General features: G+C 41.4%; 1 protein-coding gene and 2 long non-coding RNA genes across 7 annotated transcripts in view; 1 reads left to right on the forward strand and 2 right to left on the reverse strand.

Moving 5' to 3' along the window:
• The first annotated feature begins 9,215 nt into the window (after positions 1-9,215).
• On the forward strand, positions 9,216-22,587 carry LOC138741877 (uncharacterized). Its single transcript, XR_011343839.1, has 3 exons — positions 9,216-9,269; positions 16,825-16,953; positions 21,930-22,587. It is a non-coding gene; the product is annotated as an uncharacterized lncRNA (long non-coding RNA).
• A 26,342-nt stretch (positions 22,588-48,929) lies between these two features.
• LOC138741878 (uncharacterized) lies at positions 48,930-57,852 on the reverse strand. Its single transcript, XR_011343840.1, has 3 exons — positions 57,672-57,852; positions 50,619-50,687; positions 48,930-49,445 (listed from the first exon to the last, which is right to left on the reverse strand). It is a non-coding gene; the product is annotated as an uncharacterized lncRNA (long non-coding RNA).
• A 6,806-nt stretch (positions 57,853-64,658) lies between these two features.
• Positions 64,659-72,089, reverse strand: part of qkia (QKI, KH domain containing, RNA binding a) — an 85,026-nt gene continuing 77,595 nt past the window's right edge. For 4 of the 5 annotated variants that reach the window (XM_069895177.1, XM_069895176.1, XM_069895182.1 and 1 more), the window contains 3 exons: positions 70,862-70,936; positions 69,153-69,265; positions 64,659-68,360 (listed from right to left, as the gene is read on the reverse strand). In XM_069895177.1, the coding sequence (XP_069751278.1) occupies positions 68,337-68,360; positions 69,153-69,265; positions 70,862-70,936 (212 nt within the window). In that variant the 3' untranslated portion in view covers positions 64,659-68,336. The remainder of the gene's footprint in view (positions 68,361-69,152; positions 69,266-70,861; positions 70,937-72,089) is intronic. The other variant, XM_069895179.1, reaches the window with a different exon arrangement.

Genomic DNA, 72,089 nt, shown 5'->3' on the forward strand with positions numbered 1-72,089 from the left:
TGTCATCAGAAGTTTCCTAATGTACATTTATTTAGTCATGGCTTAAAACATTGTGGACATTAAATCTATGAGGAAGATTCATTTTAAATTATTTTTCCATTAATCTATGAGAGGGGTGTTGACACTGATATTGGGAAGTATTGAATATACTACTTTATGTATTTTGTGCACTTCACAGTTCATTTTGCATTCAGCTGGGATAAGTGGGCCAAGATGACAGATGTCGACAACTGGTGAATTGATAACTGTGTGGGCTGCCTTTACTTAACCAAACCAAGCAGCTTCCTCTCTTTTTCCCTTATATTCCCTCTGGGAGTGGAGGGCATGTCGAGCCTGACCTGCTGGAATGGCGAAGGTCATCTCATAAAAAATAGGTTGTGCAGGCTCAACTTGCGTCTGATGGAGTTCAGAAGAGCAAGGGGTGACTTGACTGAAATAAGTCAGATCCAGAGAGTGCTGACAGTCCGAACGTAGAGCAAAATGCTGGATGAAATCTGTGGGTCAGAATCTGATTCAGAATTTATTGTCGAGAACATGTCACAAAATTTGTTGTTTTGTGGCACAAATATTGCTGTAAATTACATTTTAAAATTACATAAATTTGTGCAAAAAGAGGATAAAGTGAGTTAGTGTCTGTAGTTCATTATCCATTCAGAAATCCGATGGCCAAGGGGAAGAAAGTGTTTTTGTGCCGCTGGGAGCTTGTCTTCAGGCTCCTGCATCTCCTTCCTGTTAGCAACAGTGTGAAGAGGGCATGGTCTGGAAGGTGAGGATCCTTGAGAATAGAGGCTGCTTTCTTGAATCACTGCTTCTTGTGGATGTCCTTGATGGAATGAAGACTAAAGCCCATAACGGTGCTGGCCGAGTTCACAACTCTCTGTGGTCTTTTTTTTTCTATCCTGTGATAACCCTTTGAGAGAGAAACAAGTAGCATATCTCTGTCTTAAATAGGTCACCCATTAATTTCAATGTTGAATTGTTGGCTGTCTATTGCCTTCCATGGATGCTGCCAAGTTAAGAACTTCACCTCCTGACAGTGATACAACCAGTCAGAATGCTCTCCCCGGTACACCTGTAGAAATTTGCAAGAGTCTTTGCTCTCATGCCAAATCTCCCCAAACTTTTCACAAAGTATAGCCACTGGCGAGCCTTCTTCGTGATTGCGTCGACATGGAGATCCAAGAGAGACCTTCAGAGATATTGACACCCAGGAACTTGAAGCCCTTAACCAGACAGCATCCATAGAAGGCAATAGACAGACCACAATTCAGGCTGAACCCCCTTCATCAGGGGTAGATGTTGACAGCTTTTACCACTTATTATTGAATCCAGACCTCAGATCAATGTTTAAAATTAAAGGGGAGCCCAATTAAGACAGAGATATGGCACTTGTTTTGCTATCAGTGTTATCACTCTTCAAAAAATTTTTTTACAATATTTTTATTGATTTTATCAAATAAATATTACATAGATACACAACAATAAAATAAACTATTAACATATCTTATATAGCAATACAAATAGTATTGGAACTCACGTTACATTAAAATAGAAATAAAAAGAAAACCACTATACTATTTATATAATTATCAATACCCTTCCTTCAGAGGCTACTGGCTTAACATAAACAGTCCACCACTAATAAGAAAAAAAGGAAGATAAATATTGGGATCAAAAACCAGATACTAATTAATCTTACAAATTTTGAAAGTATTTAAGAAAGGAACCCAAAAAAGAAAGAAAGTTAAGATTCATTTCAGTAGTGGAACATCTATTTTATTTTCCCAAAGTCAGGCACACCATCCTATCGGACAACCATTGATTATGAGTGGGAGGGACAGCATCTTTCCTTCTCATTGAAATGGATCTTCTTACAATAAGGGAGGTAGAGGCGACTATGTGCGATTGTGAAACAGTCATTAACAGACCTGTTGGCCCATTTATTCCAAAAAGAGCAATAAAAGGATTTGGAATCAAATTAATATTAAGAACTAAAGGCAAGGTATGAAATAAACCTTCCCAAAAATTGGAAAGAGAAGGACATAACCAAAGTGTATGATAAAGTGTACTGTGAGAGATTATATTGTGTTTGCATTGTATATAGATATGTTTCTGGGAGATAAATTGGAGCAGGTTTTTTTTAGTGTAGGTCACATACAAACACTTCAAGACAGATCTCATTTAAAATACTGGAGCTCTGCTCAAGCCAGACAGGGCGGCTCCTGGGGGTCTTTGAAAAAACTTTGGGGAGTGCCCAAGAGACTTCACTAATGGATTATTGTTTTGAAAAGCAACAGATGAAAGAGAATGGAGGAGGAGTTTGGAGCCGCAGGCTGTCTGAAGTGCAGCTTGCTGTTCTAAGAGGGATGTGGTTTTGCAAGCAGAGAGAGTCAAACAGGCTTTTTCTCTGTGTGAGGGAGAGAGAGAGAGAGAGAGAGAGAGAGAGAGAGAGAGAGAGATCAGCTTTGCAGGGCTACAGTCAGCAGCAGCAGCTGGGACTGGAACAGGACAAGCTGGAAAGCTTGTGGAAAACCCAATTTGGAAGATGGGTTGTGAGTGCTTAGTTCAGCCTTATCAAAGCCCTTGTGGTTCATGCAAAAGGAGAGGACTGGCTGCTTAATGTTTCACTTGAAATAAGGAAACAAAAGGAACTCTGTGGTGACCTGAAAGAAAGAGGTTATCACCTGAAAAACCTTAATGGGGCAGGTTTCTTTGGCAAGACACTGACATGGCTTATTAAAAGGCATTAGTTTGTGCCCAGGAACAACAAATCTCTCTCTGAAAATCAACAAGAACCTTCCTGAGCGGTAACCATTCTCCTTTCAAGCATCAAAGCCTGGTGAACTTCATAAATGTTAAATTTTGTGCATAGTATAAGAATTGCCTGCAACCAGTGAACTTGGAGGAGTGAGAAGTGAGATTGGAGTGTGAATCAAATAACTTTTCTAAACTTACACACATGACATAGATGTCCGCTTAGAATTAGAAGGGGGTTAAGTTAGATAAGTTAAGTTAATAGTGATGAGATAAAATTTGATCCTGTTTTCATGTTTAAAGATAATTAAAAGCAACTTCTGTTTAAGTAACTATTTGTTTTGGTGCATTTCTATTGCTGCTGTGTTTTGGGGTCCTCTGGGCTCATAACAGTACCTTCAGTTATACAGTTATCACATTTAGAAGAGAGATTAGAATAGAATTTAGCTAATTTAACTCTGGAATAGTGGGCCCGGTGTATTACTTTAAATTATAATAATGAGTGTCTAGCACAAAGAGAGGATTAATGCACTCGCTTCAAAGTAGAATCCCATGTAGTTTCAGAATATATCTATTGAAATTCATTTAAAATATTTTAAGGTAGGGGATGAAAGATTATTGAAGATGGACTAGGAGGTGGAGGTGAAGTGACAAAGGACCATCCAGGATATTAGTAAATGGCAAGGCAGACTTGACAGGACAGCATGGGGGTGGCACCTCCTCCTATTTCATTTGTTTGACTAGACACAACTTTGAGATCTTTTTGATTTTGGATCTTTAATCTGGCAAGGATCAGTGAGGTCATTTAAATGAACGGAACTTGTTAATTACATAGAATTTCCGTAGAGCATTACAGCAGAGTACAGGCCCTTCAGCCCACCATGTTCGGTTGACTTGCATAAACCTACTCAACAATCTAAACTTCCGTACCTCACGCCCATAACTCTCTATTTTGCTCTTTTAAATGTCCTTATTGTACCAGCCTCCATCACCAGTCCTGCCAATGCATTACAAGCACCCACTACTCTCTATATAAAAAAACAACCTTGATGTCTCCCTTAAACTTTCCTCCCTTACCTGTACAGATATCCTCTGGTATTTACTACAGTTGCCCAGGAAATATGTGGCTGGCTGTCCATCTTATTGATGCCTCTCATAATCTTGTAGATCTTTCATCCTTCTTTGCTCCAAAGTTCATTGTAAGAGCAATTGTTCGATCCCATGAATCCTCTTCGAACTCTGGACTGACAAGAGCAGGCATTGGAAAAGGAAAGGTCTCAGAGCCGATACTGTCAGAATTACGGCAGGGTTAGAATAGCGGTTAGCGCAACACTATTACAGCACCGGCAAACCGAGTTCAAATCTGGGACTGTTCTTAAGGAGTTTGTACATTCTCCCTGTAACCTGCATAAGTTTTCTCTGGATGTTCGGGTTTCCTTTCACCTTCCAAAATGTACAGGGTGTAATTCAACTGCACAGATGTCATGGGCGAAAGAGCCTTATACCGTGCTGTATCATTTTTTTTAATGTAAAGTTCATGTGTATTCTTTTCCAGTCAACAAGAAGTGCCAATTAGTGACATTATCTGTTTCACCTTCCACATTAACAGATCCAGATTTTGCAGGGACATTTTGGGAGTTTTGCAGGCAAATACTGCATCACATTATTCGATGTAAATGCTTGCAAGTTCTGGATTCCCATGTGTGGATGCATGAACACAGCAGTCCCAAACCGATACCAGCAGTGACTTTCCACATTCCAATCACGATTCCCCTTGAAATCTTGCAAAGGAACGAAAAGTCTCCGCACATCCCTTGCACTTAATGTTGGAAATTCTGCCTGAATAATCTTCACGGCTTACAGCTGGTGCAAGACCAATGGAGAAGATAGAAATAGTGTGAGATTATTTTCCTTCTTTTACCTACTATTTTTATGGGTTTTTTAAATATTATAAAAACGTAATTATTTTCACTATGTTTTAATAGCAGGACTATTTTTAGCAATATGCAAATATTAGACTCCATGTGGATCACAGATGCAGAAATATTGGGGGGGGGGGGTTGGCTTTGGCAGATAATTTTGAACCTGGTAGGTTTTGTTTACAGACTTTTTGGGCAGGGCTCAGTCTGGGCTGGTGCACCACCAACCATTCCCAAACTGAAGTAATTCGGTTCCCTTGAGGAAAAGTTATCACTGTGATGGATAAAGAGCAAATTGACCATGAGAAATTACCGCGGGGAGAACAGGGACTTGATATATTAAAGCAGTGCCAGTTTTTCACAAACACTGGATATTGGCTTAAAAAATATTAAGTCAGGCCAACATCTCCTCCAATCTTTAAGGCTTCCCATCTGAAACAATAACATCTTACATTCACGTAAAACCCTTCACTGTCTAAGGGCGTCAATGAATTTTATAGCCAGTGATCTTGTTTGGAAGCACAGGCACTGTTCGTAGGAGGGTAAGGCAGAAAGAAAGAATGCAGTCAGATAAATTTTACAAGAAGAGTATACTATTTTTTAATAAAAAATCTCATAAGTAAATGTTCAAAAACAGTTTGGTTTCCTTTAAATAATTTATTCGTGCTGAAAGCATGTTTTCATATGCTGCTCCCTATTGCGAAGGGAGTTGATTTGAAACATCTGGTAATGTATTGAACACAGATCAGAGTATGCACCTTTCACTGACTTTCATTTCTATTCAGCACAATTGAATTCTCTAGGATGGAATCCACATTGGTTTTACATTGCCAACACTCTGTCAAGTGGCCATGAAACAAGGCTGCTCTTTGAACTGTGTGCCCCTGATAGGAAACAAGACTGTGGCAATGACAGGACGGTGGCAATGCAGAGCAAGTGTCTGGGCACATCTAATGAAGCAGCTAAGTGCACTGCAAGCAAGACCAACAAGCAGAAACAACGAGAGATGACAAAATTCCTGTTGCCGCAATGCCATGCCAAAGCCAGGGTGGAGTCACCAGTACTGCTGTTTATACCAAAGTTAAATATTTCGCCAGGGAGCCGAAGGTTGTAAAAAAATCTACACGATAAATGGAGGGAATATGCAAAACTCAATCGGTCACGCAACATCCATAGGACCAACATTTCAAGCCTTGAGCAAAAAGCAGGTAGATGCCTGAATAAAAAGGTAAGGGGAGAAGAGGAGGGAGGGAGGAGATGGGGGAGGAGTACAGGCCAACAGGCAAGAGGTCACAGTGAATTATACATGGGAGAGTAGAAGATAAAAAAGCTGAGGTGAAAGGGGGTGGGGGTAGGTCTCTGAATGGAGAGGAAAGGGATGTGAAGCTGGAGGAGAGGAGACAGAGGGATGAGGAAGAGAAAGAGAGAGGAGGGGAAATGGGCCTAATGGAAGCCAGAGAAGTCATTGTTAATGCCATCTGGCAGGAGCGTGTCCAGACGGAATATTAGGTGTCGTTCCTCCATTTTTGGGTAGCCTCAGTTTGACTGTGCATGGGCCATGGATAGACATGGCAGTGTGGAATTAAAACGTTTGGCCACTGGGAGGTTCCCACAATGCAGCGGACAGAGTAAAAGTGCTCAAAGAAGTGGTCTTCATCCAGTCTCTCTGGTGCCACAGCAGGATCACTGGACACAGTAGATGACCAGCAGATTCACAAGTGTTGCTTTACTTGGAAGTACTGTTTGGGGACCTGAATGGAGGCAAAGGAGGAGGTGTGGGCTCAAGTGTAACATTTCCTTTGGTCAAATCCGACTAGCTCTGAGCCCACTTAATGATAGTTAGCTACCAATCATATCAATAAAAACTCGGTCGAACTATATTTCATCCAAGTGATTTAATTACTAAACTCCGCTGCAAATACTGACTGGAATTTGACTGAAGATCAGCTAGTCTTAGCACATCAAGTGTTAGAAAAAAAATGTCAGAGACTGTTTATGTGAAAATCAAGAATGTTATCTTTGGATCTAATAGAATGAGAACATGTGGGAAGTAACTCAGTATGGTGGAAATCTTAACTGAAATTTTTGCATCTGGAATTGATTGAAAAGTCTTTGAACAGCTTAAACCAATTATCCATTCTGTCCAAAGTTAAGATAGTTATGGAAGTTTGTTTGGGTTATGTGTGAACTCTGACACCTAATCGCTTCCACAGCCACGTGTCCTTCCTAAACAATACCTAATGTTCTGTCTGGGCACTCTCCAAACCCATGGCATTAACATCAGTTTCTGTTCGGTCCCTCCCCCTGTCTCTCTCGCTTTCCCTCTCCCTTTCCTTTGCTCCAGCTCCCCAACCACTTCCCTCTTCATTCAGAGGGCTAAACCCTCCCTCTATCTCCTCAGCTTTTTTTCTCCTACCTGTTGGCCTGTACTCCACCCCTTTCCCCTTTTTCTCCCACTCCCCCCCCATATTTTCATTCAGGCACCCACCTGTTTTTTGCTCATACCTTGACGAAGAGCTCAGGCCCAAAATGTTGGCTGTATATCCCTTTGCTTTCTATCAATGCTACATGGCCTGCTGAGTTCCTCCAGCAATGTTGTGCATTGCACTAATGATTTAATGTTATGTTTCCTTGATAATTGTGTTTATTTTAGAACTGAATTCCTCGCAAGCTATAACAGAGTCATAGAGTCACTAGGTCAGAAGCAAACCCCTTTTTCCAGTTAGGGAAGTCTAAACCTAGGTGCCATAAGTGAGGGGAAGAGATGTAAAGGGGGCATGAGAGTAGGTTTTCCACACAGTGGGAGGTGAGTATGTGGAATGAGCTGCCAGAGGAATGATAGTGGCAGGGACCAGTACAGTACTTAAGAATCATTAAGACGGACACATGGATTGAAATGGTTCAGAGGGGATATGAGCTGAATGCAGGCAAATGGGATGAGCTGAGGGAGGAAACTTGGCTGGCATGGACAAGTTGGGCCAAAGGGGCTATTTCCATGCTCTAATTCTCTTGCCACACATCCAATTCTTTATCCCGATTTCCAACTTTAAGTACCTCCAACCACTCTAACGGCATCCATTTGCTTGATAATGTCCCAATGTAACACCTTGGATCATGTTGTTAAGAGCAGGAGGCAAATACCAACTATTTTCCATGTCCAGTGCTGTTAACTGTGATTCGAGATGGTGCTGAGGGCATGAAGGGCTCCATTAAGGCCTCGGGCACTGAGCTTCCGGATTGTATTGGAGGTTTGGATTGGGAGCACGGGTTGCCGATGAATCAAACTGGAGTCTGTGGATTTACCTTTTATGGATGTGGTGAAAGTCATTTGCATAGTTGAATGGACTGGCCAGTCCAAACTTACTTGGCCTTCCTTTGGATCCTCCCAGAATTTCTGAATAAAGGCTGATGTGCCCGGACTTGCCCCCTTTTGCTCTTGTACCTGGAACCTGGCCAAGTAATGTATCAGTAATGCTCAGGTTTTTGGTAATTAAGCCATTTAATCCATCATGTCAATGTGATGATTATGTGCACCACAATGGAGAAGGTCTATGAGGCTGCTCCAATGTTGCTTTTATCGAGATCAGCATCAGGAACCAAGCTCCGGAGCTGAGGGAGGCAGGGCAAGTGGAGCAGTATCGCTGCCTGTTGCTGTGTTCAAACATACACGCTGAGCCATGACCATCTTCATTACCCATAATTCCCCCATGCAGGTGGAACCACTCTGGGAAACGCAGAGCCATTGATCCTGCATTCAAACAAAAAGAAGCTCACCCTGCTTGGCTCCGCTGTGCCTTGATCTGCCTCCCTCCAGCTCAGCTCGGTGAAGGAGCGAGGGGTGGAGGGGGAAACAAGAAGAGGACATTTCCAGGTGGCAGGAGGGATCCCTAACCCCAGCACCAATCACTGTGGGAGCCCTGGTGGTGGCTCCTGGGTCACAGGCTGACGATATCAATGCGACGACATCAGCCCAGCCCTAAGCTGTCCCCTTCAGTGGCAGTGCCTTTATGAAGCGAGGCAAAACAACTTGTTCCACCTCCGGGACTACGATCAGAGTCTGCATCCGCCATCGGCGTTTTTATAAAATTAGGTGCAGTGGTGTGAAGGTGGAAAATATCCGCCTTTACATTCGCTTTTTTTGACCACTATAAAAAGACCTAATGACTCAGAAGGGACTCTCTTTTGCTTCTCTTTCTCTTATTGTTAGGGGGCACTGGTCAATGTTCATGGTAACTCTCCTTTTGCCTTCTGGTGGGCTGAAGTGTGACATTTTTAATGTAACATAACATACATGATATAAATGACAATAAAAAGAATCTTGAACCTTGATAGGTTTGTCCAGCAGATTGAATTTTTGTTTACTCAAGTAACATAACAAATTAGTTTTCAATATAACCCCCAAAAGTAAACATGGGATGATTTTGTTTCCACAGTTTGCAAACAGAGGAACCAACCAATGAGATTACACCAGGATTGTGACTAATTTGTACCTGCTTTTTCACCATTTTACCTATTGCTTTTTATCAAAAAGGTATTAATTATACATTTAAAACTAACAGCAAGTGGTGCTACTGCATCATGGCACCAGCCTGTCAGGTTTGACTTCCGGTGCTATCTTTATGAACTTTGCAGATTCTCGTTGTGACCGCTTGGATTTCCTTTCACATCCCAAAGACTCATGGGTTGATCGGTCCATTGGCCGCTGTAAATTGTCCCTGATCTAGCTAAGTGGTGGGCTCTGGAAGGCGTCCATGGGAATGTGCGGAGAGAGAAGAAAATGAGATTAGCGGAAGTAGGTGCCTGATGCTCGGACAGATTGGATGGGCCAGAGGGTTGATTTCCACGCTGCACGGCTCTGACAATCACCTCTCAGCCTCCAGCAGTGTTTGCTCCAATGTATGAAAGGAAAGAGTTGGCAGTAACAGAGCAGACTTTGTCAGGCTTACTGAGCTGATATTAATGTGACCCACGCCTGTCCTATAATGAGGGCAGTCATTTGACTCTGGGGCGGATTTTAGATGTTGCTCTAAATAACACCACCAGAGTGCCTGTGAACTGTACTGAATGTATCTTTGAGCAACAGTCACATGATGTCATGGCTGTGGCATCTGTGATATGCAGATGTGGAACACCCAAGTCTGCATTCCAGCTCAGGCCCGGGCGACCTGTAATGTGGTGGTGCCTTGTCACAGGCCGACAGTGTGAAGCACCTCAGAAATTGGACCGAGATGTAGAGGGAGAGAAATGGGGAGATATAGAAAGAGAGAGAGAAAAAAAGAAAGGGAAGGAAGCATGAGAAAAGGGGGGGAGAGAGAGGGAGAGAGAGAGAAAAGAGGACCAAAAGGAAAGAAGCAAAGAGGGGAAAGAAGAGATAAAAGTGAGAAAGGGAAGGGAAAAAAGAGAGGAAGACACTCACAAAGAGGGTAGAGGGGGTGAGGAAGTAGGGAAAGAGGGAGGGGAGAGGGAAATTAGGAGGAGAAAGAGAAAAATAGGATGTGGTGGATGAGAGAGAGAAAGAGAGAGAGAGAGAATGGTGGAAGAGGGGAAGATAAAGCGAGAGAGAGGAAAAAGTACCTCCCCTACTAATCACATAATGACTGGTGCCTGAGAAGCAAGAAATCTGCAAGTGTCAGAATTGTGAAATAAAACTAAAACTGGCTGCAAACACTCAGCAGGTCAAGTAGCATCCAGACAGAGAGAAAGTTAATGGATCAATTCCATTTGAATTTCAAAAGTGAGAAAACCAATGCAAGTGAGTTGCAGAGAGTGTGGGGGATGGAGAGAATGCCTGTGATAAGGTGATACCAAGGCTGTCGAGGTGGCACGATGCTTTCTGTTTATCTGAGAGGGATCCGATTGTCTGGGGGATGATAAATAGAGGCAGTTGAAAGAAAGAGGTAGAGAGAGAAAACAAAATCATACTGGAATTGTGAGACTCATACCAAGGCAGCTTCAGGAAATCTGAAGTCAAAGAGTATTCTGGAAATACACAGTGGATCACGCAGCATCTGAGGGGAGAGAAAAGCGGAGTTTCTGTTACAGGTGGATGTTCTTGCATGTGAACTTGATATTTCTGATACAAACAGGAAAGGCAAAAGCAATGAGAATTTATGCAGAAAAGTTTCCAAATTGTGTCGTGAAGTGCAGCACTGCACACACAATGTTTTTCTCCTGGAACCATACATGGAAACAGACCCTCCACCCCATTGAGCTTACACGATCTTGCATCCATTTACATGAATCTACACCAATTTTGTTTTAATTCTCTCCAGTTCCCACCATCTCCCCTGCTCAGTATTTGTACATTGTTGTGTACTAATGCACACAATTGGTCAACTTTTGCCTGCCGTAAGGACACACAAAGAGGTGCCACTAGCATTACCCCATGTCCTCAACAATGACACTAAAAGCGGGTCCTTCCAGATACATTGAGTATCGACTACACACCATGGATAATTTACAGCACACATGTCAAACCCTGGCCCGCGGGCCAAATTTGGCCCGCGATATAATTATATTTGGCCCGCAAGATCATTTCAAAAATGTATTAGAGGTGGCCCGCCCTGCAGCGAGAGCCGATGCTGTTTTTTGGTAATGTCACCCCCACCATCCTCCCCCTTCATTGCACATCCTTCCCCATTGTAACACGAGAAATTGTAACATGAGAAGTCTGTCGATGTCATCAGCCGGCAAGCCAGTTGGAAGGCTCCCCGCACAACCAGTCACTTCTCCCACCTGTCGAGCGGTGCAGCGGATTGGCGAGCGCCTGTGATTTCCTGTCGGCGTGACGGGCATGGCAGGTTGCGCACGGCCCCTGGGCAGCGCGAGCCCCGCACGACTGGCACTGGACGGCCCTTCCACAGCGCAAGCGCACTTCTCCCGGTCGCCACGGCCTTCAGCGCTTGCACCCGCGCGGACCCCAGGGACGGCTGGTTTGGCCCTGCATGTGAAGAGAGAGATGGTGGCTGTCGCAAAGGCTGATCGGCAGCGCGCTGGGCCTGAGTGGGTGGGTAAGCAGGGGTGGGCAGAGGGTGTGGGTGAGGAGTAATGGGCAGGGGAAGTTATGGTGGTGCGAGGGGCAGTTAGAGGGAGGGATGAGTAGAAGGAGGGGTGGATAGTGTAAGGTAAAACATCATGAGATGGGAATGTGTAAGGAGTTACCCTGTACAGGGCTGTAACAAGATGTGAATGCATCCTTGTACTTACAAGATAAGAGAGACATTGATGGATTGAGAGGCAGGAAGCTAGCAGGGAAAGGATAGCAACAGTTTTAGTCATTGGACAAGTAATGATATGATGATGTTCTAAGCACGTATCCAAGGGTATAAAAAATCACCATTTTGCTGATAACGGCAGAATGCATTCTCCGACTAACATTGTTAGTCGCAAGTGTTACAATCCGGTAATAAAGAACAAAGAACCCTGATTTCGACTCAGTCTGGTGTTTGTCTCACTCATTCATGAACAAAGCAGACCTAACAATTGGGAAGAGGTAAAAGGGGAGGGGCAGAGCGAGTAGGGGAGGGGTGATTAGAGGGTGAGAGATGAGTAGAGGGAGGAACAGGTTGAGGGGAGAGGCAGTAGAGGGGCGTATATAGGATGGGGTGGATAGAGGCAGAGCGAGTGGAGTGAGGGGTGAGTAGAGGTTGGGTAAAGGACTGGTCAGGTAGAGGGATGGTGGGTCAAGGGTGAATAGAGGCCTAGAGCCTGAGGAGTGAGCAGGAAATGCTGAGTCCTGATGCAGGCCAAAATGGACACAGCCTGTGAATGCTGACTACATCTCCACAGGGACCAAATAGGTTTCCCTCAGGTCAAGCAAAGGGTGAACTTGAGCTACCTACTCCTGACCTGTAACATTATCCTCCTAAAGTTATATCCTAAAGTTTAACATTACATATGTTGAAAAAAGAGAAAACATGCAGATGTTGTTGAAATTTTTCAATAAATATTTAGTTCGGCCCTCGACTTAGTCCAAGTTTTTAATTTTGGCCCTCCGTGAATTTGAGTTTGACACCCCTGATTTACAGCAAGCAGTTGATCTATCAACCCACGCATTTTTGGAATGTGGGAGGATACCAGAGGATGAGAAGAAATTTAACTGGTAACTAGAAGAACATGCAAACTCCAAACAGAAGTCAGGATCGAACCCAGGCACCCAGAGCCGTGAAATGACTGCTCTTTTTGCTGTCCAGCGTTAGAAATAGGAAGAACACCATCCACTGAGATGGAGGAGCATGGGAGACCACCCTAAAGGATGGTGACCATGGCAGCAGACCTGCAAGGTGCCTGGTGGTTGAAGGACCCGCAAGGGGCTGTGGGCTGCTCGAGACTGGTTCACAGAAACCAGGTATCAGAACTAGGATTTTGAGAGAGTGCTGACGGCAAGAAGGGGTCCCAAAGGGGCTTGGGTGCTGAATGCTTCCTGATCGTGTCAGAGGTTTGGATCTGGAGCTCAGGATACCAATGGTTTGTACAGGGGTCCCTGCAGCTACCGAGGCTGCAAGAGTGCTGGAAGCAAATCCTTGGACACTCGGTAGGACTTTTCACACAGCAGGCAAGCGGTGACCCTACCTGGATCCAGGTGAAATTCCAGGGAAGGCAGGACCTCCTGGGTCTTTCACACTGCAGTCCAAAATCCCTGTAATTTGCCATCCCCAGGAATTTGGAGGGGGTGGGGTCCCTTCCCCAGTGATGACGTAGTGAGGGACATATTACACACTCACAGGAAGTCCTACCGGAAGTCAGAAAACTCTGTGTGTGTGTGTGTGTGTGTGTGTGTGTGTGTGTGTGTGTGTGTGTGTGTGTGTGTGTGTGTGTGTGTGTGTGTGTGTGTGTGTGTGTGTATATGCACACATACATATAGAGCAATAAACAAATAGCAGAATGAACAGATTTATTGAAGGCAAGGTAAGGTTGACAAGCTTAAATGCTGAAATGACAACATGATGGCGTTATGACGCTTTCCCTGCTCAACCATTTGCCAATTCAGACCACAGGGAAAGGGTGGCCTGGGAAAATTACCTGGGAATCCCCATTTTACACAGTGGTGTGCAAGGGACTAGTGAGTCTAAAGGGACTCTCTTCTGCTTCTCTTTCTCCTATTGGTAGGGGGGCTTGGCAATGCTCATGGGCACTCTTTGTTTACCTTACTGCAGAGAAATTTGAAGTGTATCATGTACATTACATTTTTATGTATTATTATGTGACAATAAAAGATAATTGAAAGGCATCTTTTTTTGTTGCTCTTGTATTGCTTCATTAACTGGATTCGTAGCTTCACAAACAACATTGCGTTTTCACTGGGCAGATGTTTGCCTTGCAGTCATTAGTTATCACAGGTCTTTCAGCATTTAAAAATCTTGTAATTAAAGGAAAGTCTTAATAAATTCAGGAGGTCCCACAGCTTTGCGGAAAACAAAATCACTGCCACAACAGGAAGTGGGGCTGTGTGTAGCGAACAAGCTCCCCTAAACAACAAAGGTATCAGTTCATCAGACTGGGCAATACTGAGGAGGAATTTTGGCAGACTGCCAGGAATATCCAGGGACAGACGTGACTGCAGAAGCTGGAATCTGAAGTGAAAAACAATCTGCTGGAAAAACTCCATGGGTCGAGCAGCATCAGTGGGAGATAAAGAAAGGCCATCATTTCAGGTCAGACTGAGACAGCAGAGGGGAGATACCAGTAAAAACAGGAACATTTCCTCTGCGCTTAGTGCCTCTGGATCAGTTTCTTCTACCCAACGTGGTAAAAATTGCCTAATTTTAAAAGTTCACTTGAAAAGCAACAAGCCAAACAGAGCAGCACCTTCAGTACTACTGGGTTTGATTGGTTGGGCTGCATGGGTTGGAGAGACATGAGCTCACAGTCTTCTGGAACAGAGGCAAGAGATCTCAGCCTCCTGATGAGGGAGAACTTTGGTCTGAAAATGCTTCTGAGACTTGGACTACCTCCAAGTTCCTAGGCAGGACAAGCGAATCATTGTATGTGTCCTTCCTAGACTGACATCCCCACTCTGATTACATCCGTCAGTTCCATTGAGCAGGCCACGCCGTTCGTATGTCCAATACCAGACTGCCAAAGCAAGCCTGCTATTCTGACCACCGTCACAAGAGGTGGTTACTGTGTGGATGATAGGAAAGTTTAAAGGATTTGCACAATCTCTCCTTCAAAGTATGCAACATTCCCCATTGACTCCTGGGCACATCTGGACTAAAACCATGCAAAATGGGGTATGGTGGATGTTAGTGAAAAGCTGGAGTCAATTCATCTGGAACATTAGAGGCCCTGTTTAAACAATGTAAAGTGTAGACCAGTTCACCAAAAACCTGCTTGTCCACCCCATCTACATTTTCACATTAGGCTGTCCAGCCACCTCAGATCCACCAGACTGGATTGAAAGCAAGTCAAGAGGTCTTGCAACTCTATAAATCCCTGCTGAGACCACACTTGGAACATTGTCTTCAGTTCTGGTCACCTCATTATAGGAAAGATGTGGAAACTATGGAGAGGGTGCAGAGGAGATTTACCAGGATGTTGCCTGGATTAGAAAATAAGTCTTATGAGACAAGGATCGCAGAGCTATGACTTTTGTCTTTGGAGCAAAAAAGGATGAGAGGTGACTTAATAGAGGTCTACAAGATTCTAAGAGGCGTAGATAAGGTAGACAGCCAGCATCTTTTTTTCCCCCTCAGGGCAGGAATAGCGAACACTAGAGGACATCTGTACAAAATGAAGGGAGAAAAGTTTAGGAGAGATATCAGGGGTAAGTTTTTCACTCTGACAGTTTTGGGTGCCTGGAATGCCTTGCCAGGAGTGGTGGTGGAGACTGAAAAATTAGGAGCACTTAAGAGACTGTTAGACAGGCACACGGATTAAAGCAAAATAAAGGGTTACAACATAGGAAGGCTTTCATTTTCTTACTGTTTGACACAATATGTACGTCGGCACAACATCAAAGGCCATAGGGCCTGTACTGTGCTGTAGTGTTCTCCCTTCTATCCTCAACCCCAAGGGAATGCCTAAGAAGGAAAAAAAAAGCTTCAGCATAGCCTAGGCTGGGGAAATGGATATTATCTCATCATTTCCATTTGTTTGTAACCCTGTTAAAATTGAAACTGTTCATTGTTTGATCTTGAGTATGATTTCAACAGTGTTCTACCAGAAGATGTATTGCAGGAGAATAGGTTGTTTCAGTGGCTCTCGACCTTTCTTTTTTCAAGGAAAGAAAAAAGTTGAGCACCACTGGCTTACACAAATAGATTAATCACCCACTGAGGCACAGACTCCAGAGGTTACTGCAGACGAAGGTCACTGCCTTTTATATCAAGAGGTGCAGGAGTGTGGTGGGGTGGGGGGGTGGGGGGTTGGGAGAGGCAAAGAAAAGCCATTAGAAAGGCACAATGGCTCATCTGAAGCTTGTGGGCAAGGAGCCATCATGAACTCACTGACTTCCACAGAGGCTGTATTGGTAAAGAACGAATCAAAGTATTTCTGTGCAGGAAGTGCCTCCTCTGAATGAATCCAGCCTGCATAGAACTGGTTCTGCTTCTGCTCAAGAGTCCAGAAGGCATCTTGACTCCAAATGCTGACTTACACTTGGGGGCCCGTCTCCCCACACGCCCACAGTTTCCGCACCAGGTTCCCCACCTCTTGCTTATCAACGTTAGAGTTGTAATTCACTGCAGACTTCACTGTACCTCACTGAACAAGGACATTTAACAGCAATTTATCCTGATCTGTCAACTTCACTAACACTAATCCTACAATGTAAAGATCATTATTTTCTTTGGGTCTGGCTGAGCATGTACACAAGTTGCCTTGTTTTCCTGACATCCTGCAGAAAGGAGCATGTTTCAGTATTTTGCTCTCAGCGCACTTCACGTTGCCTGACAGTTATTTTTGCATCACCTGCTCCCAATAGCAATGGCCTGAAATGTCGATTATACTGTATATCTTCACCCCCTATGGTCGCTACAAGACCGGCTGAGTTCCTCCAGTATTTTTGTGTTTTTACCTCAATCATAGCATCTGCAGACTTTTGTGTTTCACCCCATTATAATCACTGGGGTGTGGGGGAGGGGGGGGGGGAGAGAGAGGAGTGAGATAGCCCGTGGATTTCTCTCATTGACGATGACTTTCTTTATCATAGATATTCACTACCCTCTCCCTCAGCCCTTCAACCATCATCCATACAGCTGCTTTACAGTGACTACTAGCTAGTGTAGAAAGGATTGGGTACGTCTCCCATCAATCAAATGTGGTGGCCACACTGTTGATCGTGAGTGAAATTGATTTTATGCACATAACTTGTAATAGTGATAATAAGTTTATGGTCATACTCATGTATCAATCACAGGCGCTAAAAATTTTCCATGGTGCAGCGAAACAGTAAGATATGCCAATTACAATGATATGCATTAAATTACCCCAGGACAGAAGAAGAATTAAATGATATACAGATAAGTATTCAGTTTACAGTTAGTGAAATAAATAAAGCATTGTTTCAACAGTGTTGTCAGGTTTTTTTTTGTGGTCCCTGATGGTTAGGGTAGTAAGGAGAAATTCAAGAGCTTGATAACCATTGGATTAAAAATGGTTGTCGAATCCAGAGCTTCCATCTTTTCCAACTATCTTCCAGTCACTGCTTGTGTCTGAAGGATTTCACCTGCTTTTACTGGTAGAAGATGCTGCAGTTGTTCCCTCAGCTCTTTATATAGACTGAGTCCATTGAGTTTGGTGCGCAACAGTTTGCTTGCTCTTTAATTCATTAGTACATCCAATTCATGCACAACTCTTTCTCAAACAAGATATGGTAGCCCATTGGTCAGGGCAGGGAAGGTTACTATTCCAATACTCCCAGAGGGAGAAAAGACAGTCCCACTCCATCCCATTGCAATACTTGAAATAGGAGCATAGCTTTTCCCCAAAGAGTTGGCAAAGCCAGTTCCTTCAAGTAGATCACATCACCTTCAGTGGTGGTGGGCCAAGTAAGCTAAGGTTATGTTTGAACTGTATAACTCACTAATTAAGGTGCAGCATTGAAGTTCATCAGGCACCAGGAACCACACAAAAGTCATTAAGATAGATTTATGATGATTTTGAAAACATTTTTAAAAGAGCAAGGATGTGATGTTGAGGCTTTACAAGGCACTGGTGAGACCTCATGTCGAGTACTGTGAGCAGTTTTGGGCTCCTCATTTAAGAAATGATGTGCTTACTTTGGAGAGTATTCCAAGGAGGTTCTTAAAGATGCTTCTGGGATTGAATGGGATTGAATTAGGAGAATTCGACAGCTCTTGGCAGGTACTCACTGGAAGCTAGGAGAGTGAGGGGGGATCTCATTGAAATATTTTGGATTTTGAAAGGCATGGACACAGTAAATGTTGAAAGGTTGTTTCCTATGCTTGAAGAGTCTAGGACAAGAGGTCACAACTTAATGATTGAAGGACGTCCGCTTAGAACAGTGATGCAGAGGAATTTCTTTAGCCAGAGGGTGATGATGAATCAGTGGAATTTGTTGACACAGGCTGTTGTGTATTTAAGGCAGAGGTTCTTGATTAGCCAGGGCATCAAAGGTTATGGGGAGAAGTCAGGGGAAAAGAGTTGAGTGGGGAAATAGATCAGCTTATGATTGAATGGCATGGGAGACTGAATAGCCTATTTCAGACCTTATGTCAGGGTCTTGTGGTCTTTTGTTGCAAGAAAAGACTGGATAAGATAAGGAACAAAGAAGCTGGAGGGACTCAACAGGTCAGGCAGCCTCCATTTTGAGAATCAGACAGATTTTTACACAGTAAGGAAATTAATGGTGATTGGCAACAGGTGGGTACGTGGCCCTGAGGCCACGCCAGATCACCCATAATCTTAGTGAATGGTGGAGCTGGCTCGACCAGCTGGATGGATGATTCCTGCTCCTATTGGTTATGATTCGGGTCAGGACCCTTTCCCATTCATGATTGTCCATTTCTCTCCATGGACTCACTGAGTCCACCCCCAGTGCCTCTTTTTTCATTTAGGATTCCAGCATCCACAATTCTTGCATTTCCCTGGTAGGAGGGTGTTGATTTCTTTGGAAAATTAAATCTGAAGAGTGAGGATAAAGAATTAAGTTGATGTCCATGAGCCAGAAATGATTCAGAAGGAAATTTCTACAGATGTGTGGTGGAAAATGTGACCAGCTACATCACAGTTTGGTATGGGGACACCAATACCCCTGAGTGTAAAGCCCTGCAAAAGGTAGTGGACATAGCCCATGTCATCACAGGCAAAACCCTCCCCACCATTGAGAGCATCTACAGGGAACACTGCTGTCGAAGAGCAGCAGCAAACATTAAGGATCCTCACCTGCTATCATCAGAAAAGAGGTCTAGGTGCCACTAGACTCGCACCACCAGGTTCAGGAACAGCTGCTCCCCCTCCAACATCAGACTCCTCACAACAAACTCAATCATACAAGGGCTCTTATTTGTGCACATTATTGATTTTTTAAAATTCTCTCTGAATTGCAGAGTTTGTTTACATTCACTATCTGTTTACAGTTCTTTATTTGTTTACATATATACACTATTTAGTTTTTTTTGGACTACCAATAGGTGGTAATTCTGCCTAATCCACAGAAAATAATAATCTCAGGTGATGTTATGTATGTCCTCTGACAATAAATCTGAATCAGATACTCATTTAAGGACAGTTACTTTTGTACTTTATTGATCTTTTTTCTCTCATTATTGCACAGTTTGTTTACATTTCTTTATTTGTTTACATGTAAATGTAACTTCTTGAGTTTCTTGCACTACCATTAAGTAGTAATTCTGCTTGGCCCACAGGAAAAAGAACCTCAGGGTTGTATGTGATGTCATGTATGTACTCTGACAAGAAATCTGAACTTTGAAACTCTCAAGGCAGTAAGATCTGCCTGAATAATCACTTGACATTGAAGGTTTCAGGTAGAGGGTTAAAAATACTCCAAATAGCTGTTCTGCCCAGCATGAATATGATGGGCCAAAGGGCCTCCTCCTGCATTGTAATTTTCCATGGTCCTAAGAAAAATGCTGCAATCATCCAGGTGAAATGATGGTCCTAACTGTCACTTTCATCCAGGTCATAGCTGGGTAAAGACATGAGCCAAACTGGACAGTCAAGGGTTCTGGTTAAGTTATTGGACTATAGCCAAAATTCTGGATAGCTGACATAAGTTCAAATCCCACTATGGCAGCTGGGGTATTTAAATTCAAGTCATTAAATAATTGAATACGGCACAGTTAGTCCCAGCGAGGGGACCGGGGTTTGAATTCCCCGCCGTCTGAGTTTGTGTATTCTCCCCATGTCTGTGTGGGTTTCCCCCAGGTACTCTGGTTTCCTCCCACTGTTCAAAACGTACAGGAGTTGTAGATCAATCAGGTGTAATTGGCCTATTACCGTGCTGTATGTCTACATTTAAATAAATCAGGAATTAGTAAACAGCTAGAAATAGTCACCATCAGAACACTGGATTGGCAGATCTCGTTCACAAATGTCCTTCCAGGAAGGAAATCTGCTGTCCTCATTGACCCAGAACCACTCTGAATATCTTCCTCAACTATGGGCTGTTACCATATCAGGGGGGGGTTTATGAATTCTGTAAATAAACTGAAAGTTGGGATAACTGAGGATTTCTTTGTCCCATTTCTTTGCAGTTTCATCACCTGACCACAAAAATTCTGATTTCACGAAAACCTTGGGTTCCTGTCGCACCTGCTAAACCCGCAAATTTTAACTCCAAGAGAACCACAAATTTCAGAAATGGAGTTCAACAATACACAACAGAGGGGGAATTTCTACCACAATATCTGTTCATGTAGTCAACAGAATGTAAAACTTTAGCAAATAATCCATTACAATGATATGTCAACAGGAAATAAAACCAGCCATTCTCAACTGTGGCCCTATGTCCCCCCTGGGGCCACAGCACATTAAAATAAAAGTCTTAATTTCTTTTCACCTCACATAGCAGAAATATTTTATGTTTTTTATGTAGTTGGTAGGAGAGAAGTTTTTTTAAAAATTGAGACATACAGACAATTAACCCATATCCCCGATACCTTTTGAATGGTGGGAGGAAACCAGAACCCCCAGTGAAAACCCACATGATCACGGAGAGAATGTACAAACTACTTACAGACAGCAAGGTCCCGATTGCCGTCACTGTAAAGGCATTGCGCTAACCGCTATGCAAACTCTGCTGTATAGAAATGTATACAAACTGACTGTATGATACAGAGAGAAACAAAATTAATAAAGTGCAAAAATTAGTCTCTGATTCTGATTTCAGATTTATTATCAGAGTACATCACATACAATCCTGAGATTCTTTTTTTTTCTGAGGGCAAGGCAGAATTACCAGTGCAAAAAAAAACTGTACATAGCGTATATATGTAAACAAAGATCTGTATAGAAGAAACCAAAACCTGACTGCTTCACAAGGAAGTCAAGTTTGTCTTCTGATTGTACAAGCAGAATGCAACGAAACAGCATTCTCCAATCCTCGGCCCAAAACATGCAGATACACAACCAGACATTGCTCACATTCAGACAAATAATACATGTGCTGGACAAGTATTTTATCTATAAAAATAAATAAATGGCTATTATTTTGCACAAATTAGAGTCTCGGAGGGTTAGTGGGAGCAATTCCTTTGGTCGTTCAGCATCCTCACTATCCGTGGAATAACCTGTTCCTCAGCCTGATGGTGCTGGCTCTGATCCTCCTGTACTGCTTTCCTAGCAGGAGTATCTGAAAGATGGAAGGGGGCCCATAAACTTTGAGCAGAGTCTTAATGAGGGGTGGGGGGGGGGAGGTGGAGAGCCAAAAAAAAGATTGAGAACAGCTGAATTAAAATACAGCAGATGCTGGAATCTAGACCAAAAAAAAACCACTCCGCTGGAGGAACTCAGTGGGTTGAGCAGCATCAGCAGGAGAAAAAAGGAATGGTCGGCGTTTCAGGTCAGAACCGTCGATATTGCAGAGTTACGACCCAAAGCACTGCCGATTATTTTCCTCCCGTTGATGCTACTCAACCCACTGTGCTCCTTCAGCAGAATGTTTTGTGTTTCGACAGGAAGAGCTCTGAATATAGGACTAATTGGACAATTCTTTACAAGCCTTGACTCAAACATGCTGACCTCACCGAGGCTGTAATATATTATCATTCTATAATGAATTGAGGCTTGAGCAAGTCCTTCATTCTGATGCTCATATTCAGTTTTATTTTCAAGGTCTGACAACCCTGCGAGCACCGTATCAAGTGAAGCTTTCAGACGCACAAAATGCTGAATGTCTGTCTTTTGAACGTTACTGTCGCAACAATGTTCTCACCTCTATTATAAAGCACTTCATTGCTTTATACTATCTATGGAGCAACGCAACTCAGATTGATGGCACTGTCAGCTCGAAAAGCCTCTTTAAAGGAGGGAGTATATTAAAACTGAACAGTGAGCCATTTGATGCTTGGCCTGGTGGAGATGGAGCTGCACAGAGAATGCCAATGTTGGCCAAAGGAACGAGCATTTTGGTTTCCAACAGTAGGGCAAGAGGATTTCGAATTCGTCACCAACTCGAGAAGCAGATGCGTCGATTGCTGTGGGTAGGTCTACCTCAGGATCCAAAGCCCTGTTTAGCAAGTGGGATAAATTTACAAGGAGGACTAAAAATAATTTCAAAAGTACACCCTTTGGAAACATTGAAATGTGATAGGTACAAGTGCAGGATCCTTGGTCATCATCCACTATTTTGTCCCAATTCAAAACCATTCACAACAAGGGTGGCATAGTTGGTGCAACATTGTTACAGCCCAAGCGACCTATGTTCAAATCTGGCGATGTCTGTCAGGAATTTGTACGTTCTCCCTGTATCTGAGTGGGTTTCCTCTGGGTGCTCCACACTGTCAAGATTTTAAGATTCTTTTGTCATGTAATAAAATCAAGAAAGTAATGCTACACAAAAAGTATTTTATTCTGCCATAAGGCAGGCAAAGAGTTGCCATTAGTGTAGCCCAGCGCCCCTTACGGTGTGAGTAAAAGAAATGTAATATACATGATATACTTCAACTGTTGCCTGCTGTGAAACAAACAAAGAGTGGCCATGAGCAATACCTGCCACCCCTAACAATAGGAGATAGAGAAGCAAAAGAGGGTACCTTCAGAGTCACTGAGTGGCTGTGGATTTGCCTCCAGCACTCGCGCAGCCACACAGACTCCTGTTAGATCCAAACCTCTGATATGATCAGGAAGCCTTTAGCGCCCGAGACCTTTTAGAAGCCTTTCTTGCTCTCAGTACCCTCTTGAATCCTGGTTTGACTACCTGGTTCCCATGAACCAGTCGACAGCAACACATGTCCTGTGTGGGTCCTTTGACCACATGGAGAAGAGCTGTAGCCTATCCAGTGGCTGATTTGAACCTGGGTGGGTGGCGCTCTCATAGCATTGTGCTAACCATGCTGCCCACTACATCTACACAGGGGTGAGGGAGTTGACATGTCTGAACAACATCCCTCAGGATGGTCCTTGATATGGCACAAACATCATCTGTCCTTTCGGACATCATCCTGCACAGCAGAAAATCAGAAGCAGTTTGAATCTGCGGATGGACAGGAACAGGCACGTGTCACTGACAAATGCTGGTATGATGGAGAGGGCCAACCTGCAGGAGCAGCCTCTGACATGGACACGTGCAAGAGCAGGGCTCTCCACTCAGAAGGGAAGGAGGTCACTCCCTGTGAAGGGATGATGAAGGGGCTCATGCTGGGAACATCCAAGTCATGCAAGAACTCTTGGCAACTTGCATAAGGCTGGCAGTCAATACAGAATGTCCAAAAGTAAAATCACAGTGCTGGACAAACTTAGCAAGTCAAACAGCGTTTTAATAGAGTGCAATTCTGCCATTTTTTACAAAGGTTCCTGATTGAAGGTTTTTTTTTAAAACTCCTATCCCTCCCATACATTATCCTTGGTCTCTTGTCCCTGCTGAATGAGCTGACAACAGGGACTGCAGCAGAAATTGAACCTGAACGTGTGATGGGGGTGAATTCAAATCTATTGAGCCACAATTGCTGAGGCACCCAGGACTATCACCGCTTATATTAAGCAGACTGCCTCACTCGCCGTGTATTTATGCAGAGGACACATGAGAGGGTATGGTGATTTACTGAAATATAAACTACTGCGTGACATTGGGAGTAAACTCACCAACCTGAAGGGCAAGTTCCTCTAAACCAAGCAGGTTATTTTCTTTTTAAATGTACCCTGCATTAAATTGATTTCTATCAAAATAATTTCATAGATTGAGAAATTATTTATATATTTGATTTGTGGGATTTACTGATGGGAACGTCTACTACATTGTGAAGAGCAGCATAGGCTGTGAATTCAGTGTGGCTCCATAGAACAAAGGATAGGCATTTCACACGTTAATTTCATGTTCAACAAATTTTTATGAACATATGACCCACAAATCAATGTAATTATTAATTGGAAAGCTCAGGGAAGATATCAGAGGTAGGTTTCTTTTCACCACGGAGAGTAGTAGGTGATAGGATGCATTGCTGGGGGTAGTGGTGGAGGCTGACACAATAGAGACATTTAGAAGACTCAGATGGACACACGGATGGAAATAGAGGGTCATGGGTGTGAGGTAGGGAAAAAAAAATTATTGCTGTGGAGTAGGTCTGTATACATTGGCACAATATCGGGGGCTGAAGGGCTTGTACTGCGCTGTAATGTTCTATGAATCGGCCTTGCTGTGTATCACCAATACAGAAAGAGATGGAGAGTCTAAGCATGTCTTGAGATGGCAAAAAGCTTATCAGTGACCTCAACTCCATGGGTTGCATCTGGACATCATTTAGTGCAGTCATTCTCAACCTTTTTGAGGCCATGGCCCCCTTGGGACTCTGCTCAAAGTTTATGGGTCGCCTTCCCTGTGAAGCAGTCAAGTTTAGTTGGTTTCCTCCATACTTCACTCCTACCGACTACATAACATACACAAAAAATATTTCCCTAATTCAGTACATGCCCTCCCCCTTTAAATTGCTGTGAATGGCTGATTTAGTGGATGGTTATGGGAGTTTTCTTTGTCCTGTGGAAGTTGAGTGAATGGATCTCATCAGAAATAAAATGAGCTCCCCTTTGTTCACAGGCAGGATGTTCTTCAAGCCCGCTAGACAGTGAGTATGCAGATCCATGACTAACACACACACCCTGTTTACAAATAGAGAAGCAAAGTGGTGAAGAAGGCTTATAGCATGCTTGCCTTTGTTGGTTGGGCCATCGAGTACCAGCACAGGAATTGAGACCTCATGCTACAACTTTATATTAGGAGTTTATGTTCTCCCTGTGTCTGCGTGGGTTTCTTCTGGGTGGTATGGTTTCCTCCTACCCTTCAAAAGGTAATAAGATGTAATTGGGCAACAGTTGGCAACAATGCCAGCGATCGGGACCAGGGTTCGAATCTTGCACAGCCTGTAAGGCATTTGTACATTCTCCCCATGTTTGCATGGGTTTTCTCCGGGGCTCCTACGATTCAAAAACGTACCTGGGGTGTAGGTTAATTAGGTGTAAATTGGGCAGCACAGATTCGAGGTCCAAAATGGCCTGTTACTGTGCTGTATATTTAAATCTAAATTATTATATTTATTTCTATCTTTTGTATTTATTGACTCTTTAATTCAGATAGTTTAAATGTAAACATACAGTACGGTAACAGGCCCTTCTGGCCCATGAGCCCGTGCCACCCAATTACTTCCAACTAACCCAAAACCCATGTATGTTTTGAAGGAGGAAACTGGAGCACCCAGAGGAAACCCATGCAGACACAGGGAGAACAATACAAACTCCTTCCAGGTTGCACTGGGTTCAAACCCAATAAGATTTTGGTGCATCTGCACATTGTACAATGTGCACGACCATAAACTCGTCATTTTTATTATCAACTGTATAGGACTTTGGTGAGAGAACAACTGGACAGTTGGGTGCAGTTCTGGTCATCTGATTGAAGGAAAGATCTGATTAAGCAGGAGAGTGCAGAGAAAAATCACAAGAATGTTGAAGGAACTGGAGAGCTTGAGGTATGAGAAGAGACAGGGTAGGCTACAGCTCTTCTCCCCGGAGGATAGGCTGGGGAATGACCTCCTAAGTACATAAGGAACAGGAGCCTGTTGACCCTGCTCCCATTAGGTAATATAATCAAGGCTAATCTGGTTGTGGATTCCACCTCCCTGCCTTTTCCCCATAACCCTCAATTCACCTACTTAAAAATACTGCTCCACTGCCTTCTTGGACAGGGAATTCCACAGCTTCACTACTCTCTGGGAAAAGCAGTTCCTTCTGTAAGGTAAAACATCATGAGATGGGAATGTGTAAGGAGTTACCCTGTGCAGGGCTGTAACAAGATGTGAATGCATCCTTGTACTTACAAGATAAGAGAGACATTGATGGATTGAGAGGCAGGAAGCTAGCAGGGAAAGGATAGCAACAGTTTTAGTCATTGGACAAGTAATGATATGATGATGTTCTAAGCACGTATCCAAGGGTATAAAAAATCACCATTTTGCTGATAACGGCAGAATGCATTCTCCGACTAACATGGTTAGTTGCAAGTGTTACAATCCGGTAATAAAGAACAAAGAACCCTGATTTCGACTCAGTCTGGTGTTTGTCTCACTCATTCATGAACAAAGCAGACCTAACACTTCTCATCTCTGTGCTAAAACTATTCCCTCCAATCTTCATCCAGTTCTGGTTATAGACATTTATAAAATCATGAGGGAAAAGGATAAAGTGAACAGTCACCGTCTTTTTCCCAGGGTAGCAGGGTGTAAAACTAAAGGGCGCAAATGGAGGAGGGGGAAGGGAGGGAGTGGGAGCTGGTCCAGACGGCAGGGGAAAGAATTAAAGAGGACTTGACAGGCACGTTGATCACACAGAAAGTGTCAGGTGAGAGAAAGTGGGAGAGATGGGTACAATAATAATGTTTAGAACTCATTTGGACAGCTTCATAGGTGAGAAAGATTTGGAGGGATTTAGCCCAGATGAAGGCAAATGGGAATATCTCCAGAAGGCACCCTGACCACCATAGATGCATACAAGTGTCTGTATGTCTCTGAAAGAAGGCACAAGACCAAGTATTGTCAGCTCTGAATGTGTAAGTGTACATCTTGTGGACCAGTTTCAGAAAATAATGTCAGCTTCAGATATGATCCATCACAAACAAATCACTGGCAAACCATTGATGACATCAGTGTCTGCAGTTGATAACAAATCAAACGATAAAATATTCTCTGACCTCACTCTCGATGCAATTTGAGATCTGTATTTGGAGGAAAATGGAGACTGATATATCTAAATTACACCAAGGGCTCCATATCAGCTAGACCAATCTTTTGTTCATCAGCTTCTAACTTACAGCTGCATTATAATCCCAAGGTAGAATCAATAAGAGGGGAAAACAGCCTGTTACAGAAGACATTTCCACAGTGTTGTTGGGGAGAGAACTGCAGGATTTATACCCTACGGCAATGAAGGAATGTGATATTAAATTTAGATATACAGCATAGTAATAGGGCCTTTCTGGCCCATGAACCATGCAGCTCAAAATACATCTCCAAGCAAAGATCTTGGGGACCTGAGGTGAGCTGAGGGCTGACAGGGTTCCCATGGACTTGCTGCTCTTGCCCTGAGGTGCAGAGGTGTTGGGCTTTCATTCAACACAAGCAAACAAGCAGTTGTTGGGGGGTGGGGGGGGGGGGGTGGAAATCAGCTGGACGATTCTCCCTGAAAATGAACAGAAAGGAAATTGGACCAAGAGATGACCAGCTGCCCTCTCAAGACTGCGATACCATACAACGTGATCTAGGCTGTTCTGCACTAGCCTTTACTCCTGCCCTCCCAGTTCCCCATGGTTGTGAAGACTGAAGCTGGTGAAGGTGCCCTTTCTGTACATGCCAAGCAGCTATTCTGCCTGGTTGACTTCGCCAAACCCACAGAACATAACAAGATTATCTGCAGAGTTCAAGTGTAATACACTGAAGTGCTGGAGAAACCCAGCAGGTCAACAACATTTTGGGTCTGAAACTTGAAGAAGCACGTGGGAGAAAAAGCGAGTACATCAAGTTTTTACACTTCCAGGATGATACAGTACATTTTCAATGACATTGTTTGCTTAAATATTTTAGACTGACAAATGGTTCTTTTGAATTATATATTTACAATAGGACAGCACTGTCTCAAACAAGACACCTCAAAATGTTCAAACAGGTTTTCTGGGGCAAAGCAATTCACATGGTTGGTCTCTAATGTTCAATAGTCAAAACATCTTGACCCCTACACCCACCCGCCCCTCAAGACAGCTAATTCTATATAAGCAAATGTGCCTCAGACCATGTTGATATGCTAAAGTGACAAAATTAAATCTAGTCTTAAATCCTTCTTGATTGTGGTATAAAGCAGAAGTTCTCAATGGGGTCCCTGCACTCCCAACCTCCTCCTCTGGGTCCACAGCACATTTAAGTAAAAAAACCTGTTTTTCTTATCACCTCATGTAACATCAATTTTTTTTGGTGTGTGTAGTTGGTAGGAGAGAAGTACAGACTGCTTCATAGGGAAGGGGACTCATAAATGTTGAGCAGAGTCCTAAGGGACCCATAGCCAAAAAATAAATAGGTTGAGGATGGCTGGTGTAAAGTGACTTAGGTGAAGGTATCTAAAGCCCAAGACACACAAAAACTGCAGATGCTGGAATCTTGAGCAAACTGAGCTGCTGGAGAGACTCGGTGGGTCAGGCAAATAGTCCACCAATGTTCCAGGCTGGAGATCTGCTGTTGATGGAGATCACAGGTTAAAAAGGAGCCGTCGGAGTATCCAAGATAAATGTGTGGTCTCTGTCCTCAGAATTTATAGGGATATGGCAGATGAATTCTTGATTAATGATAACCCTTTGGATTTTGCTAATGGGAGCACCATTGAACATTGGGGTTAGGTGTTGGTACACTTTTGTTGGTGGACACTTAAAATGGCCTCACATGTTTATCACATAAGTAATGGAATTGTTTCTTGTGTTTGTTCCCATCTCTGTGCTGAACTGTCTGACCTTGTGTAGATTGGTGCAAGAGAAAATACCCTTAGCTCCAGTACACATGAAGCTATTAATTAATTTCTTGTCACCCAATGTTAAACTCGTGCAAATAACACATTCCATTGCACTCACTTCCATGATCTGCCCAGTTGGATCCAACATTTTTTGATAGAAACACATACAGTGGGAACCTTGGAACATCAGAGAATAAGGGGATATTTATTTGAGATGTACATAATTATGAGGGTAATAAAGAAGGTCAATGTAAATCGGCTTTTTCCACTGCGGTTGGGTGAGACAAGAAATATACAATATGGGTTAAGGGTGAAAGTTGAATTTTTTTTAAGGGGAAAATTTGGGGGAATTTATTCACACAGGGGATGGCGGGAGTGTGGAACTAGCTGCCATTGAGAGGGGTGGATGACGGTTCGATTTCAGTATTTAAGAGACATTTGGACAAGCATGTGGATGGGAGAGGTATGGGAAGCTGTGGTTGGATACAGGTTGCTGGGACTAAGCAGAATAATAATTTGTGAAGCACGAGTTGTGCCAAGTGGCCTTTTATTTTGTCCTGTAGTGTTCCATGGACAATGCACAGGACGGGAACAGGCTAGAGGGTTGTAAACTCAGTCGGTGCCACACTTCATTCCTTTGAGGATATCGACAAGAGTCCGTGTCTCAAGGAAGCAGCCTCTATCCTCAAGGATCCTCACCACCCAGGCCATGCCCTCTTCACACAGCTACCATCAGGAAGGGGGGTACAGGAGCCTGGTCAAAAAGCCAGTGGCACAAGGCCAGCTTCTTCCCCTCCGCCATCAGATTTCTGAACGGACAATGAACCTACCTAACTTTTTCTCTAGTTTTTTTTAAAAGAAATCTTGCATTTAGAATTTGTAACGTGTAGCAATTTTGCATCTGCACTGTACAATGCTGCTTCTGCTAAACAACTTGTTCGTGACAATAAACCTGATTCTGGAGTAAAACACAGCATTCTGTAGACAACGTCATTACATGAAAACACACAAATACTGGAGAAACACAGCAAGTCCATCAGTGCCTTCATTTTATAGAGGGTTTGTAATAGATGTTAGCAGAGAGTCTGTCTCCTGAGATGGAGACCGATCCAGAAAAGGGAGAGTATCATCGGAGATGAACCAGGTGAGTTTGAGGTCCGGGTGGAAAATGGCTGCGAAATTGATGAAATTGACAAGCTCGTCGCAGGTGCACAAGGCTGCCCCGACGTAGCCGTCGACGGACAAAACCCACAAACAGGCAGGTATAGCTGGGACCCATGCAGGTACCTTGATGAAGGGTTGAAGCCCGTAACGTTGGTGATGTATCTTCACCTTTGCTACATAAAGGGACTGTTTGACCTGCTGAGTTTCTCCAGCATTTGTGTGTTTTTTCACATAAACCTGATTCTGATGAGTTCAGAGTTGGCAATCGAAGACAAAGGTTTGCTTCAATGCTTTCAATGGGGGGGGATGAATAAAGACAAAAGAAATGTTAACAAAGTCTTTAAGTCAGGTCACATGGGGTTTTCTTTAAACTAAAACTCTGGCTGCAATCAGTGCAACCCTTAAGTATTTAGAGCCCATTGCCTTGAGACTTTTGACCTAATTTATTCCTAGTATGTTAGCAAGCTTGCAAAACTGGTTTGTAGGTATGCAAGTTGTGCTGTGTGATTTGGCTGAAACCTTCAGCAGGGGTATGCTGCAGGTGTGTTACATATTATTATTGCACAGATTACATTAAGGATTCTCTCCTGACAACAATGGAGGCTTGAAAGGCTACTGACATAACCCTCATTCAACCCACAGCACGAATGTGGTGGTTTGTGCAAGCAAAACCATACAAAACTGTTGTCAAATAGATTTGATCCAATAATGAACCTGTGATTCATTTCAAGATTCTATTTATTGTCATTGTAAAAAAAAAGTGTCATATTACATAGAATTGCTTTTGCCTGCTGTAAGGCAGACAGATTCGCCAATGGCCGAAATTACCTGAGGCATCCCTTAAAGAGGGTCCTCCCAGAGTCACTGGGTATCCGTAGATTCACCTCCAGCACTTCCACAGCCTCTGCAGCCACAAACCATTGGCAACCCGACCTCCAGATCGGGATCTCCGACATGGTCAGGAACCCCTGTGCACCTTCGGCACTCCCTCGCATCCTGGTTCTGATACCTGGTACCCCTTCAGCCAGTTTTGAGCCAGTCCCCAGCACAGCGCAAGTGCACTTGACTTAAATTTATTGATTCTGGCCATTGAAATCCTGCCGCCCAATTGTACTCAAATGAATCTATTAACCCTATAATTTTCTGGAGGGTGAGAAGAAAGCCGAGCACCTGAGGAAAACCCCACACAGTCAGGGCGGAATTAAGGCCAACTGATACCCTGAGCACAGCCCAAAAAAATGGTTCCCCTCGGCCCTTTCATTGTCTAACTGAAAAGACATTAAGACTCAATAAGTGCTGAATATGAAATAATAGATTAAAAATTCCATTTTATTCTAGGCCAGACACAACTCTATGAAATATTTTCTTTCTTTGGCTTGGCTTCGCGGACGAAGATTTATGGAGGGGGTAAAAAGTCCACGTCAGCTGCAGGCTCGTTTGTGGCTGACCAGTCCGATGCGGGACAGGCAGACACGATTGCAGCGGTTGCAAGGGAAAATTGGTTGGTTGGGGTTGGGTGTTGGGTTTTTCCTCCTTTGCCTTTTGTCAGTGAGGTGGGCTCTGCGGTCTTCTTCAAAGGAGGCTGCTGCCCGCCAAACTGTGAGGCGCCAAGATGCACGGTTTGAGGCGTTATCAGCCCACTGGCGGTGGTCAATGTGGCAGGCACCAAGAGATTTCTTTAGGCAGTCCTTGTACCTTTTCTTTGGTGCACCTCTGTCACGGTGGCCAGTGGAGAGCTCGCCATATAATACGATCTTGGGAAGGCGATGGTCCTCCATTCTGGAGACGTGACCCATCCAGCGCAGCTGGATCTTCAGCAGCGTGGACTCGATGCTGTCGACCTCTGCCATCTCGAGTACCTCGACGTTAGGGGTGTGAGCGCTCCAATGGATGTTGAGGATGCAGCGGAGACAACGCTGGTGGAAGCGTTCTAGGAGCCGTAGGTGGTGCCGGTAGAGGACCCATGATTCGGAGCCGAACAGGAGTGTGGGTATGACAACGGCTCTGTATACGCTTATCTTTGTGAGGTTTTTCAGTTGGTTGTTTTTCCAGACTCTTTTGTGTAGTCTTCCAAAGGCGCTATTTGCCTTGGCGAGTCTGTTGTCTATCTCATTGTCGATCCTTGCATCTGATGAAATGGTGCAGCCGAGATAGGTAAACTGGTTGACCGTTTTGAGTTTTGTGTGCCCGATGGAGATGTGGGGGGGCTGGTAGTCATGGTGGGGAGCTGGCTGATGGAGGACCTCAGTTTTCTTCAGGCTGACTTCCAGGCCAAACATTTTGGCAGTTTCCGCAAAGCAGGACGTCAAGCGCTGAAGAGCTGGCTCTGAATGGGCAACTAAAGCGGCATCATCTGCAAAGAGTAGTTCACGGACAAGTTTCTCTTGTGTCTTGGTGTGAGCTTGCAGGCGCCTCAGATTGAAGAGACTGCCATCCGTGCGGTACCGGATGTAAACAGCGTCTTCATTGTTGGGGTCTTTCATGTGAAATATAACCTGCATATATATATATATATATATATATATGTTTTTTTTTCATTTATTGTGGTGGGGAGGGGGGGCTAGTTCAGCTACACCATGTTAAATTCAGCACTTGAAAAACCACTGTGGTGCCCCCTTTCCTTTTTGTCCTAAGCACATCCTTATTTTACATAATGGTTAATCCACACCCGCACAGAGGTCACGGAGAAAACGTTCAAACTCCTTTCAGGCAGCACTAGATTCGAACCTGGGTCTCTGGTGTTTTAATAGCACTGCATAAACTGTTGTACTATACATGCCATCCAATAAAAATAGTTTCTTGTTAGACTTGATAAAAAAAGTTTTGCATTGGAGGCTTAGATATTTGGTCAAGACAAGCAATTAATTTCCAAGCAATGGAAATGTTATCAGGTGAAAGATCTGATAGCTTCAAGTTCTTAGGAGTGAACATTTCCAATGGCCTCATATGGACCAACCTTAGTGGCTGGTGGAGAAGCTGTCCTTTTCAGGACACAACACACTTCTCTGTAACAGAAAGATCACAGTCTGTCCGGGTCAGCAGTAGAACGTTGAACACCATCACGCTAAGCATTGGTGCACCTCAGGGCTGTGTGCTCAGCCCACTTTATTCACGCTACCAACCTACGACTGCATCGCCAGATCCAGCTCCAACAGTGTCATCAAGTTTGCAGTTGACTGTAGTTGACCTCATCAGCAACAACTGTAAGTTGCACTCGAGAGAATAGGTTTAAAATCTCACAAAATATCAACATACACAAGATAAGGGAAATGAATGTGGACTTCAGGAGGACCAGAAATGACCACCCTTAACTACACATTAATAGCTCAGGAGTAGAGAGAATAGAGAGTGCCAAGTTCCTTGGGAGTCCATTCGAAGTAGCCTATCCGGACACAAAACATTTCTTCTTGTCAGGAAGGTGTAACAGCAACTACACGTGCTGAGAAGACTGAAGCGGGCAAGGCTACTGGACACCATCATGTCAAGCTTCTACAGTAGCTCTATCAAGAGTATCTTGGCCAGCTGCATCACAGTGTGGTATGGTTGCTGTAGAGCATCAGATTGGAGGTCAACCCACAGGACTACAGAGTGGATCACTGGGGTCTCCCTCCCCCATAACAATGGGATACACTGGGATTGTTGTCAAAGAAGGCTCACAAAATCATTGAGGACCTCTATCATGCAACACACGGCAACATCCAGCTACTCCCATCAGGAAAGAGATATGGGAGTATCCAAGCCTCTGTGACTCAACTATTTATTTAACAATAATATTTATTTATTTTAATGGTTATATATGTACTGTGTTGATGTGACTGTCAGGAACACCAACACTTCTACTGTCTAAGAAGATTCAGAAAGTTCTGCATGCCCCTCCTTTTCTCTAAACAACTACACGAGCAACATCGAAAGCGTAGTTGCTGGATATATCACTGTGTGGTACGGGAGCTCCTCTGCTCAACATCAGTAGTGAATGCAGCTCAGAACACCAGGCAAACCTCAATTTCCTTCAACGATCACCTCTACACCTTCTGCTGCCTAAGGTAGACAACACACTGAAGAACCCATCCCATCCTGGTCACACTCTCTTCTCCCTCCTCCCGTTGGGGAGGAGGTTCACAAGTGTGAAAGCATGCACCAACAGGTTTAAAGACTGTTTCTTCCCCACAGACATCAGGCTACCGAACGAACCCCTCAGCAGTACTCTCATGCTGCCCATGCCTTGCATATTAATCTTTCTCATTGTATCCCTATGCCCAATAACTGTGCTCTTACCCTGCTACTGTTTGCTAGTGTTGACTTGCTGGACTGCTGGCCTGGCAGAATAACCCTTTCCACAGTACTGGTATATTATGCCTTATAACCCAAGAGGCTGTGTTTCAATGCATTGATGACCCTGTAATGTGTGTACATCATTTCATCTCCTCAACATTCTTCACCAACATTTAGACATTTTAATTCAATTCCCTTCACTTTTTCTTCCCTCCTTTGGTTTCAAACATTACAGCACAGTACAGGCCTTTAGGTCCAAGATGTGTCAACTAAATATACCTTAAAAAAAACACTAGACCCTCCCTATCTCATAACCCTCTATTTTTTCTTTCATCCATGTGCCTGTCTAAGAGTGTCTTAAATGTCTTTCTTGTTCCAGCCTCCACCACCAGCTCCGGCAAGGCACCCACAATTTTGCAAAAAAAAAATTACCCCTGAGTGACCCCTAAACTTCCTTCCCTCCACTTTATAAAGAGGTTCTCTGGTGTTTGCTACTCCCACAAAAGGTGCTGTCTACCTTATCTCTACCTCCCAGAATCCTGTAAACCTTTATTAAGTCACTTCTCACCCTTCACTCCAAAGAGAAAACCTCTAGCCGACTAACCTTGCCTCATAAACATATTTTCCAATCCAGGCAACATCCTGGTAACTCTCCTCTGCACCCATTCCATAGCTTCCACATCCTTCCTGTAACAAGGTGAGCAAAATTGTATATAATATTCCAATCGTGGTCTCACTGGAGATTTATGGAGCCGCAACATTACCTCACAACACCTGAACTCAAATCCCTGACTAATGAAGCCCAGCATCCCATAGACTTTTTTAACTATTAAAAATCAAATCTGTTGGAAATTTTGGGAAAATGGTGGCACTTCTGGGGCTGCTGTTATGGCAGTGCTGCCGTTGGTATGCAACTGCTGAGAGCAGGGAGCAGAGACACAGCACTCCCATAGAATCCATCGCCCAGTCCGACTGCCATCAGCTCCGTAAAGGCTTTAAATGGCCCCTGATGGATGCGCTATTGATCGGCAGCAGCCACAAGGGATTGCAGACTCCAGGAAGTAGATGACTGCCGCAGGACACCAGAAAACAGGGAGAACACCCCACACCTACCCCTCCCCCCACGTTTGAAAAGAAGCAGGCAGCAGAGGAGACTACCCTATGGTACAGTGACCACAGGGGCAGACCAGTTAGGGGTCCTATGGCTAAAGAACACTCAGGCTGTGAGCTGCTGGCAACTGTGGTTGAGGGATTCACACAAGGTGGCGGACAATTGGACACCGGCTGAAGGGTACCAGGTATTGGAACAGGGATGCAACTGGGTACCAAGGGCAATGAAGGATTCCTGATCGTATCAGAGGTTTGGATCTGGAGTTCGGGATGCTGATGGTTTGGACTGGACTTGGTGGCTGCAGGAGTGCTGGAGGTGAATCCACAGACACTCAGTGACTCTGGGGGAATTCTCTTTTGTTTTTCTCTCTCACTATAAAAGGTGCTTCAAGCAATTCCTGCTGATGGCAAATCTGTCTTCCTTATGGCAGGCAAAACCAAATTCGGTGTAATATTGCACTTTTTTTATTACATGACAATAAAGGAATCTTGAATCTTGAAATGTTTAACCAGTCAGACAGTAAATAAGGAGTTAATACTTTAGCCTGGTGTCTATCATGAAAGCTTAATATACTTGAAGAGAGAAACAAAGTTAATCAATCTAAATCTATCCATTTATATGTGAAGAAATAAATGTGAATTTAGCTACATACATAATTATGTCACAGATCTTTGCTTAATCAGTTTATCTAACTAATTTGCAGACATTAATTCCATATTAATGAAGAGAAAGTATTATTTTGTGAAGGTCGCTTTAGCTGTATCCAAGAAGTGTGTAGTAATTTCGTGGAAGTCTGACTCCCAGTTAACTATCTCATGATGGAACATGGAAATGCAGAGTTACATTCCATAGAGAAGATCACTTACAGTACAAGGAAGAATTTCTTGGCGAAAGTGACAGTAAATGGATATATATCAAAGCAATTTAACTTAAGCAGATCAACAAGGCAGGGATGCCCACTATCACCCTTATTGTTCGCGTTAGCTATAGAACCACTAGCAGAATTGATAAGAACAGTAAATAATATAAAAGGGATAAAAATAAAAGACAAGGAATATAAAATCAGTTTATTTGAGGATGATGTTATAGTATACTTAACAGAACCAGAACTATCAATAAAAGAATTATATAAGAAATTGAAGGAATATGGAGAAGTGTCGGGTTACAAGATTAACGTAAATAAAAGTGAAGCAATGCCAATGAATAATGCGGATTTCTCAAAATTTAAGAAGGAATCACCATTCAGATGGCAAATGCAAGCAATAAGATACCTAGGTATACAAATAAATAAAAATCTCGGCCACCTATATAAACTCAATTATTATCCACTCTTCTTTTCTTTGGCTTGGCTTCGCGGACGAAGATTTATGGAGGGGGTAAAAAGTCCACGTCAGCTGCAGGCTCGTTTGTGGCTGACAAGTCCGATGCGGGACAGGCAGACACGATTGCAGCGGTTGCAAGGGAAAATTGGTTGGTTGGGGTTGGGTGTTGGGTTTTTCCTCCTTTGCCTTTTGTCAGTGAGGTGGGCTCTGCGGTCTTCTTCAAAGGAGGTTGCTGCCCGCCAAACTGTGAGGCGCCAAGATGCACGGTTTGAGGCGTTATCAGCCCACTGGCGGTGGTCAATGTGGCAGGCACCAAGAGATTTCTTTAGGCAGTCCTTGTACCTTTTCTTTGGTGCACCTCTGTCACGGTGGCCAGTGGAGAGCTCGCCATATAACACGATCTTGGGAAGGCGATGGTCCTCCATTCTGGAAACGTGACCCATCCAGCGCAGCTGGATCTTCAGCAGCGTGGACTCGATGTTGTCGACCTCTGCCATCTCGAGTACTTCGACGTTAGGGGTGTAAGCGCTCCAATGGATGTTGAGGATGGAGCGGAGACAACGCTGGTGGAAGCGTTCTAGGAGCCGTAGGTGGTGCCGGTAGAGGACCCATGATTCAGAGCCGAACAGGAGTGTGGGTATGACAACGGCTCTGTATACGCTTATCTTTGTGAGGTTTTTCAGTTGGTTGTTTTTCCAGACTCTTTTGTGTAGTCTTCCAAAGGCGCTATTTGCCTTGGCGAGTCTGTTGTCTATCTCATTGTCGATCCTTGCATCTGATGAAATGGTGCAGCCGAGATAGGTAAACTGGTTGACCGTTTTGAGTTTTGTGTGCCCGATGTAGATGTGGGGGGGCTGGTAGTCATGGTGGGGAGCTGGCTGATGGAGGACCTCAGTTTTCTTCAGGCTGACTTCCAGGCCAAACATTTTGGCAGTTTCCGCAAAGCAGGACGTCAAGCGCTGAAGAGCTGGCTCTGAATGGGCAACTAAAGCGGCATCATCTGCAAAGAGTAGTTCACGGACAGTTTCTCTTGTGTCTTGGTGTGAGCTTGCAGGCGCCTCAGATTGAAGAGACTGCCATCCGTGCGGTACCGGATGTAAACAGCGTCTTCATTGGTGGGGTCTTTCATGGCTTGGTTCAGCATCATGCTGAAGAAGATTGAAAAGAGGGTTGGTGCGAGAACACAGCCTTGCTTCACGCCATTGTTACATCACCTTTGTTGACCTCACCAAAGCCTTCGACACCGTGAGCAGGAAAGGGCTTTGGCAAATACTAGAGCGCATCGGATGTCCCCCAAAGTTCCTCAACATGATTATCCAACTGCACGAAAACCAACAAGGTCGGGTCAGATACAGCAATGAGCTCTCTGAACCCTTCTCCATTAACAATGGCGTGAAGCAATGCTGTGTTCTTGCACCAACCCTATTATCCACTAATGAAAAAATTACAGGGCGATTTAGAGCATTGGAAAGATTTACCATTAACACTAATAGGAAGGATAAACTGTATTAAAATGAACATTTTCCCAAGGATATTATACCTATTTCAGGCATTGCCAATACACTTGACAGAGAAATTCTTCAAGGAGTTAAAGAAAATAATAAGGAAATTTTTATGGAAAGGGGGGAAACCGAAGATAGCACTAGATAAATTAACAGAATGGTATAAACAAGGAGGCTTACAACTGCCAAACTTTAAAAATTATTATAGAGCCACACAATTAAGATACCTATCAGATTTTTACCAAACAAGGGAAAAGCCAGATTGGACTAGATTAGAACTAGATAAAATAGGGGAAAAGATACCTGAACACATATTATATAAATGGGATGAAAAATTGGTACAACGTAGGAGTTCTCAGTTATTACATCATCTGCTCAATATTTGGAAGAAGATTCATGTAAAAAGGAATAAAACAAATTACTAATTACCAAAACTATTATTGACACAAAATCAGTTACTCCCTTTTACAATAGATAACCTTTCCTTTAGAGAATGGGAGAAAAAAGGGATCAAAAGAATAGAAAATTGTTTTTCAGGAAATAAATTATTATCCTTTGAACAAATGAAAGATAAATACAATATAACTCAAGATACAGTGCTGGCATACTACCAATTGAGATCCTACTTGAAGGACAAATTAGGAAGCAGTCTGAGGTTACCAGAGGGAAGTAACTTTGAATATGTGATTACAGATACAATGATAATCAAAAGATTTATAACAAATATGTATATTAAACTGCAAGAAAAGGAGAATCAGGAAACAAATGGTAAAACTAAACAAAAATGGGAACAAGATTTAAATATAAAGATAAAAAAGGAAACATGGGAGAAGTTATGTTCTGGAACAATGAGAAATACAATAAATACGAGGTTACGTATGATACAATATAACTGGATACACAGGCTATACATTACACCTCAAAAGTTAAATAAATGGGACCCAACAGTATCTGACAGATGTTTTCGTTGTAAAAAAGAAATGGGAACAACAATTCATGCAATCTGGACATGTGAGAAAGTAGAAAAATTTTGGGAAGATCTAAACCAGATATTAAGTAAAATTACAGAAAACAATATACCAAAAAACCCAGAGATCTTCCTCCTAAGTAACATAAAAAACAAAGAATTTGGAATTGATTTGGATGGTGCACAAAAAAGATTTGTTAAGATAGCTCTAGCCGTAGCAAAAAAATGTATTATGTCAACCTGGAAATTGGAAGATAATTTGAAAATACAACAATGGTATATAGAAATGAATAAATGTATTCCATTAGAAAAAATAACATACAATTTAAGAAATAATATTGAAATATTTGAACAAATATGGGAGCCATACATGAAACACAATAGAGAAAACCTACCGGGGACATTCACTACCTAAATTAACGAAAGGAGAAGGAAATGAAAAGAATTGACTCAGTGGAATTTCTTGTTTATTTTTATTGAATGACAACATTGTTTGACTGGTTTAATGTATCTTAGATTTTGTACTTTAAATGGATGGCGGGGGAGGTAGGGAGGGTGAGATGGGAGGAGGGGGGGAGAAAATGACACTATATATATTTGAAAAGGAAAATGTATGTATCATGGTCAATGTGGTTTATGGTGTGAAAAATAAAAAATTTAATAATAAGGCTACCTCCCCTTACCCCTTTCAGTCCTGATGCAGGGTCACGACCCAAAACACCATCTCTTTACCTCCACAGATGCTGCCTGACTCACTAAATTCCTGCTGCAGTTTGCCTTTTGACTCCAGATTCCCACATCTTCAGCCCCTTGTGTCTCATTCCCTGGCTCTTGGTCAGCAAGCTACATCTTCCCAACAATCTGCCGGTGGCAGATTTAAGACATCCACTGCATAGTATCTGACAGTAAAGAGGTGGATGGATTTCTGTGATTCCCTTCTTGTCCACTGGATTTCCCAAAGCTCTGCAGTCAACAAAGAACAGTAACTGCTGTAGTAACACATTAGCCATCTCAGGCTCACCAACATCCCTAAATGCCATTGAAATTATAATTTGGTTTACAAACTTTAGAAATGTTGACCGGGTGATAAATACAAGACAGACTTGGGTGATGGCCACACTTTAGTTCTTTATCAAATAGGTGCACTGAGATGCAATGCAAGGTTGTCGCTAGTGATAGTCGTTGCCCATGTCTCTTTGTCCTGGGTTAATTGGCTTTCTGGGCTATTCCTGAGGGCAGTGATGAGTTAACCAAGGATAAACCAAGAAAGAACATACACAGTAAATGGTAGGGAACTGAGGAGGGTGGTAAAACAGAGGGATTTGGGAATAAAGATACATAATTCTCTGAAAATGGCATTGCAGGTGGATTGGGGTTGTAAAGAGAGCTTTTAGCATATTGGCCTTCATAAATCAGAGTATAGGAGTTGGGACATTATAGTAAAGTTGTCTAAAACATTGGTGAGGCCAAATTTGGAGTATTGCATGCAGTCTTGTTCACCTAACTACAGGAAAGATATCAATAGGATAGAAAGAGGGCAGAGATAATTTACTAGGATGATGCCCAGACTTCAGAAACTGAGTTGCAAGGAAAGGTTAAACAGGTTAGGACTTTATTCCTTAGACCATAGAACAATGAGGGGAAATTTGATAGAGGTATTTAAAATTATGAGGGGGGATACCATATAACCATTTACGGAGCGGAAACAGGCCATGTTGGCCTTTCGAGTCCGCACCGGTTCACTGATTTTGTGCGTCCTCTTCAGGCATTGGTCCCGGTAGATCTTCATTCAATAACGATACACAGAATAAATGTAGATAGGCTTTTTCCATTGAGGGTAGGTGAGATATAAACCAGAGGACATGGGTTAAGAGTGAAAGGGGAAACGTTTAGGGGGAACATGAGGGGAAATTTCTTCACACAGAGTGGTGGGAGTGTAGAATGAGCAGCAAGCTGAAATGGTGAATGTGGGCTCAATTTTAACATTTAAGAAGAATATGGACAGGCACATGGATGGGAGAGGTATTGAGGGCTATGACTGGGTGAAGGTCAATGGGACTAGGCAAATAAAAGTGGTTCAGCATAGACTAGAAGGACTAAAGGGCTTTTTTCCCAAACTGTAATGTTCTATATTTCTAACCACATCGTTGTGGATCTGGATGCAGCTCTTCTTCATCTCAACTTCTCAGCCAAAGGCCAATGCCCGAATAAGGCATCATTCCCTCTGTTAGCCAATACTACTCCCCCTTTCCATGTGCTCCAGTTTCCTCCCTCCCCCCAAAAACATCCAAGATTGGTAGATTAATTGGCTATAATTGGAAGATGTGTTTCAATGGCCGGAATAGGACTGTTACTGTATTGTATGTAGTTCAGCAAATGGAAGTAACAAGTCCCAGATCCAACATTGAGGACAGGAGTGGAATGTCAAGAGAATCCCATCGTCCACAAGTCCTACTCCTAATCACATTCAGTCTACCAGTGGATTTATGGCAATGTTTGATCTTAATTCAAATGGCTAAATTCGCCACCCGATACCAGTAAATGTAGCTGGTCCAAGAGAAGGTGAACCAATCATCTTCTCATGAGTGCTGGGAATGGATGATAAAGGTGACCTCAAACAAGTCATCCACATTGAAAAAATATCAGCCTACACTGTGCTAACATCTGAAATGGGCAAGCCATTAGCTTTCTCTCATGCGATGCTCGTGTGTTTTAACCATAACCATATAACCGTTTTTGGAGCGGAAACAGGCCATGTTGGCCCTTCAAGTCCACACCGCTTCAATAGAACAACTCCACTAGCTCAACCCTCCTGCTCTCCGCCCATAACCCTCTAACCCCCTCACCTCCATGTACACATCCAACCTTCTCTTAAATGACAGAAGGCATTTTGGTAAATCCCCTCTGCACCCTCTTCATAGTTTCCACATCCTCCCTATAATGAGGTGACCAGAATGGAACATAACTGTGGTCTTACCAAAGATTTGTAGAGTTGTCTCTACTCCTGAATTCAGTCCCCCTGTTAATGAAGCCCAGCATCCCCTCGGCCCTCTTATTGCAAAAGCACAGGCAGTTAGTGAAAATTTCAGATGAATGCAACTAACTCGCTCATGGGTTGTGCGTGCCACTGCTGAGGCCTGCGTCTGATTGCTTTGAATTACGGGCTTGCTGGGCCGTTTCAGTTAAACCACAAAGCTGTGGTAAAACAAAAGCCTGTAGACACAGAGGTTGAAGTAAAACCACAATGCTGGAGAAACTCAACAGGTCAAAGTGTACTTTATATAGCAAAGATAACGATACATAACCAACATTTCAGGCTTGAGAGCCCTTCTTCAAGGTATGAGCAAAATATAGACAGGTGCCATGTACTTTATAGAGCAAAGCTAAAGGTACATTACACCTACATTTTGCTCATACCTTGAAGGGCTCAAGCCCGAAACATTGGTTATATATCTTTATCTTCGCTACATAAAGTACACTATTTGACCATCTGAGTTTCTCCAGCGTTGTGTTTTTAACCACAAAGCTGTGAATCTGGAGGTACAGACCAAGCAAGGAGAGCAGATGTCTGTGAACCAAACAGCCATTTAAGGCAATCCAGGAGTTTCCTGATCAGCATTGCTTTAAGCAGTTTTAGATTTAAGATTTATTTAGTTCATTAAATTTAAATTCCCCATCTACTGCAAAGGGTTTGAACACCATCTTCAGCATAATAAATGCAAGCCTCTGGACTGCATTAGAAAACCACAATGCGACTATACTACATCATGGTCATTCAAAAGCTATGGAGGTCTCAAATGACGGCATTACGCAGCCAGTTCTTCTGAAACCACATTAATGGTCCGAGAACATGAGGCCTATGTGGTAAATCACTGTATGTTTGGATTTCTGTATATAGATTCGGATGTGCTAGGACCCGCCCCTTGCTGACTATACCTGAGGCTCCTCCCACTGACCCCTGAATAAAGGTAACTGTGTGACAGTCCCCTCCTCAGTCCAGGACAGTCGGCCAGCATGAACGGACATCCGTTCGGCAGTGAATAAAAGCCTATCAACTTCTCTACAACTTCTTTTCTTTAAAGTTTTGACGATACCCAGAGTATTTCTGGGTATTAGAGGGCACAATACAGAGGGCACCATCGATCCAGATGGTCATGGAACTCAGAAGCTGGTCTCAAGTGATCAAGCACTTGTAACAGCCTGCCAAGTGCGAGCCCTGTGTCTGCATCACGATGCTATTTATGTCACAGTGATACTACACAGACTCCACTTTGATTTCCAAACTTAGTTTTTCTTTCAGGATGGAAAGTTTAAAGTACAAAAATTCAAACAACAGCCTGAAAACCAGCTTAAAAAAAAAATGCGACAAAGGCAATCATTAAATATCGCTACAATCACAGTCTTTCAGGTTTCTATTTTAGCTCCCAGTTCTCTTACTAAACCGACTCCAATTCAGTAAATACACAAAGTGCTCACTTGCTGTATCCTAAGAACCTCGTGCTAATGGAGAGAAATGTATATGGCGAGCGACAAAGTTGAAACGATGGAAGGTGGAGATGGGGAAGTGTGGTGCTACAGGTTCTATTCCTGCACTACTGTCTGAACAAGAAGGCTGCCACTGGCTACACTTCCTGAGGAGTTTGAGTTACTAGACTGAATCCAGGAATGAAAGTGTCAGCATACGAGGAACGTTTGCTAGCTCTTTACTTGGACTGTACTCATTGGAGAACAGAAGGATGATGGGGGACCTCATGGAGACATTTCTAATGCATAAGGTCTGGTCAGTGTAGGTGTGGCAAGAATGGTAGGGGAGTCCAGGACAAGATGGCACAACTTTGGATAAAAAGGCGTCAATTCAAAACGTGGAGAGGAGGGAGTGCCGGGGTGGGGGTGGGGGGGAAGCTTCCCTCCCCCAAAGTTACTCTCTTATTTTTAATGTATTTATTAAAGCCTTGGGGTTTTCTTTTAACCAGTCACCAAGAACATTTCATACAGAACACAGTAGAGCACAAGAGCAGACCCTTTGGCCCATGTTGCTGCCCTGAACATGATGTCCAAATTAAACTGTGCTTGCACCTGATACATATCCCTCTATTTCCTACATATTCACATGTCTATCTAAAGGCCTATCAAATTCTGCTATCATTTCAGGGTAGGGAGGGTTTAGTACTTTTTAAGAAATATATGGGTCAGCATAATATCAAGGGCCAAAGGGTCTCTATTGTGCTGTAGTGTTCTATGTTCTAAGACACTTGGATGTAGACAGGAATCACATCATTGGACTGGGGACTAGGGTCGTCATCATCTCAAAAACCAGAGTGTTCTGAAGGGAAAAGCCCATCCACCAGCATTGCAATGAGGAAAACAGAACTAATAATGACAAGGTCGTCTTTGTTTCATCAGGGATGAGAGGATGAAGAGAGAGACCGACCCTCTCCTCCCTCCCCCCGACCCTAACCTCATTAGACCAGCTCTCTCAGTCTTGAAGAGTTCCAGCCTGCAATGCCGTGCAGGGGAGCCCTCGCTCTCATTGGACGAGAGCTCTGGGGAAGAAAACTTTGAATGGGATAGTGGCGGTTGGGCTTCACACGAGGCACTGTGTTTGCCAGCGGCCATTTTAGACCTACAGACTGCAGCAAAGTGGCCTTTTTTAAGGCACTTCTGGCACCTGGCTTTTCTTGCTGGACACTGGGACCTGTTGTGCTTGTCCCTCCCGCAAATAACATCTTGGGTTCGCAGGGGTCAGTGTAGCAGCAGCCGACAGGCCGTCAGTATCTCGGGGGGTGGTAGGGTAGAAGGGCACTCTACTCACATCAGAACGTGGGGTCCAGTCCCTAGAGAACTCGTTTGACTTTAAGGCTGCATCCTCCATTGTGATTGCAATCCGGGCCATGTCCTCTAGTTTTTCTACCCCTTGCTCGAGCAAGCGCAGCCTCACTTCGTTCGATCGGAGCCCGGCCACATACCGGATGAGATTGTTTGTGATCTCGGCAGCAGTTTTGTCCACACAGTTACAGTCCTATCCCAACGCCTTTAATACTTGTAAATATGCCCTGCTGGACTCACCAGGCTGTTGCTTCCTCGACGCAAGCACAAGCCGGGCATGAACTCTGTTCACCGGTTGATCATACAGTTCTTTCCGTACCTTTATGGCTGTGGTGTAAGTGGTCTCATCTTGGATGTTCTCCTAGACTCTCAAGGACACCATAGACAGCAATGCTGTTAGACGCTGGTTATCCTCCTCTACCTGAATGAATCTCAGGAAGTTTTCAAAGTTTAGCAGCCAGAACGTAAAGGCTTTGAAGGCTGTAGCTGACTGTGGGTCGATATCAAGTTTTTCTGGCCGAGTCAGACGCTCCATCCCTTTCAAAAAAATACTTTTTTTCTTTTTGCCGCTCAACCCACCGAGTTCCCAGTAGATCATGTTCAGTATCAGATTCCAGCCTCTGCAGTCTCTTGTACGACTCCAGGTGATTTTTGTTCTGGTGTGATTAGAAGAGAAAAAGCTGGAAACACTCAGCACGTGTGCTCCCACTTTTGGAGAGAGAAGCAGTTTATCATTTCAGTTTTGTTGAACTGAGGGGCAAAATAATAATTGGTAGGACTGCTAGCGTCATGGTCAGCATAGGGGTGGCACGGTTAGCCCAACACTGTTACAGCACCAGCGACCTGGGTTTGAATCTGGCACTGTTTGTAAGGAGTTTGTACGTTCTCCCTGTGTCTGTGTGGGTTTCCACCCACCGTTATTAAAATACCCTGACTGTAGGTCAATTGGGTGGCATTGGCTCGTGTTTCTGTGCTCTAGTATCTACATTGTTTGTTAAAATCAAGGACACAGGAGGAATTCCCTCACACTTCTGAGGAACAATGCCATGGAACTTGTATGTTCATCCAAGTGCAGGTACATCCAGCAGTGCTGCACTCCCTCAGTGAGACGTTGAAACATCAGGCTAGAATGGGGCATGAACCAACACTTCGGTCAGAGGTGAGGCTGGCAACAACAAGCCACAGCTGACATAAGGGAGAAAGAAAAGTGATGTCAATTATTTTGTAGAAGAAAATGTCACAAGGCACTTTGTGGGAGAGCCAGGCAGACAAAACTGGCATAAAACACGAAAGTCTGCAGACACCGTGGTTGAAGTAAAAACACAAGGCTGGAGAAACTCAGCAGGTCAAACAGTGTCCTTTATATAGCAAAGATAAAAGTACATAACCAATGTTTCGGGCTTGACCCCTTCATCAAGGTAGATGACGCCATGCCAGAGATGCTTGTTAAAAATGGCTGGTGAAATCAGGGCTGCTAATAACAGTAGAGCCATGAAGCAAGTGAGCTAAAATTGGTTGGTCTCATTTCACTTGAGGACCTGAGCAGTTGTTGGAAAGCAGGTACCACCACCCCATCTGTTTGATTCCAAGCCCAAGTGTGAGAGATGAAAGGGCATTGTTCTAACCTGCTCCGACACACTGTCCCTTCTAACGAGCAAGTAGAAATATGTCATTCCGTACGGTGGAAACAAACGTTATTTCAGAGAGTCATGAAGCTAATGCAAAACAAAATCAGTGTCATGGTTCAACGGCTAATAAAGCAACTCTGCACAATTTAATCAAGAACTATATTAATATTAAACAGTTAAATTAGCTAGGAATAATTTTTCAAGCTCTGCTATCAAACTGTGCTTATAATTGTTCAGTCCTGATCTCACATTCTTGTGAACAGGTATTTAAACATATTTATTTTACTTGATTACGTCTATTGTCTTGTTCAGCTGAAGTCTCTTCTTCTGATACTTCACTGACTGACTGTAGTTATTAAACAGCTGACAGCTTCTTCACAGTAAAGCTAATTAAATAAATTAGATCCAATCAACCACAAAATACACACCCTAATAAGCTTCTGAGCAGAAAGCAAGGTGGTGGGGAGGATGGGCTGATTTTGACTTTAACTCAAACAACAGTATTATGCAGGAGACAAGCATTTAGCTGCATCTAATTAGATTGTCCATACGGTATAACTTAAGGACAGTGCATGTATTTTTATCAAGACATTCTCTCACTCAAACCTCTCAAGGGTGCTTAATGTAATTATTTTATGGAATGCTGTGACTCGTTTATAAGCAAATTTGACAGTCTTTCTGCAAAGGCCCATGAGCAATGAAACAAATGACTAACTAATCCATTTTGTTTTTCATTGGTTGAGAAATTTCATCCAATATACCTAAAAAAACTTCCTTTATCTGCAAGTCATCGTAAGCAAACTATTTATGGGCAACATAGCATCAATTAATGCATTGGAAGATGAGTGGGGTATATGCCTGAGAACACTGTACATTTATTTGAAAAACAGGCAGAGGAAATAGAAGTCGCAACAACTTTTGTTAAGAAAAACAGTGAGCGGAGGACAGCTCAAGTTCACGTTTTTGTCATGATCAACCTGTTAGAACGAGAAGGGTTCTTCTGCAAGCAGTTGAGCAAGTCAACTCTGTAAGGTAAAAACATCATGAGTTGGGATCGGAGAAGGAGTCACTCAGTACTAAGGAGTAACAGGAATGCAGGTGTGACCTTGTACGCTCAAGATAAGTTTGGCAATAACAAGCTGATGAGCAGCAGACTAACAGAGAAGGGTAGCAACAGCTTATTCATTGGACAATGTAATGGTATGATAATTTACAAAGTGCGTGTCCTGAGGTATAAAAAAAACACCACTTGCTGATATCGGGAGAATGCGCCTTCTCCAACTAACACTGTTAGTTGCAAGTGTTACAATCCGGTAATAAAGAACCTTGATTTCGACTCAGTCTGGTGTCTGACTCACTCATTCTCGAACAAAGCAGACCTAACAACTCTGGCATACATCGAGTCATATCATGTAGAAGAGGCAGGAACACAGTTGCAGTGTAGAGTAACAGTGAAGAAGGTAGCGAGGGTAGCACTGCTGTGGGCTTCATTCAGGAGCCTGATGGCTTCAGGGGAGAAACTGCCCTTTAAGCCAGTTGGTGTGTGCTTTCGTTCTTTTGAGCCTTCTCCCCGATGAGAGGAGGGAGAAGACTGTGTGTCCTGGGTCCTTCAGTACGTTTGCTGATTTTCCCAGCAGCGGGACCACTCCATATGAATCATGTGCACGAAACCAATTTCACAGCACAACCCATCCGTCTCCAACCTCTTGGCTGTGACATTGTTATTTTGGAACAAGCACAGTCTATTCAGGAGGACAGTTGCAAAGTGGTTAAGTTATTTTGGCTTAGCAACTGGAGATCAGAAATATAATTTTGAATCTGAATACATCCGATGGAGAATTTCATTTCAACTCAGGAAATCTAGTCTGAATAATCAGTGGATGTTGTTTTAAACTCCCCATCGGAATTATTCATGTCTTTCAGGGAAGGAAATCTCTCATACCCGAGCCAATCCCTCTGTGATTTCAGTCCCACTGCTGTGGCTGGCTCCATCAGTTTGCAGCAATTTGTGATGGGTAACAAATTAGCAGTGTTATCTAAATCCTGATGGGAAAAAAAACATTTGAAAATATAGGCCCTCAAGTTGGTTCTGCCATTCACCAAAATCACAGCAAATCTGAATTGGAATTGGCAGAAGCAACTTAATTCAGTACTTCTATCAAAGGCCAAAACCCTTTCTAATTCAGGACTTTGAGAAACATTAAATTGTAGTGCCATGCAATGGAACTTTGATACTCATGGATTCATTCACATTGAACATGAAAGTACTCAAAAAATAAGTTTTCAAACGATTGCATACCAAGGTCTAAAAAGTCAACTTTAAAAAATTTCAGTATTGGTGCATTTGCAGTGACCATCATACCGTTACATTTTCTTCCTTCAAAATACATGGCTAGGGGGCAAGAAAATGTGTCAAATGTAGCTCTTTCAAAATAAAACATCCTGTTCAACAACAAGCCCTGTCCCCTAATTACAACATTAGAAACAAATCAAGATATGGACAGACAGAGGTCTTCACTGGTTTGGAATCACGGAGTTGTACAGCTTCAGGACAAACATTTTGCCCATCGATGCTAATTCCACTGAGTTGCCGGTATTGATTCCGCGTCCCTCGACACCCTGCTCATTCAAGAACCTGTCCAGATGCCTCTTAATGTCATTCCTGTTCTTGTCTCCACCACCTCCTCTGTTGGCTCATTCCAGCTACCATCTGGAACGGTTAGCGCCACACTATTACAGCCCCAGCGACTAGGGTTCAAATCCCACGCTCTCTGTAAGGAGTTTGTACGTTCTCCCCGTGTCTCCGTGGGCTTTCCCCTGGGTGTCCAGTTTTCCTCCCACCATTCGAAATGTACAGGGTCTGTAGGTAAATTGGGTGTAATTCAGCATCATGGGTTCATGGGTGAGAAGGGCTTGTCTAAGTTTTTTTTAAAAACCTGATAAAAAAAATTACCCCTCACATCTACTTTAAACCTCCTGCCTTTCATCTTAAACCTATACACTCTAGTTCTAGACATCCCCTACGAAGACCAACAGTTACTCTTCCTGCAACTCTCATAATTCTACACACCTCTATCCTGTCCCCTCTCACAGCGTCCTTTGCTTTTGGAAAAGCAGAGCGGCCGATTTGATTTCTACTGATAACACGCATCAGCAGCACACAGAGGCTCGGAGGAAGCAGCAAGGAGAGGCCACCCCCTGACATGCTACCTACCTCATCAGCCACCCCCTTGCCCTATCTGCAGAGTCACCTTTCAACCTGAAGGGCTATTGGATGGATGTTTTTGAAAACGCTGGCAGGCTTTATTTCGTTACTTGCTTTATTTTACTGTTGTCAATGTTGCGTCAAAGATGCGTCAGCACCATTTTAAGAGAAATTATCAGTCTCCAAGCCTGCTCTGTTTATTACACCTACTATTTCATCTCCGATTATTTGACCCATGATGATGCTGTCCCTTGTCCAAAACAAATCTGTTGCTACCTTGAATATACTTATTAGAGAGAATGGCCACAGATTTGACAGCCTCCTCTTCTAAGAAAGACTGACTTTTCATAGTCTTAAGGGAACATAGATCTTGGCTCCCTTGGGAGAGCATAGTTTTTATCCCAAAATACAAGAAAACTCAAGTCTACAAGACATAGGAGCAGAAATAGGCCATTCAGCATATTGAATCTACCCTGCCATTCAATCATGAGCGGATCCATATTCCCACTTAGTCGCACGACCTGACCTTCCTACCATCATATTTGATGCCCTGGATAATCAAGAACCTGTCTTAAATAAACCCAATGACTTGGCCTCCACAATCGCAAGTGGCAACAAATTCCACAGATTCACCACTCTCTGGCGAAAGAAACTCCTCCGCATCTCTGTTCTAAGCGGCCGCTCTTCAATCCTGAAGTTGTGACCTCCTGTCCTTGACACTCCCATCATAGGAAACAACTTTTCAACATCTATTCCGCTCATGACTTCCAACATGAAAGAACTGCAGATGCTGTAAAAATGTTTGCCACTTCACAAACACTGCCTTACCTGCTAAGATGTTCATGTCTTTTGTCTTTTAATTAAAATCCACATCTTCATTCCCACATCAAGCAATATCTGTAGAAAGAGAATGAAAATTTTAGCTGACAGATGCCTCATCTTCCAATTGAAAATTAACTTGAAAAGGAAATTGAAAATTCCAGAAGAAGCCTGAGGAGATTTGGCATGTCACCAGCATCCCTGAACAATTTCTACAGGTGCAACCTGTCAGGATACTACATCACTGTTTGTTATGGAATCTGCTCCTGCAAAGCTACAAGGAACAACAGAGAATATAGACATTACAACACAGTATAGGCCCTGCAGCCCACAACCTTATGCAAGCTTAAAGAGGTTCAGACAATCACATACATGCCCTCCTCCCCGCCATTATAACTCTTGTTGCCTTGGAAAAGCATCCAACATATTAAAAGACTCATCCCACCCCGGCCTCACTCTCATTCCCCCTCTCCCATCAGAAAAAAGATTCACAAGTGTGAGATCACACACCGCCAGGTTTATGGACAGTTTCTTCCCTGCCATTATCAGACTCATGAATTAATTTCAAGACAGTAAAATGCTGATTTTGCTTTGTACCAGGAACCAAAGTACTGGAGTCTCCCACCTCTCCCTCCCTCCCCCCCCCCCCCCACTACCATTGACGTGATCTACCACGACCATTGTCTGGAGGGCTCACAAACTGGTTGAGGACCCCTACCACTCCACAAACAATATCATCCAGCTACTCCCATCAGGAAAGAGATCCAGGAATATCAGAGGTAGGACCACCAGGCTGAGAAACAGCTTCTTTTTTGAGCACAACATTGTTTGTTACAATTTAAGGTGGTGCATAGAGTACACATGTCCAAAGTCAAATTAACTCACTTTTATTCTGATATTGATCCACCATATGATGAGTGTAAAATCTTTGAAGCTTCATTGATTCATATGTTTTGGGAGTGCTCTTATTTAGAAAATAAATTGGAAAAATATTTTCCAAACTTTGTGATTCTTAAGATCAAATTCCAACCATGCCCTTTAATCAACTTTATTTTGTTTTTCTCAAAAAGGGGGAATATCCTTGACGTCAATCCTAAAGAGAATCTTAACTTTTATCTCGCTAATAGCTAGATAAGCAATTCTAATGAAATGGAAGGCTTACTCTTCACCTACTCATACTCAATGGTTACATATTATGTCTTACTTAAATTTAGATAGAATAGATACAACATTAAAGATATAAAGTTTGAATTTGATAAGATATGGGGCCCATTCATGGATTATTAGCATAACTTGAAGAATTAAGCTGTACGGATGCTCCAGAGACTCCCTGTCTGGTACATGAAAGTTGTTATTCATTTGATATCTTGATAATTTATACAAGAGGGAGGGGTTAGATTAGTAGGGGGTATTTAAAAAAAAATCTTTGTTAATAGAGATAATGATGGGATTATTATGGATCAGATCACAGAATAAGATGAAAATACCTTTTTAAAATTTTTTAAAATATATTGTATCTTATCTATTCTTTATTCAGTTCTAATTTTGGATGTGTATAATATGACTCATTTTATGTTATTAATTAAAAGACCATGTGCATAGGGTTTCATCTATTAAATAAAGAAAAAGTTTCTTCCCATGTGCAGTGAGACTGTTGAGTGACTGATAAACTGCTCATATAAATGCTGAGACTACTATTTAACAATATTTTTTTAAAAATCGATGTATAAATGTACTACACATGTATTGATCATATGCGTGTTTGCCTGTTATTACACCAAGAACTGGAGAAGGCTATTTCGTTGGGCCTACTTGTACAAACAGGTGATAATAAACTTGAACCAACTGATCACTCTCTAATTCTGCAGTTTCATACTGTCTTTACTTGTTGCATTACATAGGGTTTGTCTAACTGGCAAAACAACCTCTACCACTGCTTCTTGATGCACTTGAAATCAACTTGAACTTGGAATGTCACTCAATTCCTCTTCCCAACAGTGTTGCTTCCCAATGGTTTTGGTTTTTATTTCAGATTTCCAGCACATGCTTTTTTTTTGTAATGTCTGGTCTCAATCAAATGGTAACTTGTATGCCCTAGAGAAGCAATATCCCTACACCATTAACTTGGAAAACTTTGCTGAAACTACCTGGTGCATGCCAAGGGATGGTTGGTCACTCAGACTTATTAAACCTGCCTGATCTCTCAAGGTCAAGATGCACCTGTGTCCCTTTCTCATTGAGATTCGCACACTTGTTACCTTGAGAAAGGACCTGTTAATTTCTTTGTAGCTGCCATTCTGAATAACATTGGTTGAATATAGGCAGAAAATTAGATTGCTCCTTTTACGGTATAAACTTGTTATTACTCTATCTCTTGACAGCTGCAAAGAAAATCTACTTCCATCTGAAATAAATCTTGTTCAAACACAATCATGAACATTTCATTGCTCTTGGATTTCAGAATCAAAATGAGTTCATGAAGGAATGAGCTCATTCAAATATTATTGAACTCAGCTCACTCATCAAATTTCAGTTTACTGTCAATTATTATTGAAATCTCACTAGAATGGATACTCTAGGCATTTAAAAAAAAAAGCTTCAGGGGCAGAGCTAAGTGTCAGTAAACTCTTGACTGTAGCTAAGAACCTGAATAGAAAACTAATGTTCACCGCATTAAGAGGGTCATAACTAAAAAAAAGGCCCACAACTCTAAAGTAAGCTATCAAAAATGATTTTTGGAAACAGGAAGTTCAATGAACATCTCACTTAGAAGATCTTCGAGTTACACAGCAAAGAAACAAGTTCCTTGGCTGACTGTATCTACGCCACATTTTATTCGTCCCACGCGCCCATTAAGTTCCTCCAGATTCAACCAACTGCACATGTGGGGAAGTTTACAATGGCCAATTAATCTACCAACTAGCATAAAGCATTGGTGAGACTTCACTTTGAAGCATCGTGAAGAGTGTTGGGCTCCTCATTTAAGTAAGGATGTGCTGATGTTGGTGAGGGTTTAGAGGAGGTTCACTAAGATAATCCTGAGAATCAAAGGGTTATCCCATGAGGAGTGTTTGACAGCTCTCGGCTTGTACTAGTTGGAATTTAGGTGAATGAGGTGACATCTGATTGAAACATTTAAAAATGTTCAAAAGCACAAGCAGTAATGTATAAAGGTTGTTTCCCATGGTGGGGAATCCAGGACAAGAGGATTTAAGGATGTTCACTTAGAACAGAGATGCAGAAAAATGCCTTCAGCCAGAGAATGATAAATCTGTGGAATTTATTCTGACAGGCCATTGTGGAGGTCAGGTCACTGGGTGTACTTAAAGCAAAGATTGATAGATTCTTGATTAGCCAGGGTTTCAAAGATTATAGGGAAAAGGCTAGGCAGTGGGGCTGAGTGGGAAAATGGATCAACTCATGATTAAATGGCAGGGCAAACTCGATGGGCTGAATGGTTCATTTCTGCTCCTTACATCTTATGACATGGGATGTGGGAGGGCACTCAGAGGTCACAATATCAACATCCTTTGAATATTTTATTTTTGATTTTTATAGTCAAAAATTTAAACAATTCCCCCTCCCCCCCCCCCCCCCCCCCCCCACATCCAATACAACTGCAAATACGATCATATAAATTATACATATAAAAATACTGGTGGGGTCAACGGCCCCTATAGAAACATTGGAAAAAAACAACCAAGGTGCGCACAGTCAACATCGACTCCAGAGCCACAATACCTCAGGACAATAGTGGACAACAATACCTCCACTTGAATACCACTTACCATTCTCTGCCAGTACACAAAAATGCTGGAAAAACTTAGTGGGTCACTTAGCATCTACAGAAAGTGAAAGGTAGTCGATGTTTTGGGCTTGATCCCTGCTTCAGGAGCACTGTAAAGGCACTGTGCTGTCTGCTATGCCGACCCCACAATTAGCATAGCGCTCAGCGCAACGCCTTAACAGCACCAGTGATCAGGTCAGGGGTTCGAATCCTGCGACGTCTGTAAGGAATTTGTATTCTCCATGTCTGTGTGGGGTTTTTTTCCCCCCAGGGGCTCTGGTTTCCTCCCACCATCCAAACATATTGGGGTTGTAGGTTAATTGGGCGGCAAGAAATGCCATATTTGTGCTGTATGTCTAAACTTAAATTTACAAAATTGGAAAAAAAACCTCCGTTGCCCACTAACTTTTCTGCTGGGGTTCCCTGTGGTGCACAGTTGTGAAAGTGCCCAGTTGTACGTCATGTAGACCTCAAACAGCTTGTGCAAAGATGTTGGGATGCTATCCTAAATATTAGCTCACTAAATTAAGTGGTGGGGCTCCACCTTAAACAATGGATATTTATTACATTCAGAAGACATGAATTTTTACTTTCAAATTACCAGTTGCAGTTACCGAGTGAATGTATGTAGAGTGTTTATGACCACCATAACTCCAGGAATGTCCAGCTGGTCAGTCAGTATACAAACTGTTGACTATGCACAATGTTCCACAGGGACCAGATGGGCTGAATCACCTGCCCTTACAGAGTACAGGGATAATCTTCTCAATTTCAGCTCACGCAGCAAACTGTCCCAATTTCCTTGCTACTGTTTTGCAGTATGTAGATTGGGAATACAATAGCCATGCTCCATCTGACTCCTTGCCCTGCTCTCAGGTTCCCCAGAGAGCCCATGTACATGGCACAACTTGGAGAGACAGGAGCCAGAAGTTAACGTCGTTGTGGGGAGTCCATCCAATAGCTTATAATTCGATGACTGTAGATTGGAAAAAAGGAAGCTGAGCACATACTCAAGAGGAAAGCTAATGATATTTTCAGGCTTGCATGCATTCACAGCACCACCGGCTTTCGGTTAGTTTATTAAATGGTTACTTAGCTGAATGGATCAGGCCACAGGCAGAGAACAGTTTTTATTCAGTGGGATACTCCTTGCATCCACTTTGTAAACAGAGGTCAATATCATTCTCTTCATTACTACAAAATTAGTATCACTCTAAATCAATTAGATGAACAGATTAATCAATGCTCTGAGCATGGATAATTGTGAATTAATTATACAAAGATGTGAATTCACAATTCAGTGCACAGAAACTGTGTCCAGTTGAGGTTTTTCTTGTGCGGTTGCAGCCTGAGCAGCCCCTTTGCTCGGAGTTGTTTGATCTTCTGTTGGAGATTACGTAGCCTTCCGAACATCCCCAGTATGCGTGATTAAGTGGGGGCAGTAGTTCAGGTTGTGTGATTGGCAATTCCACCAAAACAGAGCTTCCCAAGAAAATCCTGATTGCATTCATGGACAAAGTCATTGTTTCTCTCAGATTAAAGTCAAGTCACATTTATCATTCATACCGTGCTCACAGGATAAAGACAAGATAGTGTTTCTCCAGGACACAGAACGTGTGAACCTCCAGGAAGATTAATGACCACAGTTTGCACACACTCAAGTTATGTAGAAGAATTTTGCAAATGCGAATTGGGGGTGGGGGCAGGGAGTGGAAGGAGGATTGAAACACCCACAAGAGCAACAGGGTTATGTGAGTAACAAAGAATTCTGGAAACAAAGGCATGCTAGTGCATTTATTACCAATGCCTCAACTACCATTAACGTGCTTCCTGTTACCACCAGATTTCCTTTCATCCCTTCATTCTTCTACAATAAGACCATAAGAGATTGGAGCAGATTTAGGCAATTTAGCCCATGAAGTCTATCCCACCATTTCATCATGGCTAACTTCCTATCTTTTTTTAATCCCATTCCCCAGCCTTCCCCCATAATCCTAGATTCCCTTCTTAAGAAATGATCCATCTTAAATTCCCAAAGCAACAAATTCCACAGATCAACACCCACTGATTAAAGAAATTCTTCATTTTTGTTCTAAAGGGACATTTGTATTCTGAGGCTAGGGCCTCTGGTCCAACTTCCCGAACCTAGGAAACATCTTCACATCCACTCTATCCAGGCCTTTCAGTATCAAATGGGTTTCAATCAGATGCCCGCTCATACTTCTAAACTCCAGCAAGTACAATCCCAGAAATCATAACGCTCCTCACAGATTATCAATAGCGTTCTGCCATCTTCCATGGCACTCGGGGAACCTGTGAGCAAGGAACTCTGCCTGCTATTGTATTCCCAATCTACATGTTGCAAAGTAGTGGCAAGGAAACTGGGACAATTTGCCACATGAGGTGAGATTGAGCAAATCATCTATCCCTGTATTCTGTAGGAAAATGTCATTCAGCCCGTCTGCTCCTTGTGAAGCATTGTAGACACTCAATAGGTGAATATTATGGCAGAGGGGGAACTTATTAATTACGGGAGTAGAACAGAGAAGGGTGATCAGGAAAGCATGGTAAATAGGACCAACCTCATCAAGGATAAAGTTTGTGGTTAATCTTCAGCTGATAGACGCAACAGGAGCTATAGAAAAAAAACCCCAAAAACTGCAGATTTTGGAATCTTGAGCAAATAATGAGATACTGGAGGAATTCATTGTGGTTAAAAACTAAAATCATCATTCAGTGTCCAAGGTTGGGACTGAACCCATGTCACGGGAGCAAGGAGGCAGCAGCACAAACTGGATCATCCTCTTTGCATTTGATCAGTTAAATCTATCACACTAATTAGTGAGTGATTCAGTAAACAAATTCAGTTGGTGCATTTACTGCAGGAAAACTCTGCAATATATGTGTAATTGGGGAGTTAGTATTCATTCCTCTTTTCATTATATGTTCATGATTCGCAAGAAAGCAGTGGCTCTCAAGACTTATCTTGCCATGATTCAACAGCAAATATCAAATGCAAGAAATATCCAGTTAAAAATGAAAGGTTAATCTGAAATATTGAATACAGAATTAATTTCATCTGAAAGCCAGTTTACATAATAGCAGGTAATAATTTTAAAAATGTTTACATAATTTGCCAGCAGAAAGGTTGCAGCTTCAATATACAATATACATTGTGCCCTTTTGGGGAGGAAAGGGTGGGAGGGGAGAAGTACCAATAAAATGTAGTCATTTATAAATAGCTTCGAATGAAGTGCACAATAAATGAAACTTACCCTTCTCCTGCAGTTGTCAAGGTAAAGGGCACTGCAATTATGAGTTAAAAGGAAATAATGCAGAGATTTCCTGACCTGGTGGTTAAAACTATTCAATGACATGTGGTCTTCACATGTTGTTGCTTGCTTGTGAAGACTTCTGTCAACACATTAACATGTACAAACAAATTGAAAATGTAGAAGTCACTACAATGGATGCCGGTTAAAACTGATGTTGAACTAAAAGGACTGATTAGTCACAAGTTTGGCTGTGGTGACATCATCAGTCATGAAGATGTTTGAAGAGACAAGAAAATTTGCAGATGCTGGGATCTCGTGCCATCCACAGGAAAGTAAAAGGCAGGCATCATTTCAGGCCCAAATCCTTTGCCAGGAATGGAAAAAAATGGCCAAAACAGCAATGCAGGAAAACTTAGCCTAGAAGGCTGCTGAACCAACAGATATTCTGGACCCATCCTATATTATTCCCATTCACACTCCCATCATGTGCGTGGAATAAAAAAAATACTCCAGCAAACCTGGTGAGTTTCATGTGAAACCTGGTATTCTTGAAACAGGATCAAGAACCCCAGTTTGACAATGGGAGCAAAGGGACAGGGGCCCTGCGAATTTAAAGGTTGTACAGGAACAAATACCTGGTTAGATCACAAGATAAAGGAGCAGAAGTAGGCCCATTGAGTTTGCTCTGCTATTCCTGAGTTGATCCATCCACCCACTCCCCAGCTTTCTCCCCGCAATCTGTGATGCCCTGACTTGTCAAATACCTGTCAATCTCTGCCTTAAATACACCCAATGACTTCACTTTCATGGCCACCTGTGACAAGTTCCACAGACTCATGACCTTGACTAAAGCATTTTTTTTTTGCATATTTTAAATTGATATTTTTATCCTAAAATTATGCCCTCTTGTCCTAAAAAATCCCCCATCAAGGGGAACATCCTACATCTACTGTCCAGGCCTTTCAGCATTCAAAATGCTTCTTTTTGAGTTTCCCCCTCATCCTTCTGTATTCCAGAGTACAGTCCAAGAGCCAACAATCTTTCCTCTCATATACTAATCCTTCCAAAGGCAAACTAGAATGATTTTGGAACAACCAGCTGGCAGTTATTTTGGAATTTCACTTTCTCGATTTTCACTGCTCAGCTCAATAGCTTGTTTATTTTTACTCAACATCCACAATCACTCAGAAACCAAGTAACCCACAAATCAAAACAAGCTATCAAAATATGAACATTAACATTACAATCCCAAGAAAGGCATCGATGACTCAGTTTATTTACTGCTTGGACTACATCTCAATTCCCAATTAGTTGTGTGGACTTGTTGCTACTTGCAGCTACATGTAGCTGTCATCTGAATTCACTTATTTTAACTAGGTTGAGGACCTTTCTATTACAATACAAAATGCTCTAAAATTGCCTGCAATTGCAACTTTTAAAAGAAATTACAATTGATCAATATACTATAATCTATGGACGGTTAAGGCACAAAATAGCTCAATAAATGCAGAGCAAGATTCAAGTTGAATATTTTTTCTGTATTGCACAGATTGTTTACATTTCTTCATTTGTTTGCATGTGTAGTCAGGTTTGTTTTTACACTACCAATAAGCAGTAATTCTGCCTTCCCACAGAGAAATAGAATCTCAGGGTTGTATGTGATGCTATGTATATACTGACAATACATCTGAATTTGAAATTAGTATTCTACCAGTTTTGAAAGTTAAACATCCTCTGAACTGCAGCCTGGAATTACATCATGGTAGTGTTTTGATGGAAAGGCAATGCAAAATGCCAAAGCAGCACAAGTCAGTGTTTTACCTCATGCAGAAGGCAACAAGGCACATCACACAAGCCCTGGAATTTCTAAGCAGGATGCAATAACCTCTGATTACCTGCATCATTGTGTTCTTTAGCTCATCAAAGAAAGTAGGATTTGTAGACGAGCTACAGGTAACGAAGACATCTCCAAGATGCTGGGGTATAGTGCAGTACATCAAAGTACAGGAGGAACTTAGGTCATGCATCCATGGAAAGTAAAAGGCAGTCGACATTTTGGACCCGATCCCTTCTTCAGGAGTGCTGGAAATCAGGCAGATGCCCAAATGAGGTGGGAAGGGTGCACTGGTTCGTAGGCAATAGGTGAATACAGGTGGGAGAGGAAAGATAAAGCAACTGCAAGCATTCCCAGTAAACAATCAACAGCCAAACCATAAAGCATACCACAGTGCATTTTGGGCTCAATTCAGACATACAGCCTCAAGGTTGGAAACTTGCTTGTAATTTAGAAACAAGACTGAAATATTTTGGTTGCAATACAACTTTTGAATGGTATGAAATAATTCTACAAAGTAGAACTTATAATGTTAAAACAATTAATTGTTACTGTGATAAAATTCCACTGATCTTCCAATACACAATTTTGGGTATCTGTGGTTGTCAACCTTATTTTCAATGCCTTGGAACATCAAAAGAAGTGGCAATGCTCAAACAAATTTTCCCTCAATTATACAACAAGCTTGTAAATTTCCAACAGGAGGCCAGAAAGGAGACATTTTAAAAGAAATTTAAAATCTACTCATCAATCTCCTCTGGCATTAATCTATAGTTTAAAATATGATTTGGAAGATTAGAACTAGGAGAATGTACAGAAATTGTCCCATTCAATTATTGGAGACATTCGTATTGTCATACACAAGTCAATTCACTTTAAAATAAAAGGTAATTCACAATCAAACCAATTATTTAGAATTCTAGATGGTTCAGCACGTTCCTCTGGTACCCAGACTTCCTTTCGAGCACTGGGACAAAGGATTCTGCTTGCTTGTTTTTACACTTGCTGGAAATATTATCAGGGACTTGTTTACCATGAGCTCCCTTTAAACTCATTTGAAAGTGTTTTTTAAATTTTTTTATTAGTTTATACATATACAACAAAAAGTATATGTAGAATAAAAATATATTGAACTGATTCAAAGTCATTACAATGTATTCTAGAATAAAAATGAACATTGCAACTGATTTAAAAAAGACAGAATTCATTTAATCTCTTGTTCCTGCAGAAAAAAAGGCCTCTGCTTAAGGCAGATGAGAGACCTTATCTAAAGGTACCCCGTTTCTATGTTGTTTGTTGGTAGGATTAACTTCATCAAGATGAATGTTCTGCCTACATTTTTATATTTATTTCAGGAAACTCCGATTTTTATACCAAATAAAATTTTGACTTGGTTGAATCTATCATCTTTTCAATATTTGAAGATGCATTATTGAGTTCAGCATTTGTGGTCTTGGAGTATTAATAGGCTCCACATACAAAAATCCAGAAAGACTGCACCAAAGTCCCAACTTTAATGTTTGTGTTTTAAAGGTACAGAGGTCAAACGAACAAAATTTCTGGGCATTAGTTGATCATGTACAGGAAAAACATCTAGTCAATCATTGCTTAAACATCTGACAATGGCAGCATATCTTGCCCCAAAATTAAATAGCCAAGAGTCAACTATGTCAGTGAGTCTGGCACCTCAAGCCCTAAACATTGGTTATGTACCTTTATCTTTGCTATATAAAGTACACTGTTTGACCTGGTGGGTTTCTCACTGTTCTTACAATTATGTTGGATTCCTCTATGAAGCTCATTGATGAACTAGGGCAGTGGTTATGAATTAGTGGCTTACTTTGATACTGAAGTTCCAGATTTACTAACTTTTCCCCAGTTGCCATTTGCCTGCCTAATTGCTTTAACCAGATATTTTGCAGTTAAGAACAACAAACATTCACACTGGAACCTGCAAATTACCCACAGAAAACACACAGGGCTAAGGGCTATATAGCACTTCTGGTTACAGGTCTATCTCAAAATAAGATCCATTCATGACAGGGGAAAGATGTCATTTGTGCCTTGCAACTTTTTGAATTTGCTGCTACAAAGGCTAATGGAAATTCAGCCTCGTACTGAATTCAGTGATCCATTGAATATTAAGGGAACCAAGGGATAAAAGGTCAGTGCAGGAAAGTGGCACAAGGTAAAAGATCAACCATTTTATGAAATAGCACAGCCACAGGAGCTGAGTGGTCTGGCCTTGCTCACGATTGAAATTACTGAATACTAAATTCACTGAAAGCTTTTTGATTTCCTCCTAACATTTTAATTCAAGCATTTTCCACAAATATACCTTCAAATTACACAAGACAACCCCCCCCCCCCAAAAAAAAAGGTTCATTTCCTGAAAAGAGAATGGGAATTATGATAGACAACTTCAAGATGAACAAAAGCAATTTTAGAATTGCTGTACCACGTGGTTGGAGAAACATTTTTATTGAATTTATTAGCATGTTTAATCATCGACACGTTGCATTAGTTCAACTGACCAAAAAATGTTTTGCCACGGAATTTCTTTTATAATATTTTATTTAAATCAGCATATATATTATATATAAAATTATAACAATAGCAAATCAAACTATTACAGTGTTTACAAACATATGTTGATAAGATATAAAAGAGAAAAAACTAATAAAACCCCAAGACTCCCCCCCAACCTAAACTAGTCCCAAAAACTAAAATCTAAATATAAAATACATAGTAACATAACTATATATTAATTTGTATTAATCACTCAAGGATCCCAAAAATATTTTTCCAAAAACTATTACTCATTTATGGAAAACTTCACTGGTTTGGAGGATTCACGACAAAAATAAAATAATTTTAATCTCATTATTCTAGCATATGGGCTCCAAATTTGTAAAAATACAGAATATTTACCCCTTAAATTATATGTAATTTTTTTCTAAAGGAATATAACTTTGAATCTCTGTATGCCATTTTTCTAATGTAAATGAAACATCTGATATCCATGTAACAGCAACACATTTCCTTGCTGTTACTAAAACTAACAACAAATTTCAATTGAAAATCTGACAAAGATCATTTAGGAGTTGCCACTGATTTTCATTTGTACTCAGCATCTGATGCCTCTCGTCAGTGTCCAACAATATTTGGCCAGCATTGATGGATTCCAATGACCCTGATACCATTTTTCCATGGTTGCAGCACCATGGTGAAACCTTTCATCATGTTCAGCAGGGAAGAAGTCCAAATGTGAATGCAGAAAATGAATTTTCAATGGCATATTGCACCTCATGGTTTTGTATGCTTGAAGTAGACTTAAAATGACAGGAAATCACAAAATTTAAGTTACATCTTTTTAAAAAATCCATAATTGGAAAATTGTAATTTTCCCGATCCGCAGCCCAAAATCGATAAAATACACCCAAAAGTGTCAAGGAAGCAAAATCTTTGTTGTCCTGTGCTATTATACCAGGTGCCAAAAAAATGTAAACCCAGACTTGATTCTACTTCCTACAATGTCACCATTTATACAGCAGTGTATAAATGTACATCAGTCTGTGGTGGCAGCATTTTTACTCCAAGATTTCCAAAAATGGTACAACTTCCATTTCATACCACCTATACATTCTACAAGAACAGAACATTTCATGTAAAAGCACCATGCACAATACAATGAAATGACAGCAGACTTGATGCTTGCATTAACAATTCAATTTTTAAAACAATTACTCTGACAATTTTCATTCAGATCCCATGCTTGCATCATGTAGCACATCTCAATCTGGATTTTGTCACTATTTCAAAAAACCAAGCTGAAGAGATGTTCTGCATTCATGCCGATTTGTAGTTGAACAGCTGATACTACGACTATAATGCATGAAATTAATGAAATTTGGAATCTTACAACTGCACTTAAATACTCAATATGAAGACTTCCATCATAATCTATTTTTTTTTTTTAAAGCATTTTGTCCACAAGAAAGACCACTTTGCAAAGTATTAACATGTCCATAATCTGTGCCACAGAACAGATTCTGATTCTTCTCTGCTCAGATAACATGGAAGACTGGTTCAATGCTCAGTCTTATACAACAGATAACAAAAATATTACTGATATTTTTCTTGATCAATAAATGTTGATATGGAGGCGTTGTATACTGGTGGAAAAACTGATGTACAAATATGAAAAATGTTGCGCACACACTGATATTTAATCTGTAAAACTAACGTTTGAAGGGGAAATGGTATTATTGCCAAGTAGCTGATCGATTGCAAAGAAATACTCAATTTCAGTTTTTCTTTTGTAATGCAAGTTAAATGGTGCATTGATATAAAAGCTGTTTAGTTCATTTCTGCAACTACCGGAAATTTTACTTGTCCTGAGACTCACTTGAAATACAAATGTTTTTATAATTAAAAACTACTTGCACATCAGAAGTGCATAAAATTCAGTTCAGTGATCCAAAATGAAGTTTGCTGCCATATTACAATCTGTACATCCAAAATTCAACAGGAAGCTTCATGTGATTTCTTTGATCTCCCCTATTTACCCTGTATGTTGCACATACCCCATTCAATTTACTGCTTTGATACCATTCACATCATTCAGGAATTACTGAGTTACCCAAGTAGGTGAAAAGTTGCAGGACAGGAATAAAATAGCTTTTATGCATGCCTTTCACTTTAATATGGAAGCACAATAATTAAGGGCAATTTGATCTAATAGTCAAAATCTTTTGAAGTTTGGAAATTTAATGCAATTTACTTTATGTATATGAATTGGTGCCAGAGAGGAGGAAATTAGAGAAAGGACATAAACCTCCCATTCCAGTACTTAATCCAACAAAGTGAATGGAAAATTTCCAGTGGGGTGATTAGTTACAAAGCATACAAATATAAACATTTTTTTCTGATGTAGCTCACTGTTTCAAAACGCAGGAGTCATGAAACTTGACAACAGTTGCTCCATCAACATCATAGCACAGAAGTTATCAAATACCAAAGCAGCTAATCATCTTGTCTGGTAATGCAGCCATGAATAACGCAGAATTAAATTATACTGAAAATAACAATCAAGAAACTAGTTTGCATTAGAAACAAAATTGTTTTGAGCTCAACACCGATATAGGCAGACGTTCCAGTTTTAAGTCATTTTATTGCACACATAAAAGAGAGCTCCTTTTGGTAGAAGTTACATACAAGTGAATTTCAAATTTGTCTATAAATACTACTTATATACAGTTTCAAACAATATTTATGCATAATCTCCAAGTGAATTTGCAGACATATACTGACTGCAATGTGATTCCCTAAACATACTGTATTAGAGTTTCAGTGTTTGTTCTGTCCCTCCCAATTTACATTATATAAAACACTGGGAAAAAGGCCATTATACAATATAATATACTTTGCACTCAGTAGTCCATGGACTGCTTTACAACCTGACTATTACCAACTCTTCCCTTCATCCCAACTCTTTCCTAAGACAAGACTGGTTTCAGCATTAAAATTATTGAATCTTTATTCCATCTCCTTTCACCAGACTCCTATCCCCCCCCTCCCCACCCCACATCATTGCTTGTGTGCCTCTATGAACAACACCTTCTGCATTAGTTAAAAAGAAGAAAGAAAGCACAGAGGCCAGGCCCAACATTAGTACACAGAGAAGGTGCTTTAGCTGGTAGGCAATAGACAAGACTCAACAGATATCTCAAAAGAAATGTTACTTTGTTCCCGACCTTGAAAGGGTGATGCACGTCACTCCCCAGGTTCTTTTTCAATACTGAATGTAGTTTATACTGTTGTGCAGTGCAAGTCAGTCAACAAGACGATATAGCACACAACTTGGAGCAATTTTCAGCTAGTGTTATTTTGTGTGTTTGTGCATGAAGGTGAGTAATTCGTACTCTTCAAAGGTTAGTCCAGTGAACCAGACTGTTCATCAAGGGTTAAACAAACTATTCAGCAGTTAGTAGATTTGTACTATAACGTTTATTAAAATAAATGCCAGGGTTAATAGAAACAGCAAACACCATGAAATAAAATGCAAGCATGTAAAAACATTTTTAACAAGAAACTTATTAAATGAATAATGAGTTAACAAGTCAGTAAAGGCAACACTCCCAATGATAGAGATTATGATTTACGATAAATCTGCAATTATTTCTGGCTATCAAAACCACAGTGGCCTCAAATCTGGAAGAAAAAAATTGTAAATGGTATACAATATACATACAAAATGAAGATAGAAAAATACATTATAAACTTGTAACAATGGAGGCAATTACAATAGTATAGATGTGTGTAGGCAATATGTTAAGTATTGTACACAACATATGTAATTGCTTTGCATTCAACCAACCATTACGTAACAGCAGTGTCTTTGAGCTATTTTCTTTAAGTAACTGAGGGAATACATAATACTGACAAAAACTTTCAATGTTTTGTTTACAAAAAATAACACTGACAAAATATTGAGTTAATACAACTGATGTAAACTCAATGAGAGCTGACAGAAGTAAAACATTGAAGGGCAGCAAGAAATAAACATTTCAAATTTGTTCTTTATGCACTTTGTTCTAAAGTCAAACAAACACTGCAGCATTGTAGTAGTTTAGTGATAAGAGCTGGTTTACTGCCTCTAATTAATCAGGCAAAACTAAGCCAAGATGGCCTTCATTTTGTAAGTGACCATTAAAAAACATTCTTGGATTTTTAATTTTTTTTTTTACACACAAAAAAGACTTTTAACTTTTTTGTGGAAAAATAATGGCACAATGAGAAAAATCAAAGTATGAACAACTGAGGAAGACAAATGATGGCACAAAATATAAGCTGGTTGAAAAATTATTTCACTCTTGTTGCATAGAATCAATGAACTGAACAGGCCCAATCTCATTGGAGTCACTTTACACAACTATCCTTTGCTGTTCTCTCTTTCCAAATACCTTTGCCAATTAGACCACTTCACTTCTCTATAATGATGGACTTGACATGCATCAGAATTAAGTCAACAATATGTTAGACACTTACAAAATGACCAGGCACGTATAAGGCACTATTTTCCTTTCTTTTTGCTTTTCTCTTCTCACCCACAACCCTGCAAAACCCTAGATATACTGTTTTGGTCTTCAATTATTTTTCTTATCACCATAACCATCCAGCATCACTTGCATTTTTTTTTAATTTTTGTATTTTGTTACTGCAATTAAGTATAAAAGCTAAATTGTCAAAAATATATATTTCTTCACCAGCACCCTGTAAAAGTATCTAGTTTTTCCTCTGTGGTTTAAATGCACTGTACTTATCTACACTTTTATAACATATATAGTAAATAGGCAAGCATGGCTTTCACATCCTTCTGAAAGAAGTGTCCATTTACGAAGAGTTAGAACAGATTTTTTGCATCCAGAAATGTGACACATTATGAATGTACCTCCATGTCAAGATATACATGAACAGCAAGAATGTCTCTGGTGTTCCCCAAGCTGAGCTTGAATACAAACTAGTACATGAGATAAACGTAGGGAGCTCAGATCAGTTAAGTATTATCAGTCAACTTGGAGAGAGATGGGGGGGTGGGAAAGAGAAACACGAGAACATTGCCAGGCAACTTCTTGTTTACTGTGCACAACAGTAATTGGAAATGAGGCAAATATTTGCTCTGTGCACTATGTATTAAAGATCCAATTTAGAAGCAGGACACAAAGTTTGTGAAAGTCAATCAAACTATTCAACAAGCACACTGCATGTTTAGCAAAAAGCATTTTCTGACCCAAAATGCTTTTACAATGGGAAGGTAGTGATCCCAATATCTATATTTTGACAACTGATGGTTTAATTAGACTGCATTGTTTAGTCTAACTAGTATAGATTTCCAGGCTCAGATTGCAGTATGAAGTTCAAATCTACAATAGATTTGAACATCAATACACTTGGAAGGGTAAAGGTTTAAAAGAAGCTTTACTTAATATTAAGTAAAATACCAAGATGGTGGATTATATGTGGCAGAAACTAAGGTGTGGACTCTTACGTGTACTGACAACTGGCATATTATGGTTGTGGGAAGGGGGTGTCTCCAATTTGAATCTATAGAATTATAAAATAAATCATTGCATAAAATCAATTGTTAATCAAACTAATTGGCTGAACGGATTATGTCATTCTGATGTTTTCACTATGCTTTGTGAACAGCTTAAATAACTATTCATTTTTGTTTCGTGGCTTGCAATACTGAACACTATTGTTATTCTGTGGCTCCAGAAATAAGCTTGCGTGTTTGGCAAAAATGCAAGGTACTTTACATGAAATATTAAATCTTTGTTCATAATTGCAGTGTACATTGTCAGTGTTGAACTCTTTCCCCAATATACTTGACCAAAAGTCCATTCATAATGCATCATCACAAATGCGGTCATAGAGTTTGTAACTACACATTAATTACATCAGATCTCCATCACATTTGTTGGCGGCAACTGCCTGCACAGTGTTCAATCCTTAGCCAGTGCTGTTAGAGACCTTTCTTACCATTCCTTAGGGAGAATCTTTAAGAGATGATCACTGAGAAACAGTGGTGAGGGATGAACTGGACTTATTGCTTTAGTATTATTCAGTGCAGGATCTGGCACCACATTCACCCAACCAGAAAAGCTGTGGCTGGAGCTTTTATATAAACGATGTTAGGTAACGAGACGAACAGACAGTGCCTCAGCTCGCTGCATTGAAGACAGGCAAGCATAGGCGATAACCAGTTAACTGATCAGCAGACAGGCATGGTCAGGTCATCATTGGGTGAAGAGTTCAGAGGTCAAAGGTCATGGGTTAGTTGCTTGTGGCAGCTGGGTAGTTAGGAACATAAGAAAACAAAAAGATAGAAAAGATATTAGCGTCAGCTAGTGAAGACGGATGACATGAACACTAACCATTTAACTAATAAAATCTACTTGTCAAAGATATGAAACTCAATCACAAGTAACATGATTTGAGCATGAAAACATGTCAAACTTCCAACAAAATGAACAGAAATAAGACTAAATTAATGGTTAGTAGCAGTCACAATAAAGTTCAAGGCTGGAAGAATTTTGTACAATACACAAGCCAGTAACTAGATTTGGAACTATGGTCCATTATTTACAATTCTAGTCCTCTGGATATACATAACACCCAAGCACTGAAGGGACTTTTAAACTGAGATACATATTAAATTGGGCCATGTTCTTAAGATATTTCATGCCACATTTACTTCTATCCTCAAATTATGCTTCTAATGCCACATAGCCACCACCATCAAGCAATCCCCTCACCCACAGACACCACTCCCTTTCCTCCCACATCCTTGCCAATGGTTCCCAGTATCAAGTTACTGGAAAGATTCCAAGCAAAGTATCAAGTCTCAAAAATCACCACCACCTCCTGGAGACAATCATTGAGAATTCTTGACATCCAGCTTTAGCTTTTGTGCTTCTTTCCAGACAATAGGATTCTGTTACAATGGAATGCAGTTTAAACTAAATCTGCCTCAAGCATGTGGCAGCCAATGCCACACAGTGTTGGAAGCAGTATTCAAGATCAAAATTGTGAGTGCATGTGTTCATTTTAGGTTAATAATGAGAAGCCTGTAATTTACATACTGAGTACTGTTGAGATGGTGATCCTTTGGTCTCGTACAATTTGAATTGTGGTCCTGCCAGATTTTTGTAGGGTCCAGGACCCAGGACCAATGGATTCATCCAGCCCTGAAGGTCTAAAAAAAATTATGGGAAGAGAGACAGCAAAAAGAATTCAAAAAAATGCTTTTCTAAAGACTTTCTAGTTGACTGCTATTAAACATTAGTATGTACTGTATCTACAGCAAAATGAAAGGGCAGAGGTTACTTTTGCTTTAGATGAAAGTTAATCTGGGAACTACTTTGGCTCAAATTTAATTTTAAATTCACTGCATTTGTTGCTATGTTTAATGGTATAAAAAATATTAATCAAGCTTCTATATTGCTAGAATTTCAATGGGCATGGTCTGAAACTGAGCACTTGCAAAAAAAAACCTTCCACGTACAATTTCAAATTCCTGTAAAGTTTTGTTACAAAACCGATCAAACACAAATGGCATTAAAACTAAAGAGGATTTAAAAAACAAATCTTTTTATCACTACAATAAATTCTTAGGAAACAGGTGTTTCGGATCCAGAATTTAAAAAAAAAACTTCAAGTATATACTGGTGTACAACAAATCTAAGTTTTGGAAAAGGTAGAAATAGCATTCAGTACCAAAATATGCATGTAGTTCAAACAGCCTCTACTATTGAAGTAGGTTTCTTTTTACACATGAAACAAAAGATTTTCATACAATGAACCAACTGCATAGGAATGGAAATTCTCAAAGCAGTAAAGAATAAAAATCAATAATAAATGCCCATGGTAAAAATTCCAATGCAGGAAAACTAGACAATTATTTTATTAAGACTAAAATCAAGAGCAAAAAACATAGCAAAGAACAAAAAAATTACAAATTCAGTGCAATTCGAACAAGTCTGAATATGAGTAGACATCGCCCTTGAATAATGCATACCTACAGTAAGTCCTCAGGTACCAACGTTAACATTTCCATAGAATGCAGAAGGTTGGATTGCTATTCAGGCAGCAATTTCAGTTCCAAACTTTATTGCCCTTCCCTCTAAACAATTTCTGTAAACTGTTACACTAAAGAAGCAATTAAAAGTCAAAAGGGCTCTCTAACCATTTTTTAAAAAATCTTAAAATTTTAAAACAATGTCTATTAAATTATGGTTTACAAGGCTTCAGTATTATCCAAGGCTTTTAACTGCAACTAACCAAATTGGATCCAGCCATTATAAAATACTCCCACTCTCAAGTTGATATTGCTTTGCAAATGTTAATTGCAGAAAAATATCTAATTTGTTCAAGCAGGATTTATTAGACAGAAGATTAATAAAGAAATGTAGACATTTTAGTAGCTTCATAACTTTGAGCTCCCTGGTTTAAAAAAACCCAAATGTCAGCAACTAATCCTGTCTTATTTTAAAATTATGATTAACATTTGATGTCACAAAAAGTTTAAACATATAAAGGCTTTATTTAAAAAAAGATTAAAATTAGTGCAAGGAGAACAAATATGTACTCCTGACTTGTATTACTTAGGAATGTATTTTTTGTTTTAAAATTTCCAGTGATCTTTATTGCTCACTGCAATTATTCAGTTTGTGTTCCAGTTGATCATTTCATGCTCTTTAATCCAGTGAACCAAATATCTTCTACTCTTGACAAGTCACTGTTTTAATACTGATCAAAGTAAGTGCCATTCTGGCTACAAAACTAAACTAACCTCTGTCTGCGGTCACAATCCTTTGGTAAGGATGGACACGCGAATCATGTCTCCGAACTTTAGTTGCCATCGCACCTAGTTAAATTGCAACAAGTCCAAAAGAAAGTTAGAATCTTAAAAAAAAGGAACTCAAAATTGGTGAAGATGTACATAATTCAACAATACAATAGCACAATGACTTCAAAGTTAGGCAAAAGTAAATTTAGGTAATCTAGCCAGACAACATTGCTTTACTAACTGCTTATCTCTCAGTTCAGTGTGCTGGGGCTGTTAGAAAGGTTTCATTTCAATGGATGCCACACATGAACAACACAAAAAAGGTATATTTGATCATTCTGGTTAACTTAATACAAAGTACCCAAAGATAGATTCATTCAATGGTCTTGTTTGCAAGACGGGTGTTTGCTGTACCATCTTTGTATTCAAGTCAACTGCAGTATTTTCTAGGTTAGCGGTTTCAGGAATCTTCTGGCATGTAAAACATGATTAACTTGGTCAGCAACAGTGAATTTACCCACATTATTGCAATTATCTATCGACTGTTAATTCTGTTGGTGGCATTATTATACTGTCATTCCTTAACAATCAAGCTTTCCCTTCCAATCTAATTCAGATTTTTTTAAAAAGTGAACTCCTGAAACAAGACACCAGTTGTTAGATTAATGAAAATCACTATGGATAGTCTCAAAATTAAATTATGTGGATTCATTTGAATGCTGTCAAGGAATATCCTTACCAAACCCGGAGGATAAAGGAAGAAATAAAACATCTTCAGAACTGGTGTGTTCTACTGAGTTACTATTAATACAGGCTCTTTGAAATGCTTGTTATTTTGGTATGACAGATTCAAATGTAACAGATAACTGTAGCTAGTATTTAACATAAAAGCATTCTGCACATCTCAAAACCATCGTCCTTCTAAATAAATTCTGGTGATCCACTTTAATAAGTTAAGGAGCACTGGTTCCTTTATGGAACCTGAAGATTACTGTAGGCCTCGTTATGTTTTGTGACGTTAGGTAAACAGCATCACACAATCAGTTATCGACTTAAGTTTACTCATGTGCTAGGTTGTTAATTTAGTTAAGCACCAGTAAATGTTCAAGAAGAAAAACTGTGGGCAGTTTACACGTACAATTTAGTGCAGAAGAGAGATCAGGAACCACAGTAAAAACCCATCAGCATTCATTGATAAGCAGTTAGTAAAAATAAAGTACAAAAATAAATG

Source organism: Narcine bancroftii, chromosome 8 (genome assembly GCF_036971445.1).
Source record: "Narcine bancroftii isolate sNarBan1 chromosome 8, sNarBan1.hap1, whole genome shotgun sequence".
Lineage (NCBI taxonomy): Eukaryota > Metazoa > Chordata > Chondrichthyes > Torpediniformes > Narcinidae > Narcine > Narcine bancroftii.